Raw genomic sequence first — 72,089 nt, forward strand, 5'->3', positions numbered from 1 at the left:
CTAGCCTTTTGAAGGAAAAAATCCTTCTTGCTCTCGTCTATTTCAAATCCTTACTGTAAAATAAAATAAATATGTTAGGTGCATCAATTTAAAATATTATAATAAAATATAACTTAGTAAAATGCAACTTACAGATACAGTCTTCCAAACAATGTCCTTCGTAGCTTGATCAATTTTGCACCATGATTTTTGCATGATAGGTACAGTTTTCTTTGCCACAATTCCAATATAACTTATAAACTTTGCAAATTTGATGGCTTAGCCTTTCTTGTTTCATTGCATTGCTATTTTTTTTCCCTTAGCTCTTGTTTTTGTGACTTATTCTATTATTATCAGGCCCAGCTGGATATTCTTATATTCTTGCTCCAATTTTTTTGTGATGACAGAGCATCAGTAGAAGTTGTAGCGGGATCTGATGGAGGGATTTCATTGGACTCAGAATCTGAAGCCATATATGTGTAACATAATAAAATTCTAAAATTAATCGACCATGATTAATTCAAAAAATTAATCAACCATAATTAATTCAAATATAATCGACTATATTAATTCAAACATGAAATAAAAATGGCATAATTAATTCAAATATTAATCAATTATACTAATTTAAACATGAAAAAAATGGCACAATTAATTCAAAGGTTACATGTTCAAGTTGCTCTTTTTTGTTTCCTTGAATCTGGTTTTTTACTTCCCCCTCCTTGAAATATTTTTTTCTTATGCTGAAATAATTTACCCCTTTTTAAAATCTAGATGCCTTCCTTGTAATCATTTCTCATGTATAGAGCTTCATCAGCAGTGTCGTTACTTTAATTTGATGTCCCTTCAAATGGGTCATCTTTAACTACTACATTTTCATTTATTTTTTCATGTAACATCAGAATAGACCACCCCTTATTAGCAGGGTCAGGGATATAAAACACTTGTTTGGCTTATTGTGCTAAAATAAAAGGCTCATCCTTATACCCTACCTTGTTCAAATTGACTTGTACAAATCCAAATTGATAATCAAATTTCAAACCATTTTTTCGATCAATCCACTTACACCTAAAGACTGAAACTTGAAAGGATATATAATCTAAATCCCATATATGCTCAATTACACCAAAGTATGACATGTTTGCATAGATAGGATTTTTATCCTTAGTGTTAGAAATATGTATGGAATGAGCTATAAGAGTTACACCACTATTTTGTATTGTGCTCCTATCATCTTGCTCCCTTGTATAAAATGTGTATCCATTGACAAGGTAAGCAGTGTAAGAAATGGCCTGTCTACTTGGACCGTTAGCTAACCATCTCAATTTTTTACAAACTAAATTGGAATCAACATTTAACATTTGAAGAATGTACTCTTTAAACCATCTTGTAAAAGTTTTATTGTGTTCCCTACCATACCAAATTTTTGATTTATTGAGATTATCCCTCCTAAGTTCAGCCATATGCTTGTCTACATACTCTTCAACCTCTTTAATGTTGTGCAACACATATAGGTGGGCTTGCTCCCACTGTACACTTGATATAGTAACAACTTTATTTCCCATGATCCCCTCTTCACCTATTCTACCCATATGTCAAGACTTTGAAAGCCCAACATAACTAATATGACTCAGTTACTCGGTACAAAAGTCAATAGCCTTTTCACAAATATACCGTTCAACAATACAACCCTCTGGTCAACTTTGATTTTCACATAGCCTTTTAAAATCTTCATATAATGCTCAATAGGATACATCCATCTTAAATAAGTAGGCCCACACATTTGAACCTCCTTAACTAAGTGAACAGTTAGGTAGATCATAATATCAAAGAATGCTAGTAGAAAATACATCTCAAGCTCACACGGTGTTAATACAATTCAAGCTTGCAACCTTGGTAACTTATGTGGGATAATCACTTTACTACAAATGGACTTGAAAAACAAACATAACTTAGTGATCATTCATCGTACTTTAGGGGGTAAAATTACATGTATAGTAACTAGAATGAAATCCTCCATTAAAACATGGCAATCGTGAGACTTTAAGCCTTTTAACTTCAAATCTTTCATTGATACAATATTTTTTATGCTTGAAGAGTAACCCTCAAGAACTTTAATTGGATTAAGGAACTCACAAAATGTAGTTTTCCCTTTCTTAGATATCGTATGAGCTACCGGAGGGAGAAAGGTATGGTTCCCCTTATCTTGGGGTGCTAATTCTTCTTTTATTTCTAAAGAAACTATGTCTAACCTTGCTTTCATGCCATCTTTTGTTTTTCTTTACACTTGGAGTAAAGTCCCAATAAGACTCTCACAGACATTTTTTTCAATATGCATGACATCAAGAAAATGCTGAACATCCAAGGTGGTCCAATAAGGCAGTTCAAAGAAAATAGATCTCTTCTTCCATCCAATTGTCCTAAGGTGCCTTACAAATGGTTTTCTAAATTCAATATCCAAATCCTTGATCTTCCCAAACAGCTCATCACCAGTTAACGGCAAAGGTGTCTTGCCTTCTTTTGGATTTCCATTGAACACTTTTCTCAACCACCAATAATGATGTTCCTGGTGTAAAAACCTACGGTGCCCTAGGTAAACATTCTTCATCTCATGTTGAAGCCTCATAGAATGTGTTCCCTCTTCACAAATAGGGCATCCAAGTTACCCTTTAATGCTATACCCTGACAGATTACCATAAGCAGGAAAGTCATTGATTGTACTGAAGAGCATAGCTCTTAAATTAAATCTTTCTTCTCTATACCCATCATATACCTCTATACCTAACTCCCACATGATCTTTAAGTCACCAATTAGAGGAGCAAGATATATGTTTATGTCATTCCCAGGTTGCTTGGGTCTCATAATTAGTATGGACAATATCATATAGTTACACTTCATGTAAAGCCATAGAGAAAGGTTATAAATCACCAAAATGACTAGCCAAGTGCTGTGGCTACTACTTTAAAGCCCATGAGGATTCATCCCGTTGGTAGACAATGTAAGGCATAGATTCCTACTCTCTTCCCTAAATTCAGGGTACTCATAATCAATCTTTCTCTATTGTGTAGAATTAGCAGGGTGACAAAGCATGCCATCTTTTATCCTTTCATCCTCATGCCATGTTAAGCTTTTTGCAACTTCTACATTGCTCTACATGTGTCTAAATCTAGGCATGATTGGAAAATACCATAATGCCTTCGTGGGACTTGATCTATTCTGCTTGTAATATGAGGCATTATACTTCAGACACTAGGTTAACGACGCATATTCATTCTAAAATAAAAGGCAATCATTAGGGCACGAGTGTATCTTTTCATAACTCATGCCAATTGATCGCGATACTTGTTTTGCGTCATATGTTCGACAAGGAAGCTCATTTTCCTTAGGAAGTAATTCTACTTTCAAATACCCAAGCAACTCAGTAGAGCTCACATAACTCTATCCATGTTTTGTCTTCATGTTGTACAATTTTAACACTGCTGACAACTTTGATATACTACAACCAGCATACAATAGTGTCTCCGTGTCACTTTCAACTTCTCAAATATTTTTGGACAATCCTCGAGGTCCTCTTTAACTGATTTGGCTATCTATTCAAGACAATCTTCCTCAAGTGTGCATATGTCAAAATCATCAGGAGATGATGCACAGCTTTCACTATACTTCTAGCTACAACCAATATCATCTCTTGTCTCACCATGCATTGTCCAACACTTGTAACTTTGATCCATGCCATTAATCACTAAGTGTTCTTTACAAGTATTTGGACTAACCCACTTCACAAGACTGCACTTTAAACATGGGGAAATAATCCTAGTAGGATCCTCCGCATGCTTAACTACAAGCTTGACAAAATCCGCCACCCCATCTCAATATTCCTTAGATAGACGATTGGCAGACATCCATTCCTTATCCATGATTCCTAGAAAGATTAATAGGGAAATATGATTAGTGACTTTGACCACTCCTAAATAGTGGGAGAATTAGATAAAAAGATCAATCAGTTAATAAGTTACTAACCACATGTTTGCACATTCTCTCTTTAATCTTGTTTAAAACTAATAATTACATTTTAATGCTAGCCATTGAAATAATTTCGGCAATATAATGACTTAAAAAAGAGAGTTTCTCGAGCTTTATCCCCTCTCTCTATTAATCTAAATGACAACAACAGTAGCATCCACAAAAACAATCACATAAAGTTATATTCAGGAATAATTTAAAAAAGAAATTGATAGTATATATAACGGCTTAAAATGAGTATTACCAGATCTTTATGCCTTTAGAAAAATCAAGTTATCCATAATGAGACTATATATGATCCAACAACAATAATAACAACATTAATAAGAAGCCCAGTTTTAATTAAAATCATATAAACCACATCAAACACTATATAAATATCAATTTAAAATCTCAAAAATATTTTTTCATAAGCCAATTTTCAATCAATTAAAAAACTAGTAATGTGAAAATTGATAACTCAAGGAATATAAATCTAAATTAATTATTCAATTATAGAACAAACACTCAAAACTTAAAAATAAGGTTATTAGGTGATATACTATTTTTATATGCTTAATGAATCTCCTCATATCAGTAAAACAATTGGATGATCTATTAATTCAATAATTAAGCACCTAAAAACTCAAAAGTTCAAACATTCACTAAGAAGAACAATAATGTAGATCAAAATAAGTAACAAAAAAACTATTTATTACGTATGAAAATTAAAATCAACAACCCATACATTCAAAATGAAGATTAATGATTAGGAAAGTAAGAACCCACCTCAACAAGAAGAGGGAACACCGAATGTGCAGAAAAACAGAGAGAAGTGTGTTGAAAAATGGTAGAGATCGAGAATCCAAATGAACTAGCGCCCACGAGACTTATGGAGGCTAAGAATAAAAAACCCCTTAAGAATTGAGACCGAAAATGTGTTTTTTGGCAGTTGGGGTGATAGAAAATGGGTTTCAATAGCTCTGGGTTTATTTCTAAAGACAAACAATTTGCAGAAATGGAGAGTAAAAAAGAAATCTGGAGGGAATTTAAATGACAATACTTGATAGTTATTTCAAAACAAGCATCAAGTATGTGAAAAGATTTAATTTTTTTAACTATTAATTTGACATTTATTTATCGAAGACCGACGTGTAAATTTTACCTTTATTTTACGGTTATTTATAAAAATGTCAAATATATATAGTTGACGGTTGTCTTTAGATAACCATCAAGTATATATTTGAATATTTGACGCTTGTTTTGTAACAACTGTCAAGTATTCTCTGCCTTTTTTATTTGTCATTTTTTTCAAATAAATATCAATTATAGGGCGTCAATTATACACTTTTTTGTAGTAGTGAAATGGATAGTACGCACTTGATTGACCATACACATGTACAATATAATGCATATACAAGCATTTGGCCTGTAAACCATCCATTTTACACTTTTTGGGCCAAAATACATTTTCATTTCTTTAATCCTATACAAGGCTAAATCATTATCCATCCCCTTCAAACATCACATATTCACACACATATACACTCTTCCACTAGCCCAACTAGTCATTTTATCATTTACACATATATAAAAGGTTAGAGAGCTCAAAATCATCAAACATATCACAAATACAACTTTGAGGACATGTACTGAATCCTATGGCAACTTATACACATTCAGGACTAGTAATCTACCAAATTATTACACCATATCTTATAAAGACTTAGGCGAGAAATGTCAACTCAGCCTATGTCCTTTCCTTTTTAGACCTACTAGTATTAGAACATGAAAAATGTAAATAATCACGGGTGAGATAAAAATCTCAGTAACCAATATAGCTCATTTAATGCCTATTACCATTAATAACCATGTCAAAGTATCAAAACTAAGGTAATATCATGTCTATATATCAAAATATGAAATAAATTCATCTTTCCAAATCAATTCCATGCAAATACATACTAGCATGACCATCTAGCCACTGAACCTCCATTGCTCCCCGATACGAAACCATAGGCTCTTTTAGATTAACTACTTGTTAACTCGAGCACACTTTCGGTTGTAGAAACACTCAGCCAAAGGTAATCTAACCCACCTATAGACTGATTTTCCTCTTCACATACTGGTAATAGAGGCATCGTTGACTCCTAATTATACCCTAATAGGCACTAGGGAGTTGCTAAACTGCCAGGATGTCCTATGGTATTAGTCCTATAATATGCTGTACCAAATTATCCATGGTAACAACCTGTATAATGTTGTACCAAATATCCCATAGTGCTAGCTCGACCATATAGATTTTTCACTCACATAACTCCATACACACATATCCCCACATATCCTGAGTGAACTCCTACCCTTATGATCATGCTTTTTCCTAATTATCACTGCTTATCCACATTTCCACAACATATACTTTCATAACGTATATATATACATATCCATTGAAATTAAGGACTTTTCAAATTCTATTTCACAAATCAATGTTCATGCTAAAACCATTTTCAATATCAAATCATGCATAAAACTCTTAAAACAACAAATTCATCACTTTGTATTTACTTTTACATAGTTATAATAGTTAATAAACACAATAAACTATATAGTTACCTCAACCTTTTTGTCCGATAGAAAGGGTTACACATGTAACTTCCTTACTTGAATCTCTCTCTGCTTTTTCTACTCATCTCACACTAGAATCTACACAAAATTGACATTCAAAGTCAATTTTACTATAAACAAAAAGTGTCAATTATCAAAATTACACACTTAATTGCTATCAAATCCATAATTCACACTTGAATACACGAATTACCACTTATTATCCCTCATTTCAAGCTTTAACCTTTCCAGCCAATTTCTCTCACTACTCTCTCTCTAGATTGGGGAAAATCTTGCCTATTGCTTTAAAGCTTTATTATTTCAATTCAAACCAGTCATAAAGCACTAGTTTAGTTTTGAAGAACTTTTCTATTACTATAGGGTGAGAAATTAACTCTTTGAAACTCCTGAATTTAATTTCTTACTAGTTAAAACTAAGGAAAAATCGGGTAGAATCAAAGGTTAAGGCAGTACGTGACTTACTCGATAAGTAACAGGTTGAAAACATTGTCCTTACTCTTGATTATGCTTGCCTTAACACATCCCCTATTCTTCTCTAGGCAAAAACTCTTCTCCCACACTTCTCCTTTCTATTTCACGAGCTAGACACATCCCTATTAATCAAATTTTTGCACCATATGTCATGGCGCATCTATTCCCAATTGCGACACATGGCACAATGAGGGAAATCCTTACTATACTCGCATGCTCTGCTTTAAGATTTTGCTTTTTCCCTCATATCTATTCATATAATATCCCAATGAGTCAACATAACACATCACTATTAAGAATCCTAATCCTATATTAAAATCACTAATTCATCTACTAATCAATGATTAACATAGGATTACAAATTCAGGATCTTATAGAGGGGCCTAGTAATATCTCTTAATTAACATGAAGGAAAAATTCCATCTTGACTATTCATATTTCTTTGCATAAATATCATTGAACTCAATCACAGCCTTTATGATCACCCACTTAAAGGTAACTTTTGACTAGGTTAAAGTTCAGTGGTCATCATGTAGGAATCCATGGTGATCTCATATCAAAAGGCTTATTGATATAGTTACATATGAGATAAACTTATAACTTATACTATGCAACTTTCTTATAGCGGGTCAATCCAGCATCCTATACTCTTTCAAATGCCTATGACTTTGACTTATATCTCTATAATTAATTAAAGTCACATTAGTCTTGTTTCATCTATGATCCCTTATAGATAATTGACCAGGGACATTTAGGACAGTCGCTATAGTTTGTCTAAGGATACAGTTATCATAGTGAACATGCAATTAATGTGGTAATAAAAGAGAAATTCATTAAATAATAATATGCATATTACAATGGTTGGCCTCAGGGCACAATTTCCAACATAACTAATGAATCCAAGATAGAACTTCTTGGTCTTAGTCTCGAAGACATAGCACCACTAATGACTAATGAATAAGGCAGGACCAAATATAAAGTTATAATCTCTAATATTGTATTCTAAATACTTAGGAAATGTTTCTCTACTATTGTCTTCAATAATCCAAGTCCAAAGGTTGTTTACCATTTTTACCATGAATTATGAACTAAAAATATGCCTCCAAACTCTTCCTTCATTCTCTTTTTGGTCTATAACCAATATTCTAGCAACTATTGTCGTAAACTATATTGGTGAAACATTGTAACAAGAGCATTAAGTTAATATCCATACATTGTGAAAAAACATTACTACAATTTCCATACCCTATTGTTAATCCATCTAATTCTATTAAGACATTGAAGTATTTTAGCATGAGTTAAGAAATATCCATACATTTGCATAAAGGTCCTATTGATGAAACACTAATGCAAAATTTTTATTTTACAAGGGACTTTTAACATTGGTTAAAACGCACTTGCTATTGAAAGTAAAGGTGGTGGCATTTTTGTAATATTTAAAGAAAATACAGGACTTTTAATAGCGAGTGATATGTCACCTGCTGTTAAAAGAGAAATTTTAAAAAAAATTAAAAATTCCCACTTTTAATAGCGGGTGAGAGCCACCCACTATTAAAAGTGGCAATTTTAAAAAAATTAAAAATTGTCTCTTTCAATAGTGAGTGGCTCTCACCCCTTGTTGAAAGCGAGACTTTTAAAAAAAAAATTGTTTCTTTCAACAATGTGTGGCTTACTATTGAGAGTCATTTACTTTTAATAACGGGTGAGATCCACCCCGCTGTTAAAAGCTAAAATTAAAAAAATTAGATTTAATGATGAGTAACACAAGATATGTCACCTATGGTTGCATCTTATTCAAAACAACATAAAAAAACCCACCCCCATTCTCCATTGATCATCTTCTTCCTCTTCCCCCACACCTTCCCTATCACCCCCTTCCCCTTCTATTTTTTGAAATAGTTTGAAGATTATAACATGCACATTAGTTTTCCTCTAGGTAGTAACATATGGATTGTAGTTAGATGAATGCTATACAAACAAGTGATGTGTTTAATAATAGTGTGAAGGAGTTTTTGGAATTTACTAAGAAAAAGTTTGACAATAGTGAAAGGTTCTCCTATCCTTGTGTAAATTGCTTCAATTGGATAAGAGTAAGTATTGCTAAAATAAGATAACACTTGATTTGCAATAAGATTTACAAGAATTATACGATATGAATTTGGCATGGTGAATGATTGGAAAACTGTAGCGGTATGTCTTAATATGTGGAAATTGATAATAATCTTGATGATGAAGTAGATATGGACAAAGATCTGTTAGAGGACATGATCCGTAATGTTAGGGAAGAGGCCTTTGAACAAACACATATGTATGAGAACTTGTGCATTGATGCAGTGAAGCCTTTATATTCGGGGCATACTAATTGTAGTTTGTTGTTTGGGGTATTAAAATTAGTTATGTTGAAGGCAAGAACTAGGTAGAGTGATTAGAGTTTTACATGGTTTCTAGAGTTACTCCAAATAATACTTCCAAAAGGAAATGTACTACTGAATTGTTATTATGATGCTAAGAAGATCTTGTGCTTAATGGGTTGTGTGCTGTATAAAGAGGAGCTTAAAGGGGAGGAGAAGTATCCACAATGTAAGGCACCATAGTACAAAGAGAAGGGGGCTCCTGCAAAGGTCTTGTGGTATCTTCCAATTATACTAAGGTTTAAGCACTTGTTTGTGAATTCTAATGATGTGAAGAACTTAAGGTGCACGTAGATGAAAGGATTTTCAATGGAAAATTTTAATATATAGCCATCTCCTCAGTGGAAGAAAATTGATTCATTGTTTCCTAAATTTCACAATGAACTAAGGAACATAAGGCTTAGACTTTCCAATGATGGAATGAATCCTTATACATAGCTCATGGCCTATTCTTTTGATGATTTATAACATATCACCTTAGCTTTGCATGAAATAGAAGCAGATGATGCTATCTATGTTAATTTCAGGACCAGAACAACTTAAAAATGACATTGATACTTACTTAAGACCATTGATTGAAGACTTGAAAGAGCTGTGGGAGGTAGGTGTAGATGTATTTGATGCAAATTGAAAGGAGAATTTCAAGCTACATGCTATGATTTTTTGCACTATAAACAACTTTTCTAGATTTGAGAATTTGTCTAGGTATAGTGTCAAAGGTCACAAAGCATGTCTAATTTATAAAGAAGGCACATGCTATTATCAACTTTAACATGGAAGGAAGATAGTCTACCTTGGCCATCAGAGATTTTTTAGATGGAATCACCCTTATCATAAATTAAAGAAAGCTTTTTATGGCCACCAAGAGCACCTTCATGTTTCGGATGCTTTGATTGGGAGAAAATCTATAAACAAGTGAAAGACATCAATGTTATTCTTGGTAAGACTCAAAAGAATATAAGGGCCAAAATTATATAGAAAAAAGGTCTATCTTCTTTGATCGTCCATATTAGTGCTTTCTTAAAGTGAGGCATTGTATTGATGTTATGAAAGTGGAAAAAATGTGTGTGATAGTATTATTGAAATACTTCTGAATATGCCAGGCAAGACAAAGGATGGTGTGAATGCAATATTAGATTTTAAAGAAATGGGAATATGAAAGGACTTACACCTGAGATCAGAAGCTAAGGTAAGAGGACTTACTGCCCCTTGGCTTCTCATACATTGTCCAATGTAGAGGAAACAAGTTTCTGTGAGTGTTTACATGGGATTAAAGTGCTATCAAGGTATTCTTCAAATATTAGTAATCTTGTGTTAATGAAAGAGTTGAAATTGGTAGGCTTAAAGTCTCATAATTGTCATATCTTGATGCAACAATTAATACTAGTGGCCATTCGAGATATATTAAAAGAAGATTTGAGGCATACAATAACTAGACTTTAATTTTTTTTTAATATAACATGTAGTAAAGTTATTAATCCCCTCAAATTAAATAAGTTGGAACAAGAAGCTTGTATTATATTATGTTAACTTGAGATGCACTTTCCTCCTCCATTTTTTGATATTATGGTACACTTAATAGTTCATTTAGTAAGGGAGGTTAAAATGTATGGCCCTATCTACTTATGATGATGTACCTAGTTAAGAGATATATGAAAATATATAAAGGATATATGAAGAATCCTTACTGCCCTAAAGAATCTATTGTTTAAAATATATTGCTAAAGAAGCTATGGAGGTTTGTTTTGATTATTTGTCAAATACAAAACCAATTGGCTTCCTAAATCTTATCAGGAGAGGAGAGAATTAGGTTGAGGCACATGTGGGGTATCAATAAAGAGCATGAATCGTGATGAAGTGCAAGAAGTACATTTATATATCTTGAATAATATTGATGAAGTTTGAAGTTACATAAATACCCATAAAGAACTTTTAAGGATAGAATGCAATTGGCTAAGAATGACTGAACAAATGTTCTTGAAAGAACACAATAGAACCTTTGCAGATTGGTTTAAACAACAAGTCTTAAATGAAGATAATATTCTTGATACAATTAAATGGTTAGCAGAGGGTCTAATATGGATGTGATATGCTAAAATACATATAATATTAATGGATATCATTTTTATATAAAGTCTCTTGATAAGAAGAGTACTATGTAAAATAGTGGAGTTATAATAGTGGCTAAAGTTGTGCACTTCTCAAGTAAGAAAAGTAAGAATTCAAAAATGACATCCATGCCTTATTTTGGGATTATTGAAGAGATTTAGGAGACTATACAAAATTTAGAGTGCCTGTTTTCAAATGCAAATGGGTTGACATTAATGGCATGTAAGATGATAAATTAGAATTTACATTGGTTGATCTTAGAAGACTAACTTATGGGAAGGAGCCATTTATTATGGTAGACCAAGCAAAAGAAGTTTTCTATATTACTGATATAAAAAATAAAAGCTAGTTAATAGCTCTCAAAGGAAAAAGAGTGATCAATAGTGATGATGAGAATGAAATAGGCTTTGATATCTCTGAAACTCCTACCTTCTCATTAGGACTATCCAATTTGAATGTAAATTAGATAGATGACAAACATGCCACATGAAATGATCACCATAAAGGGATATGGGAGAATATCTCTATGAATTTAATTTTTAAATTAATGTTAGTTTTCTAATTTTAAATTATGCTTTATTTACAATTCTTTGTTTTATTTTTAGGAACATGGAGAAGAATCAGAGTGGACCTACTAATGGTGCTCTAAGCTAGACATTTATAGAGGTTACTTAGAGCCAGCCAACTGTAGAGGTTACTCAAAGCTAGCCGATAGCAGAGATTGCTCATAGCAGTGATAGTAATCCTAGTCAGAGCCAGTTAGTGAGGAGGGGTAGATAAGGAACATGATTGAGAGAGCTGACCTTAAGTAGGACCACCGGCTGTAAATTACCAATTCAATTCGATTAACTGTCGAAACTGTGAGGGCTAAATAAGGCCAAGTTTGTCAGCTACCTTAGGCTCCTATCACGTAACAAACCCAATATCTTGTATAAAGATTGACTTGATGTTCCAAAATGTGTGAAGGAACAAATTTGGGAAAGCATTCAAGTATATCATTGTAAAGTTATAAACATTTGTAATTATTATGTGTAAAATACTAACTATTATTAATTATAGCTCACTTATGATGTTCCAAATGATGAAGCATGTTAGAGACAGTTGATAAAATATTATAAGGAACATTAGAGAGGTTTCGAGATTGACCTTGCAAGAAAATTTGTCCATATCAAGTGGAAAGAAGGTCAGCCTCATCCTAATCCTCTCAAGACATATTAGTTTTTGGATGAACAAACTTGGTAGGAATTCTATAGAATTCAGACTTCTAAAAAAGCTATGGTTAGTCTATTTCTAATTGATTTAATTGAAGTAATTTAATTCAATTGATTATATTAATTTGTTACTTTTTATTAATAAGAAAAATGAGCAAAAGGTAAAGAAATTGTTTGAAGAAATGAATGCCCCCATATAATGTCTCATTAGGGTTATGATCGTGTCAACGATATCTTAATGGATGAAAAGTTGAAGAAGAGAGATGAAGAAGCAAAATCCAATCTTTCTGTTCTCTTATCCCCATTGTTGCTTATCTCTCGTGAGGATAAATGGGGATATGGTCATCAATACAAGAAAGGAGGGTATACAAGTGGGAAGGCATGCGAGGCTGCCAAAAGGATTGTAAGTAACATTTAATTCTTTAATTTTTTTATTCAATTACTAATACAAAATGTGATGATATTTATTTTGTTTGTTATAGAAGGCTCTTAAGGAACAACAATCTCAAGGATCCTTTATTCCAAAGGGTAGAAATGACATTTTAGTGGTTGCTACAGGAAAACCAGAGCATCTAGGACATGTTAAAGGTGTTGTATTTGGCGTGGGAATTAGAGATTAATTTGGAGCACATGCACGCCCTAATGGCTTGGGTGTTGTTACAAGAGAGGAGCTGGAAAGTGTAATAGCAAATATAAGACAATAAGCAATGAAGGATGCTGAAGCTTCATTTAAAGCTCATATAGAAGCCCACCTTGCAAAACTAAAAGAGGAGATGATGACTTTTATGTCCTTATGACAAGAGATGACTGTCGATGTACCTCATATACAATCTCCTAGATTTCACAGCACAAAAGAGAGTAATGTTCTTACACGTATGTCAGAGGGTCCTTTAGTGGGAAATATAGGTGAATCGTGTGATTTATATCTAGAGGGTTCTGATAGACTCTTGGTTGATCTTAGCAAAATAGCGATATGAATAGTGACAGTGAAGTTTAAATGGGCATAACTTTCTCTACAGATATTCAAATTGAGTTATTCAGATGTTCATATGAATCTTACTAAATAATCTAGTAAATGAATTTAGTTTGGTACAAAAATTTCCTTATATAAAGATTTTATTAATAAAAACCTATAATGGGTCCAAAACACTATTTTCAAACACTTTCAACTTCCAAAATCAACACCAGAGCCAATAACTATTGTGCAGCACACTTGACTACTCCACATACATTCCCAACAATAATTTATATTCATGAACTTGACTATAAAATCAAAATTTTCATAGTTGGGTTACAACTAACTAACACAATTAATAATGAGTATTCAACTTAATTAGTCATAAAACTTTATCATACTTGAATCATAATCAAAACATGTTAAATCAGGCCATGAAAGTAAAAGACAAGCCCCCTACAACTATCATGTTCAACTTTGATCAAAAGGAGTGAGGCACATCCTCATTTATACTAAATATGTCATTTGGTTGGCAAAATATACATTAAAAACTAATAGAGGCCTACAACAAAGTAAGGTTGACTTGACTCTTCCCTATAAAATGTTAATAACAATGAATGAGACATAAAGATCCTAGTAACCATAACTAATATGCCATGATGGATGCCATGCAATTAATCATGTGATAGCTAATTAGGGCAAACAAAGCAAGTTCTAACTAAGTGTTGCAAATAATCTAGACAAAACTAAGCATGAATTCATGACACCAACCTTATACCCTCCTTTCCTCATATTCAAGTCCATACTTGGTAACATTCACCAGGCCAAAGGTTTACTAGTCCAACCACTAACAACCTTAAACCAATCTTATACAAAACTGAGCATACCACAAGGCATGGTTTATTTCCAAACAATAAAATTACTAAACAACATCCAAACCCAAATGACTCAAGTGTATAATAATTTTTCTAGACAAATATAAATCCAAACAATTTATCATGCCTCCAAACAATTAATTTCATACTAATAGTTTTTTATTCTACTAGCAATACATTTTCCAAAAAAATATTATACACCTTTTAAAAACATATATTTCAAAACAATAATTGTTTTCATGTAAAACCACACACAACTGGTCACACAACATATACCACAACATAAAAGTAATGGTTACCTTTGCCCTTAGCAAGAATGTTTCCACAAACAAGTATTTTTCTAACTCCAATGGTGTTAACACCATAATCTACCCATGATACAATACTAATTACCATTAATACAATGCTAACTACCATTAATACAAGTGCTTAACATTGATCACACCTTAATCCTACGATTAGGTTAATCAATCTTCATTAACCCAATTGTCACACCCATATAAACTCTTAAACATACTCATAACCATCATCATTACATTAATTAATCATTTAAATGGCCTCTACAACTTGAAATCATCCTAAAAAATTACCCAACAACTCTAAGGTTTTAGATTTCAACACTCCATTGTTATAATCATCATTGAAACTAATCAAATAACACTAATTTAACCTTAAATGAGCCTAAAACTTTAATCCATAGTCTGTGCAACATGAAAAACACAAATCCTAACCTTATTTAGAAAAATTAACTCAAAGATAGGATTAGAGGGTAGAAATGAGATTACAAAAGTTACCTTAACTATTAGTAAAAATTTGAGCCTTAATGATGATGACCAACAAACCCTAGTAGAGCAATGAATTTTGTCACCTTCCCATGCCAAAAACCCTAATTTTTATTCTATCTAATGAATAGAATAATAAATGCAAAAAATGTGCTATGTGCCACAGCATATGTATCATGTATCATGGCATATGGTACAATAACAAAAAATCCCACTTAAGCCTAATAATTTGCCCTAAATCGATCCAATATCTACTTTGGAACCCAAAATAATCTTAATCCATGATCTTAGGCCCAATTTAAACAATAAATAAGTGCTTAAAAATTTGATTAACCTTAAATAACCTCAATCACAAATTAATCCCTCAATTAAACTTCAAAACAACAAGAATTCTACTTTAATTCCTCAATAAATCCACCATTTCCATAATTAAATCCCTAAGCAAAAGCTTGGGATGTTACATGGCTCACTTCAACATTGTCCTTTATATTTGCTTAATTGATATACTGCTATGGTCATAAGATTGAAATTATGGCCGATGTCATCAATTCAGCAAGAAGGACGTAAAAACAAAGAGAAAGGGAAGATCAAAGGCTAAACCATAGAGGGATTACTTTATTGATTCATCAATTTAGCTAAGGTCATCGATTAATTGACAATGGAAATATATATAACTCCTACGTTTTACTAAGGAAAAAAATTAAAAGTTAGGGGAGTCATGGCTTCCTTAGTTTAATTACATGTAAATTTGCTCTGTATTGACACTTATATTGATATTTGATGATTTAAGTACGTTAAAATGCTTATTATAATGTAATTTTGGGAGATCCCATTTTCAAAGGGAAACTCTACCAATTTTCTTAATATGAATGTGTCTGTGCAAGCTCAAATATATAGAATTGAGCTTGGTTATGCTTAACTTTGATATTTCCTAACTTTAGTAGGTAAATATTAGTTTTTGTTTGTTGTTTCTATTGGTTTTTGAAATTTTAGGATGTCTAACTTTTAAAGGGAGACTTTGCCAATTTTTTTTTTTAAAAAGAGTAGATGTTTACCTTGAGCATATAACCTTAACAAAGTGAAGAAAAATTAAGTTAGAGAATTGTTAATTTGATAGACTTTGTGATGATTGATTAGGTAAAAATAGAATGGATCGGAGTTAGATGAATGCAAGGAGAATGAGTGAGAAATATGATAATGGTGTGGACCAATTTCTAGTATTTAGTAGAAGAAATATCCCTAGTAAAAATGAGAAGTATTAGTGTCCTTATTTTAACTATTTAAATAAAAAATCTATAGGGTATTGCTAAAATAAAAGAGCATTTGCTTTGTCATAGGATAAATATAAGGTATACAAGATGGATATGACATGGTGAAGCAAGAACAACTATTGTATCCTAAATTGAGCAAGTTGTGAATGAATTGGATAATAGAATAGAGGATATGATTCATGACATTGAGGTAGAGACATTTGCACAGTCACATGTATATGACATCTTGTGTAGTAATGCAAAGAAGCCTTTGACTTGGTATGTACTAAGTACATACATGCTTGACAGCTATGTTGAGATTGCTTAACTTAAAGTCAATAAATGAGTGAACTAATTCAAACTTCATATGAAGTTACTTGAATTATTGAGCAATATACTTCCAATTCAGAATTTTCTTCCAAAATGTATGTACAAGGCAAAGAAAATTTTGTGCCTAATAGGTATGGATTATAAAGAGATATATGTTTGTCCTAATGACTATATGCTATCCCAAAAATGAGTAGAAATGGCTACACAAGTGTTCAAAATATGAGACCCCATGATACAAAGTGAACATTATGATCATGTTGATGGTGATGAGATAACTAATGGGCATCCTATGAAAGCATTGTGGTAACTTCTTCAAATAATATCAAGACTTCAATGTTTGCTTATTAATATAGTAGAAACAAAGAATTTGAGATAGAATTTTGATGATAAGAATATAATGAGAAACTTTAACACCTAACTGATTCTCCTTAATGGAAGATAATAGAACTGTTGACATGGAGATGGTAGCTCATAAGGTAAAGAATATATCATTGTTTTTTGATTTTATTTGTCTTAATTATTTATATGAATTTTATTTATTTCATGTTTCATTAGGATTCTAATGCCATTGGAGAATTCCCTTTCGTGTCACAATTATATGATTTTTTCAAGGAAATGACAAAGCCAATTGATTTAAAGATGCTTACAAGAATCATGGGTAGAGATAGGATATGTCCCTTTGCAATTGATAAGAAAGACATGATGGAATTCCTATTGATGAAGGAGCTAGATATATCATGGGCCATCTTATTAATCTTGTAAATTTATGATATATTTTCTATCTTATTTTCATTCATTTTAATTTAGACACAATAGTATCTCCTTCTAATGATAGGTTTCTCAATAATCTTTGCATTGGACTGAAGAAAGATCAATTTGGATTATTGTGTCAAGCTTTTGTGCAATAGGCTGACAACAATCTAGGTGAAAAGGATGAGATACAAGAGCAATACTTTTGCAGAAACAAAATTGTCACTTTATGTAGCCCCAATTCTTGAAGGGTAAATGGTTTATATTCATGTGTGTATTCAATTTGGTCATATCTTTCATGTTTCACTATAATAAAAAAAAAAAAGCAAATTTCTCTTGGTAATTTTTTGAGAGAAAACATACCAAAATTCTAGAGAAAAAAAAAATTCTCTTGAAATTTCTCTCAAACAAAATTGGAGAGTAAAATCTTATAGGAGAAATTATGTTCTCTCAAAATTTTGTGAGAAAAGACTATTCTTTTAGAAAAGACTGAGAGAAATGGTCAAATGGAGAACAGATTGAGGCACTTTTCTCTTGAAATAATACGAGAGAAAGTTGTTCTTACGACAATATTTGAGAGAATACCATGAGAATTTGACAGATGAAATTAATATGAAATTGGATTCCTTGTCAACCTTTTTTCTTGTAACATCAATTCATATACTAGCAACAACACTAATGCAACAACAATCTAGTGATTATCAAAATATATGTAAAATAAGCATTGTCCTGTAAACATTTTTTATAAGTATTCCAAAAGTCCTAAGTAATCATTTTCCAATTCAAGTAAATTCTAAATCTACTAGCGTGTCATTTGAGGATAAACAAACCTGGTCCTTTTAAGGCAAAAAAAAAAGCTAAAAAAAGAAAAATATGTAAATTAGTTGAATAATAAACTATGAAATAAAACCTAGAAGAAGAAATGAAACAAACCTGGAGCTAAAACTGAGATGTGAGTTTGAAAGAATGCCACTTGGGTTTGAGAGGTGAGAAGTAGACAACCATGCGAGTTGAGCTGAGGTGAGACTTGAGCTTGAGCAAAAGTCGTAGATTGACCACAATCTGAACGGTGAGTTCGAAGAGAATCTAAATAGCAAAGGAAGGAGGTGCCAATGACTGAAGAAAGAAGGAAGCTATGGCATAATGTAGTTGGAAATGCAAGAGTGGAGTTGGAGAGAACCAAAAATGCAATGGGTGTTTCAAAATGAAAGGGTTCTGAAATGGGGGGAATTTGAAAATGAAAGAGAGAATTGGGAATTTGATATCAGTGAAAGTATATATTTTAAATTTATAATATATTAAGAATAAAAACTTGATAACTAATACACTTTAGCTTGGTAGAATATGAGCTCCACGTTCTTAAGTGTGTGTTGCGGGTTCAATTCTTGAGACTTAAATTTTGGTTTTAAATATTATTTTGCTTTCAAGTGAAAGTGGAAAAAAAAAAAAAACGCAAAGGTAATGAATTGAACCCAACAGCTTTTCTTCCCTGAGCAACCATGTCACCGTTTGAACTCATGTACTTTTCAAATAAAATATTAATATACAAAATAAATATATTAAATAAATGTATTATTATATATTAGATATTTATTATATTTTAATATTATTAATTACAAAAGTTTGTTATAGAATAAATAATGTCATGATTTAATTGAAAACACGAACTTAAAATATATAAGCCTTGCATAATATAAATCCATAACGTACAATGTTTAATAAAGTTAGTAAATAAAATATTTTCAATTTATATCCCATAAAGTGATCAGCTAATTAAAAATGAGTTATTAGTTAAATGCATATACAAATACAAACGTTGGAAATAAAAAAATAAACATGTTCAGCCTCAATATGATTCTTTTAGCACTTGAATACCTAAATTACATAAAACAACATTGATAAAAACATACTTCAAGGTTTGAACCATAGAAGAATTTAACCAACTACTATATATTGATGTGCAATAAAAGAGTACAAACTATACGAGAGATGCATAAAACAACATTGGCAAAGATTAATATGAAAGCACGTCATTATTTTTATATAAATTAATTACATATATAAAAATAATTTATATACTAATTGCTCGTAATTTTTTTAAATATTGTAAAATATATTGTTAAATATTATTTATTATTAATTCCATCAAATAATAAGAAATCAAGATTTAAATTCTTGTTAAACAATATTGTTATCTTTTTTTAATTTAACTGACTTTATAAAAAGTTGAGAGAAATACATTATTTTTCTCTTAGTATTTTATGAAAAGTGTTCTCATAAATATTCAAGAGAACTTTCTCTCAAATATTTTGAGAGAAATTCAAGACTTTATCTCAAAAAATTTTTAGAGAAATATTTCTCTAGTAATATTTGGGAATATTTCTCTTGAAATTAATTGAGAGAACTTTCTCTCAAAAAAAAAAATCAAGAGAACCAGTTCTCTCGAACTTATTTAAGAGAATTATAATGTTTCCCTAGAAATATTTGGAGAAAAATATTTCTCTCAATAAATTTTGAGATAAATAATGCATAAAATTACCTTAACTTTTTTTTTCTAAATTCTTTTTTCTGTCAAGATTTTCTCTTGAAATTATCTAAGAGAAAGATTTTTCACCATAACATGGTCATTTTAAGCATTAAGACTTAAGATTTTGATTAGAGGGTTTGATTTATTAATTTAATAACTGTGTAAAGTGAAAGCAATTTTATCTTACACAAAATCATGCATATTATGATCTAGTTAAAAGTATAATTAAACGTGGCAAAATATGGCTCATCTAACCTATGTCCATTCCAAGTCAATGAAAAGACCTCTCTAAGAAGATAAATTACATCAACAAACCTCATTTATACATACGAGGGGATTGAGATGAGAAGATAATGTACATTCAAAGTTTATAGAGAGAGGCACGACACACAGGCTATATTTAAAATTTACAACCCTTCTAAAACTAAAGCCATATGTGTCACCATACCTAAACAACTTCAAGGAAAACAAAACACAACAAATAAACAATTAATATATAATGAAAGGCTATAAATTGTGAATTAAGTTGCGCTATGTAGAGTTAGCCATGGTGGTCCTGCTAGCCGATTAGCGAGCGGGGTCAAGGGGTAGCATCCCTTATGGGGGTGCAAGGGGAAACACTCCCCGAAGCTTTCAAAAAGCTTATTCTCTTTGAATGTGTTGCTACCTTAGACCCTTTGGATTCATCAATCATATTGACAATTCAACCTAAACCAGATGAGAATATGGATGAACAATAATGACATTGAGAACGCTTATCATATAGTTAAATATTAATCATATTAATTTATTTAAATTCATATAAATTTGAATATGTAAAACAAGTTTATATATATATATATATATGTTTCAAAAATATCACATGCAAAACATATATGGATTTCAGAAATATCACATATAAATTTCAAGAATCTTAAAACAATGTTCATCTAAAGAAGTTAATCACATGAAGATTTAAGAACGTAATCAACCAAAATCTAACTTAAATGAAAATTTGACCTAGCTCTAGTACCACTATTGGATAGGGAGGCGCAGCAAAAGATTAAAATTTTAAAATTCCTATCCTAATATGGACTGAACGAACTCGTTTAAATTAAGGTAGATAGAAGAGTTACCTTTTAATTCTTCAAACTTGACAAGCGTTCTCTTCAAGAGTTTAGATCTCAAGAGCTGACAATGTAGATCTGCTCCCTTTACCAGTATCCACACAAACAACTCTCTAACTCAAATAGCGTGCTAGTGCTTTCAGCATTCGTTTTTCTTCGAACGTTGGTTTTTTTTTAAGGTGCTTCATGGTTCTCAAAATGTTTGGCTATCAAAACCTTTTTAACTCTCACCCTTTACACGTCCCCTTGTATCTATTATATATATATATTAGGGTTTTTGCCTTCCTCTTGAAGAGCCAATTGAAATTTAGATTAAATTTATCTCATAAATAAAATGATAATATCATGTCTAATTTAAATTTATCTCATAAATTTAAACTATAAAACTGATATGATATTCTTTTATATCATGTTGGTTATTAAATTTAATCTATTATATAAAATTAAATTTAAAACTAACACAATATAATATAATATAATATATCATATATACATATTATATTATATATAAAAGATATATATAAATATATATATTATATATATTTAATTTTATATATCATATACATATACATATATATATATATATATCAGACACACACATACACACACATTAATACACACACACACACACACACACACATAAAATTATATATTTTGAATTTTATATTTCATATAAATAAATATATATATATATATTTATCAAATAAATATTCAAATATATATATATAATTCATTCACCCTTTATTATATTCATTGAATCTAGATATATTCCAGATTCAATGAACTTAGACATTATAGCTCGAGTTGGGTTGTTCTTGTGTGCGACTTTGTAGGCCTATATAAAGTTGGCAATAGACTAATTACACTATTAGCTCACAAGTTATAAGTGGCTTCTAACAAGACATTACAACTATCAAATTCATATGGGGGTTGATAATTCGATGTAACCTATTATGCAATTGTATCACATTCTTTTTATCACGTGATATTTCGATCAAGTGTGAGACATGAAATTATCATTCTCCTTTACCTGACCACTACTTTCTCGATCTCTAAGTGGACTAACTATAATAATGGAGAAAACCTTTTCCATTGTAGTATAGCCATACATTTCTTTATTTTACTCATCAAGAGGCCGAGTAATATCTCTCATTTAATGTCAGGGATAAATTTTATCTTGACCACTTATATTCCTCTACATGAATATCACTAAACTCAATTATAGCCTTTATGATCATCCAGTCAAAGGTAACTTTCAAAAAGGTCAAAGTTTAGTTGTCATCATGTAGGAATCCATGATGATCATAGGTCAAAAAGCTTAGTAATATAGTTGCATATGAAATAAACTTATGACTTATATCATGCAACTTTCTCATAGCGGGTTAGTCTAGCACTTTGTACTCTTTTACATGCCTATGACTTTGATTTGTATCTCTATAATTAATTAAAGTTATACTAGTCTTATTTCATCTATGATCTCTTATAGATGACCGACCAAGGACATTTAGGACAATCATTATAGTTTTTTTAAGGATATAGTTATCATAGTGAACATGTAATTAATATGATAATAAAAAAGAAATTTATTAAATAATAATGTACATGGTACAATGATTGGCTCTAAAGCACAATTTCCAATAGTATCTAGGTTATTTTTTTGCATGTTTTTTGGCTTCAGCTATTAATGTTTGTATTTTTTTATTTTTTGGTGATTAAGAAAATTGGTTCTTTTCTAGCAAAAGAAAGAACAAAAAAACAAACAAAGACAAGGTTTAAACAGCTTTTAAAGTGACAACCTGGGTAAGTACTTAGGCGTCCCATTACTTCATAAGCGAGTAAACAAGCTGATTTATAGCTATATTAAGGGAAAGATCAGAGCAAAGCTATTAAGATGGAAAGCTAAAACTTTGTCCCCTACTGGATGAATTACATATGCTAGGGACTTCATTTAGGGAGCAATGCACGAACGCAAAGCAATGGAGGCTATGGTATTAAAAATATGGAAGAACAGAACAATTTGTTCCTGGCAAATTGGTCTTTAAATTTTAGAGAAATTAATCAATTAATCCTTGTAGTTTTAACCTAATTGTAACTCAATTCCTAAACTTTGACCCTTGCAACTTAGTTCCTATAGTTTTAACTATTTAAAATATTAGTCTCTATATTTTTAAAAATAAAATTATAAAGATTAAAACTATTTTAAAATTTTAATTTTTATATTTATAAAGATTAAAATGGTTTAGTAACTTTAAATATTAGTACTAAATTTTAAAATAATTTTAATATTTATATTTTTTTTTCAAAAATAGGGACTAATATTTTAAATTATTATTAAAAAGTACAGGGACTGAGTTGTAAGAATTAAAGTTTAGAGATTGAATTACAACTAAACAAAAATTATAAGGATCGAATTATAACAAATCATATTTTGAGAACTAAATTACAATTTGGTCAAAACTATAAGAATTAAATGATTAATATTTTCTTACTACAATGGGTACGGGTGTTGAGAAGCAAATATGGTTGGGGTAGAAAGGGGCCGGAATGTTTGAAGATTAGAAGTTTATCGCATCTTTGGATGAATCTTGCTAAGATTTGGAATATATGGTACCCAGATTGGGATCAAACAGAGACTCGGAGATGGCACGCAAACGAGCTTCTGGAATATGACCACTGGGTTGGTGACCTTGGTCCACTTAAAAACATCTCCTTCACTTATCTACCAGAATAATGGAGCTCAAGAAATCGATGGCAGATTTTATTAGGATTGGAGATTTGTACATTCATCGACCATAATTCATGCAGTCTACGCCCTTGTCAACCACACTCTCCATACGAGAGATTGTCTTTAGAACTTAGGCCCTTGTGTAACGTAGATCTAAGTTTTTTGTTGTGCTATTGTTTCTTTTCTTTTGGCTTGTTTGTATGGTTCTGCATTGATTTTACATTTTCTTATTATAAATAAAGTTCAACTTCCTTCGCAAAAAAAAAAAAAAAATGTTGCTCCCATAAGTAAAGGAGCTTTTATGTTATTGGAAAAAAATTATATATATATATAACATAAAAATTATCATCTCATTATAGTAAGCTTTAATTTCTCAGAAAAATTATAATTTTTATAAATCCTAGTAATTCTGATAGCCTATAATTAGTGACTAATTAGATAGCATGAAACATAGAATTGAGTTAGTTTAACCAAAAAAAAAAAAAAAGAACAGACGGAGAGGGGAGTTGTGAATAGAGATGATCCGAAGGAAATAACTCTGCAACTAACTTGAAATATATATATATATATATATATATTGGGTTTCCAAGTTATCTCTACAACTAATAATCATGGAACCAATCCCTCGAGGAATTTGATGGCCATGTAAATGGTTGTCTTTTCTCAAACAATGTTCTCCATTCACATATCTAAGAATCAAACTTTGGAATACCATATGTGCTACATCCATTTCGTAACTATCTCGAAAAAGCTATATATCTGAATCGAAGACAGTTGAAGTCTATGAAAATAAAAAACCGAGAGAACGAAATTGAAATTAATGAAACAGATTACAAATTTAATTATCATAAGCTAGGGCAAGCTAGCTAGCTCGAAGCCGGATCATTGGTTCTAAGTTGTCTCCAGTTCTGAATAGCTCGAAACACAGTTCGTTGAACTACTTGTTCGTCCATGATATCATCACAAGCTGCTTCTTCATCCTCGTCCTGAAACAAAGCATCATAACAAATATCTAACCTGTCAGTAGCTCCACGCAACAGTTAAAAGCACTCATGAAAGTGACTGAGGTAGGTATATTATTTGTCTTTTATTATTCGCATACATATAATAGAATTATAGATAGATTGTGCATGTGAGTTCCTGTTCGTGGTTTGTACGTCGTTTATTTGAAATTTATATAAATGAATTTTTTTTGGAAGTATTTCACGTGATCATTACTTTGACTCCAAGTGCTTCTAAACAAAAGCCATCCACACAAGTAGCCCTGGCTGACAGAACATCGAGGCCCAGTTCTTCAAAAGCTTCCAATATGAAAGTCAGCAATCCATGGCAGCTTCTTCGACTCAACACTCTGATCAGAAAACCCTTCTCTTGTTCTTCCACTGTTACCTTCTGAACAAATTAAACAACGATTTATAATAGCAATCAGATTTCATATTAAACATTATCTGCAGAATATATATATATATATATATAAAACTATGTATAATGCAATGTTTGGTAGGTGAAAAAGTGTTTTCTAGCGAAAAAGGAAATAGGAAATTAAATAACAGGCTTGTAAGGTTTTTGTTCTCACTTTTCAATTTTAAAATTTATTTTATGAACCAAATTTTAAAAATTGTTTGTATGTCAAAAAAAATGAAACGAAAATTTATTTGATTATGTTAATTAAAAAAATTTAGAATTAAAAAATCAGTTGATACTGATTGTTCTTGGTGGCTAATGACAGTGGCTTATAATAGTAATGTGTGAGCTGACTGTAATTTTTAATTATCAAATGTAGTATATCTTTAAAAATAAGAAAAATAAAACAAAACAAAAAAAATTAAAATATTTTTTTTTTGTTTTAAGAAAATGAGAACAATTTTAAAAATAATGAAATCCAAAACATTTATCCAAATGAATTTTTTATTTAAAAAAAGGAAAATAATTTTTAAAACCATAAAACAAATAGGCCCAAATATGTTTATTCCATTTTATTTCTGAGTATATTTTCTGGTTCCTTTTAGAGAACATCCTTTGGTTTACCAAACAAGAACTATAGAACAAAGTTTTCCAGCATGATCTACCATAGGCATCGGATCGAAATCAATCATGTCATGTGCTTTATCCAGCACTGCTTGACCTAATTTTTCAAGCTTTCTCTTTAACTCTTGTATGTACTGAGATCCATCCAATAATACTGAAGATCTATGATGCTGCAGAAAGTAAGCAAGCACGTAGCAAATTAGCAGATATTATTATTCTAAAAAATTACTTCCTTCAGTTCTCAATATAAGATAAAATTAACAAACTTTGCGCTTATTAAAAAATGTTAGCTATAATCTTGAGATTGTGAAAAAAAGTACTTTTTCCAGCTTTACCCTCTTTTATGATTAATGACCATAATAAATTGTTATTTAGGAATTCAAATGATAATAAATAAACAAGGGATGAAATTATAAAAAAAGTATTAATTACTATAACTTTATCTTATATTTAGGATAAGGATAGTACTCCCTCCGTCTCAAATTATTAAACATTTTTAGGTAAAATCTCATGCCAATAAAACTCATTAACACTTTACAACCTTACGTTTTAAAGACAAATATAAAATTTTAAAAATATCCTTCATTTAATATTACATTGATGAAAGAATATTAAAGAGAGAGAATATATGGGATGGATAATATTAAAAAAGTATAATTATAAAACTTTATTTTTATCAAAGTGTCTTATATTTTTGAATATTAAATTTTTTAAAAAAATATTTTATAATTTAGGAGAGAGGGAATATATGATTGTTATGAGGATGAAAAATTAGATAAGAGACAGAGAAGCTGATATAACTATGATTTTAATGATAGAAAATAGCGGGAAAGGAGAGAATTAAAGAGGTTTTAGAGTAATTACCTCATGGGACTTGGTGATTGAACGATGAAACCCTAGGTTTCTACACATGGCTGTTCTTTTATGCCCCTTGGAAACCGTTCTCTCTCTCTCTCTCTCTCTCTCTGCGCAGAATAGCGTTTAAACGACGAAGCAGAAGCCTTGGAAACGTTAGACAAAAGTGCATGGCTTTTAAAGAGATTGATGATTGAGAAAGACAGGGATATTTTTTGATCGAGTCTCACATGTGTTACAGTTTTGGAATTATCATTTGACCAACTACTGTTTAATTCTGTCCAGCTAACTGCAGAACTCATTATTATATGTAAGCTTTTTTGAGCAGATTAATGTTTGATGATCCGTGAGTCTAAAATTTATGACGTCATTCACGACCATGATTTTCTATTGGAAAAGTTACTTTTTTCACCGACCCTTCTAGCTGAATTGTTTTAGAATCATTAATGGTCTATCAACTTTATAGCCACATACTGAATATAATACATGCATACTCCCTCTGTTTCATTGTATTTGTCTTATAAAAAAATATTGTTTCATATTAGAAAAAATAATAATAAAATTTTTTTAAATTATATAAATAATAATATGATCTCTTAAAATGTTATAATTATACTAAAATTTTTAAGAACTTTTGTATCAATAAATTTTAAAGAGAAAATATCATTTTAACTTTATTGAAAATAATAAACCCCAATAGCAACTTTTACTTAAGAAATAATAAATTTTATTCTGTGAATTGTAAAAGTTGAACAAAAAATCACAACTTATCAAGTATAATTTTTGTTATTAAAAAATAAGTTTTCAAAATAACAAGCCCCAATCACAACTTTTATTTAAGGAATAACAACTTTTATTATATGAATTGTAAGAATTAAATAAGAAATCACAACCTATCAAGTGTAATTTTTGTTATTAAAAAACAAGTTTTCAAAATAACAAATCCTAATTTATTTAAAGAATAAGCATGCATATTCTTACGATTTCATTCAAATCTTTTCTATTTCGATTTTAGATTCGAATTCTCTTGTTCTAACTGGCAGAGGCGGGACTAATATATTGATATTTAACAACTTTTATTTAATAAATTGCAAGAATTGAACAAAAAATCACAACTTATTAATGAGGATAAAATAATATTTTCAATTTAAAATTTATTGACAAAAAAGTCTTTAGAAATTTCAGTAGAATTATGATATTTTGAGGAATTAAATTGTCATTTATATAATTCGTAGAGATTTTATTATCATTTTTCCTTCATAATATTATGTCTTTTCAGAATTTCAAAGAAATATTTAATAACTTATTTGTTCTCAAGCATTTAACTTGCATTATATATATATATATATGAACTGGGTAAAATTCCTATAGTATTAATTTATTCTCAAGCATTTTGATAGAATATTGTGTGTACATTTTCGATAACCCATTACTGATTCTCCAAGAAAAAGTTCTCAGTTCCGCATAGCTTTATTTTGTACAAATATTATTATATTATATTATTTCCTTTTTTTATTTGCTTAGTTAGTGTTGATTATAAGAGGGTGAGAGTTAGCTATATTAAAGAAATAAGAAACTATACAATAATATGAACACATGGAGCATTTATCATATTCTAAAGTATATATCGGAGATAGACAACACATTAGGTGCTATCATGTTGCTCAAAAATAAGTCATAGATATTATCATATGCATTAAATTCAAGAGATAATAGTAGAGTATACTCCCTTTGATTTTGTTTATAAGTTACTTCTTGTATGTTTTCTCATAATCAGGGAAAACCTTAAACGTCATCAATTCTTCTAAAATTTAATAAGTTTTTACCTTCAACCCCCAAATAAGGAAAATAAATTATTTTTAATAATTTTTTCTAGCATTAGAAAGGTAAAGATAAATATAGAAAATAGTGAATGTCTTATAAATAGGACCAAAATTAATCTTATCACTCCATCCTATAATATGACCAGAGGTGTAAACACAAACTAAAGTTGGAGTGAATGGTATGTCATCTCATCTTTAGTAAATGGTTGAGGGTTTGAGCTCCAGTTCTTGTATATATAGAAATTTAATTAGGAGAGATTTACCTATTGCTCTTAGTATCTTAGGAGAGGTAGTCTCTGCTCTCGAGAGAGAGACTACTCCTTATAACTACCAAAATAAAGTAAAGTATAATATTATTAATTTTTTAAAGGAAAATTAAGTGGGTGATGGCCTTGCTATGGTGGTGATCACAAAAATACTTATAGTTTATGTTATAAGTCTTACATCGAAGAGCCTCATAAGTAAAGTGTGATTTATATATTCAAGGGGTTCTTTCATCCAATACCTAAGATAGTCTTTTAGAATGTGCTTACCTTAAGAATTCATGCTCATAACATTACATTGGTGCATTATTCATTGGGAACCTGATCTCACAAAAGGTCCTGACTAGTAGCTAGGAGGTTGAGCGAAGTGCCACAGAGTGAAACTATTGAATGTCAACTGCATCAGATGAGGTGGCATTGTTATGATAAGTCCCATTTGAGATGATCTCTCCCCCACAAAAAATCCTTATATCAATAACAAAATTCAAATTAGAACAATTCAAAAAACTCCTTTGAATTTATGTTTGTGTGGTAAGAATCACATCTCAACCAATTAGACCAACCTTAATTAATTTGTTGTGAAGCTAAGCTAGGTATATTCTCCATCCTCTAAAGAGTTTCCATCTTATCTTATATAAGATCTCAACCATCTATTATTTTCATAAATCTAAAAGAATAAAACACTTCTGTAACATGAGGATCATCTAAGATTTAAATCGAACATTTAAAATGGAATAAGAATAGAATTTCTTGGACTAGGGAATATGGACAGGTAAAGTTAAGTGTCAAAAAGCATGTTACAGCTTCGGGTTCCTTTGTTAAATAACTCCAAATTTTTCCTCACGGGAAACGGATTCTCTCTCTCCAAACTATTAATTAGGTTTTTTCTGTACGTTTTTCTCTATAATTTTCCCAATAAAATTAAGAAACTTTGTTTCTATTATTGGTTGCATAGGAAAAACGATCCAACTTGTTTTGGTTGCATAGGAAAAACGATCCAACTTGTTAACTCGTTTCCAAGTTGCTCCAAAACTCATACAGCAAAAAGATTTCAGGTCGTGTCGTGTTCTTCTGTCGTTTCTTTCTGTTTGATTGGAGAAATAATTAAGATTCTTAGGGGAAAAAATATAAAATAGGATAATCAAGAATATTAGGTGGCAATTTTTGTTAATTTCGGAATAAAATTATTAATATTATTGATTTCTTAATTGCTTTATACTCTAATCCGTTTTTTAATGCGATATTGAGAAACCTTCAATATTTCTTTATTTTCCTGACATATAAATTATTAGTCTAAGCTAAGGCTAGATGATTAGTTGGGGGTCTAATAGTTGGAGCGCAATCTTGGTAGAAATTAATTTCACTAAGTTTAAAAAAATATGACAGTTATTCTAGCCAAAAAGGAAGGGGGAATGAGAATTAAAAACCTTATAAAGATATTAATAACAACAATTAAAAATCTTAAATTATTGAAATTTCATGGAAAAGCCTAGAGTAGGGACGTATCTATGCTTACCATAGAGGGGGCAATTGCCCCACTAGCCTAAGAAGATATTACTTAAAATAATCCTAAATAATTTTAGTTGCCCCCGTTAAAATATTTCAATTGCCCCCTCACTTCCAAAAAATTCTCTTATGCTCTTATAAAAGTTTATTTATTTCATTATCTAAAATTATATATGTGTATTTTATAAACTTAAATAGCAATAGTTTTAAAATGGAAAAGCAAAAATTTAAAAAAAAAATTGCTCATGCAAAATATTATAAACAAAATTATCTAACATATAAAAGAGGTATATCAGTTTTATTTAATGAAAACTAAAATCATGATTCTAATAGATATAAAAAAATATTTACATAGAGTATTTTATGTTATTATAATGCTATGTTTTATGCATTTTTTAATATTTAATTTTATTAATTTATACCATTAATAAAATTTAATAGATATTTAAAATTATTTATTTTATAAAAATATTAATATTTATTTTAAGTATAACTTGTGCCCCCATTGATTAATTTTTTCTAAATCCATCACTAGCCTAGAGCCATGGTCACTACTTGTAATCAAAAAATAAATAATTATTAAAACAACTAATGGGATGTGAATTTAAACAAAGTCAGTTATACATTTAAGTAATGTTACATGTGAATTAATAGAAAGTTCATCGTGATTGGATAGATAGCTTTATGAATTTATATATCATTACATACAAATTTTATGATAGTCACTTGTGAATTGTGAATTTATAAAACTTTAGTTTTGAATGAATAGATAGTTTCATGAATTCATACATAACTTATAATTTAAGGATAGTAAATTGTGAATTTAATTAAGGAATGCTGCTTTGGGAATATATGGAACATCAGTAATGAATAAATATAATTAACTTTAATTGCAAATCAATTATAAGATCTCTCTCATGTTTATGAATATCCATTTACAACTGATTTTCTATATATTCACAAGTAACTTTTCAAAAATTTACAACCAACTTTGCTTAAATGCAAAACTAATCTTCTATTAATTATTTCAATAATTAATAATAATTAAATTACGGCCATGGTTCCTTTCTAGCATTTCAGTATTTTGAGGTTTTCAATTGTCATTAATATCTTAACAAGATCCCTAATATCCATTTTCCTCAACAACAAAACAACTGTTGTAAAAATGAAGATAAAATATTTGCGATTTAAAAATATAACGTGGAGATGTATAAAATTTTTTAAGAACATGAATTAATATTTGTTCAGACCATTTACCAGTGACATATAATTGATCATGATTTCTTAAAGTCCTGCTGAAGCGAAGATAATACTTTATTATAAAATCAATGTAATAAATTCATTTTTTTACGCAATTCAATATTATGTAATTATATCTTTTACAAAAATTATGGATATATTATAAATTCACTAGAAAACACATGATAAAAGTTAAACTAGTTCCTACAAAGCATAACTGATGAGAATTATATTTGATTTGATTTAAAGTTTATTAAGATTTAATTTAGTATCTAGGGATTATTATTATTTCTTTAGTATCTTAAATTTATTTTATATTTAAGTATTATCTTAAATAAAATAAGATATCTAGTCTAGCTAGATGCTTTATCTTTATCTTTTATATTATGATTTTATTTAAATTTAGATTTATTATTATTTTTTATTAATTCTCAGGCTCTATAAATAGCTCTAGGGTTCTCTTCCTCCTCCTTCCTCTCTTCTCTCTCTTTCCCTTTCCTCTTTCTTGTTTCACATCAATTTGGTATCAAAGCCTGGTTTCACCTCTCTTTCCTGCGCATGAAATCCACTCTCTCAAATCTTCCCAAAGCTACAAATCATTTTGCAAGGCCATTGGGGTAAATGTTCTTATTTATTGACTTCCTTAAATTGCACTAGTAAGGCCCAATTAACCTTCTATTTATTTATTGTGACTTTTAGAATTTTTGAAAGTTTAATCTAAATATTTATTTATTTTGAACATTTTCTATTAGTCTATTTTGTAGTCTCAATTTTATTTAGCAACAAAAAAAAAGCAAAAAAAAAATAGAGCAAAAAAAAGACAGAGAAAAAAAAAGCTAAAAACAAACAAAAGAAAAATAAGTTACACATGTGTGCAATTTTTTTTTCTTATTTTGTTCTTCATTTAGTTAATTTATATCTTCACTACTCGTTATTGATTTACACCTACTCCACATTCTAAGGTCACACACATTTGGCCTTGTACTTAAGGTAACTTTTACCTTATGTTAATTGAAGTTTGTAACAATTATACTGAAGGGTTTTTAAACCCTCAAGATCACAATGAAAACTTTACTTAAGTTGTTACTTATTTAATAAGTGTGATTCTTGAGGTGTTTTTAAGTTCTTATAATGCCTTCACTGACATTACCATATACTCTACTACAAAATTTTCAATTACTTTAAATATTTAAGTTGAAATTTTTGAAAACATTGGGATCTCAATAAAAGATTTTTAGAAATCTTTATATAATTTACACAAGTATAAATCTTATTATACACAGTGGAAGCAACAAAGCATTGTGCATGAAAGTTCTAGAAAACATGTGCACCACTGAAAAATAAAGTAAAAATTGGCACTGTGCGCCATGGCTTGTGCCACATGCATCGCAGCATGTGGCACAGAGGCCACAGTTGCTCACTTTATGCCATGAGCCGTGGCATGCAAATACATGCGTTGCAGCACACACACTTGAATGTGCTGTCAACTGGCAGTTTCTAATATAAAATTTAAATGCGCACCATTTCCACATACAAAGTTCAATTGGGATGGTTCAAGCGCCCACATAAAGCATGTTTTAAAATATAACTAATGACATTGGTTTCATCCTAATATGATATTTCTATAAAAAATTGGATACTAAAATGTACTTTGACCATTTCCTATCAAATTTTTATCACTTAAGTATCTCAATTCAAAACCATTTGTCATTAGCCTCTTTTTGGGTCTTAACCAAGTCCAAATGGACAAAACACACCTAATTGACCATACACATGCACAATATAACACACATACACAACTTTGGCCTGTAAATTGTCTATTTCTCCATTTGGGCTAAATTCACATTTCATTTTTTTAATCTCATATATGGCCAAAATGCTACAAATAATCTCCACCCATCTCATATTCATACATAATTACATCCATCCACTAGCCCCACTAATCATTTCATATTTCACACATGTACAAGGGCTAGGGATTTCAAAATCACAAAAATACACCACAATCATATCTTATGCACATGTACAACTCCTATGGTAACTTATACATATACAAGACTAATATCAACCAAATTCATTACACCATATCTTACAAAGATTTAGGCGAGAGATGTCAATGCAACCTATATCCTTTCCCTTTGACTTATTAGTACCAGAACTTGAAAAATGTAAATAATCACGGCTGAGATAAAAATCTCAGTAACTAAATATAGCTCATTAAATGTCTATTACCACAAATAGCCAGGCCAAAGTAACTAAAATCATCATATAGCACATATATATACACATTATATCATAACTAAATTATCACTTTTGCATATAAATCATGTTTCAAATACTTTTACACTTTAACATGATCAATTATTCACCGATCCTCTAAAGCTCTCTGACACAAACTATAGGCTCTTCTGAATCAACCACTTGTTGGCTCGAGCTCACTTTTGGTGATAGAAATACCCAGCCAAAGGTAATCTAATCCACCTACGGACTATGATTTCCCTCTTCACGTGCTTATGATAGAAGTGTTGTTGACTCCTAACTGCACTCTAACGGGTATTAGGGAGTTGCCAGACTGCCTAGATTTCCTATAATAATATTACCATAATATGCTTAGATTACCTATAGTAACAGCCTGTACAATGCTGCATCAGATGGCTCATAGTGCCAGCCCGACCATATAGATTTTATACTCATATATCTGCACACACACATAACCCCACATATCCTGGGTGAACTCGCACCCCCTATGATCATGCTCTTTCACAACTTTCACTACTTATACACTTTTCCACAACATATATACTTTCATATCATATATATATATATACATCTATTAAAATCAATAACTTTACAAATTCATTTTACAATGCAAAATTCATGTTAAAATCATTTTAATAACAATCATGCATAAAACTCATAAATTCACAATTTATCATTTGATATTCACTTTTACACAGTTATAATGGTTAATAAACATAAACTATATGATTACCTCAACCCTTCTGTTTGATAGAAAGGGTTACTCATGTAACTTCAACCCTATTCAAGCTCGTCTCTTGTAATTCATGTGTCACACACTATAATCTACACATAATTGGCATTCAGAGTCAATTTCTTTATTGACTAAAAGTGCCAATTATCGTATTTAAGCACTCAATCATTATCAAATCCACATTTCACACTCGATTATGCATATTACCACTGATCACCCCTCATTTCAAGTTTTAACATTTTCTAGCAATTTCTCTCACTACTCTCTCTCTAGATTAGGGCAAATTCTTGCCTACAGCTTCAAAACTTTATCATTTCAACTATAACCAGTCATAAAACACTAGTTTAGTTTTAAAGAATCATTTTATTACTATTGGGTAAGAAATCAATTCCTTAAAACTCTCAAATTCACTTTCTCAATAGTTAAAACTAAGATAAAATAAGGTAGATTTGGAAGTTAAGGTACTATATGACTTACCCAATAAGTAACGAGTCAGAGACACCATCTTTGCTCCTAATTTAGCTTGCCCTAGCATAACGTTTTCTCTTTTCCATACTAGACCTCTCCTCCTATATTTTTCCCTTCTATTTTTTGAGTTAGACACATCCTTATTAATTTGATTTTTGCTCTATACATCGCGGCACATGGCACACTGAGGGAAATCCTCACTATGCTCACACGATTTGCTTTGAGACTCCGCTCTTCTACTCATATCTACTCATATAATATCCCAATGAATCAAAATAACACTTCACCACTCAGAACCTTAATCCTACATTAATCACTAATTCATCCCTAATCAATCATTAACACATGATTAGAAATTTAGGGTATTACAGTTCTCATAAGAATAGACTTATTAAATAGGGTCTTTACCTTTTGGTAAAAGCAATTTGGGGGCCTTTATCCTTTAGGATAAAAAAACCCTAAACTTGCACATTAGTCTACTTTTACTCTTACATGACCATTCGTGACTTTTACAACAATCAATCCTTTTTTGAATAAGAACTTAATTCTATTAAACCTCAACTTCACTTCCTTGAATCCCAAATGGACCTAGACAAACACACCCATCAACTTTCTATTAAGGACCTTACCAGGACCTTGACTGACCTTACTAAAAGGCTTGATGGAATAGAACAAAATCTTGTGACATTTCAGCACAACTTTGAATGCAAAAATCAAGAATTATGGGATACCTTTCAAGAACCAAAAAGACAAATGATCAAAAAATGTGTAGATGGGTTAATAGACAACCCTAATAATAGGGGTCAGGTATACACTAGGAATGTTGATTCAAAGCCTATAGTTACGATCACTCATCAATCTTTTACAGGTCTTAACAACCCTAACACTAGACCATCTTACCTTTTGACTAATCCTTAACCATATGAGGAAGAAGTGCCTTGGGATGAACAAGATAGGCATGAGCTATATGAGTCGCCATCTAGGAATAGGTATTTCTCAAGGAATAGAGCATCAGCCCCTAAGCAATCGACATGATTACTATGATGATACCATTAAAAGGATTAACGTAGAAGCACCCAAGTTTAATGGTAAACTAAACCTACGTGATTTCTTAGATTGGTTAGCTACTATGGATGACTATTTTGATTGGTATAACATGAGTGACATGCAACATGTTTGCTTCACAAAAATGAAGCTTATAGGATCTGCTAGGAAATACTGGCAAAATGTCCAAGATAATTTAGAGTGCTTAAGTCAACCTCCTATAAAAACATGGGTTGAGATGAAACTGAAACTAAAGGAGAAGTATATGCCACCTAGCTATAAGAGCAAGCTATATAATCAATTATAACCTTAGGCAAACTTCCACAGCATTTGAGTATGTGTCTCAATACGATGACCTCCTTATTAGGAACAATGTGTTCGAAGCTTCTTAGATAACTATTGAACATTCATCAATGGCCTTAGACTAGACATATAATGTGAACTTAGGATAAACTATCTAAATACCCTCGAAGAAGTGTACTATAAATCTATAGAGATAGATAATTTGTCTCAACACCCATCTATAAGACAAACTAATTTCTAAACCATGGATTCGCACCATAATCATAGCCTTGTGAATAACCCTAGCAACCTTACACCTCAACGGTCAACTTCCTAATTCGTTGGGCCAAATGTGTTATGAAATACCAAATCCTTAAGATCTACTTCTCATCCTAGCGGCTTAGCAATTGAATATTTCAAGTGTTACTCTAGTGGCCATATAGCATTTTGATGCCCTTAACATGCTCTACTCCTTGAATCTCAAAAAGAAGGTATATTAGCTAAGTGCACACTCAATATTGTAGTAGACCCTGTCGAGAGCCTCTCTGATGTGGATGAAGAAATTATTACAGATGAAGTTCCTTCAAGTCATATTAGGGTAATATGATGTCTATTAACTATTTCATCCCTTAATGATTCATGAAAAAGGAATAGTATCTTCTACACATTTGCGAAGTGTGATGATAAGTCATGTAAGTTAGTCATAGATAGTGGAAGTAAGCAGAATATGGTTTCCAGTTGCAGTATTACTTGGCTTAGACTTAATACGGAGCCTCTTGCTAAACCTTTCCATGTTGCTTAGATTGATAACACTTCCTTGCCCATAACGCAACAATGCCGAGTGCCCCTTCATTTAGATGACTATCAAGAGGAAGTCTTTTACATTGTTCTTCCCATAGACATGTCACGCATCTTATTGGGACGACCTTAGATATATGACCATGATGTCACTATTCATAGTCGAGCAAATATCCATACATTCAAAGATGATGGCAAAACTATTTTTTTACGCCTTGCCAAACCAGAACAGGAGGCAAGAGTTCTCCTAATTCTAAGGGTCCAAAACTAAAGTGTCATAACCTCTACTTACTAAAAGAGAAGTAGTTTGTGCAAGAAAGCAAGGAGGCTAACATTATTCTTGCAATTATTTCAAAAGTTATTACCCAACCCATACCAACTCCTATACCTATCAAAGTGTCCCAGTTATTGGATGAGTTTAAAGATGTGATACTTAAGGAATTACCTTCAAAATTGCAACCAATGAGAGATATCCAACATGTGATAGACTTAGTTCTCGGATCAGAACTTCCTAACTTGCCACACTACATGATAAATCCAAAAGATAGAGATGAGTTAAATCGACAAGTTAATGGATTAATCAAGAAAGGCTACATCCAGTATAATATTAGCCCCTGTGCTGTACTTGCCCTCTTAACCCCAAAAAAAGATGGTTCTTGGAGGATGTGTGTGGATAGCTGAGTAATAAATAAGATAATCGTTAAGTATCAATTTCTAATCCCAAGGCTTGACAACATGCTGGACTTAGTTTCTAAGTCTACTTGGTTTTTCAAAATTGATCTTCGAAGTGGGTATCACCAAATTCAAATTAGGCCTGTGGATGAGTGGAAAACTGCATTTAAGACCCAAGAAATATTATATAAGTAGTTAGTTATGCCTTTTAGCTTAACAAATACCCCTAGCACCTTTATGACAATCATAACCCACATATTTTGACCTTACTTAGGAAAATTTATGGTTGTGTACTTTGATGACATACTGATATTTAGTAAATTTAGGGATGACCACTTAGTTCACCAATGATAGGTCCTCCTTATTCTACATGAGGAGCAATTTTATGTTAACCTTCTTAAATATTCCTTCTTACAGGATCAAGTCACTTTTCTTGGATTTATTGTTTCCAAATATGGCCTATCTGCTGATCTAGATAAGGTCAAAGCCATCTAAGAATGGTCTGAACTGAGGACCCTCCATTAAATATGAAGTTTTTATGGCCTAGCATCCTTCTATATACACTTTATATGAAAATTTAGTACCATCATGACACCTATAATTGATTTCTTGAAGAAAGAAACATTTAGTTAGACACTTGCCACATCCAAGGCTTTCCAAACTATCAAAGAAAAGTTATCGGATGCCCCCGTTCTTACACTACCTAATTTTCATAAGTTCTTTGAGGTTGCATGTGATATCTCGAGTGTAGGAATTAGAGGCATCCTTAGCCAGGAAGGCCATCCAGTGGCATTCTTTAATGAAAAACTCAATGAAGTAAGGCAAAGGTACTCGACATACAACAAGAAATTTTATGCCACTGTTCATTCACTTGAGCATTCGAAGTATAATAAAACACATTTGTTACCTACTTTTATTTGACAATTAGGACTCTTTTATTAAGTTTTTTATCATCTTAAAGTGCACTCATTGCATTAGATTTGAAAAATTGCCTAAGTTTCTAAGTTTAGTGTACTAGGGGTATTTTGGTCCAAAAAATGAAATTTTGAGAAAATGTACAAGAAAAATTGATAAATTGAATTTTATGTCTAGTTGATAAGTGGTGAAATTATATTTTTAAAATTTATTTTAGTTTGAGAGTAATTGAATAAAAAATCAACACTTTCTAAAGTGTCTTAGTTTGACCTATTTTTTGATTTGCTTTTGTGTGAAAATTCTTATATAATTTTGTGTAATCTAAAAATTGATTAATTTAATAAGTTCTTCATTCTAATTATGAATTTAATTATGGACATTAATTAGATTTTATTATATCACATGATATTTAATTGAAATATGTGATTTGTGTGATATAGGTGACATGTGACTTATGTATCAATTAGGCAATTAAGGTCAACACTCCTTGAGGTCAATGGCTGAGAATTTGCACGTGAATTATGATTATTTTTAGGGATTAAATCATATTAAATGATGTGGATGACACATGAGAAATTAGGCACACATTAGAATCATCTACTAACCATTTTAATTTTAATTTCTTTTTCTATTTTTTAATTAAGCTTCAGCTCATGCCAAAACAAAATTGAGAAACCATTTACCCCCTCAAATTAGTTCAATCATCACCTCATTCATCTTCTACATTTCCTCTCTCTTGTTCTTGGTATTTTTCATTTTCTCCTCCTTCTCTCTATACTCCGGCATGTCTAGCCCTATTCTTCCACCATTCCTCCATCAAATCCACTCAAATCTTCCACATTCTCTTCCCTATCATGGTCAAACTCACCCAAAGCATCTAAAGGAAGAATTGAAGCTCAATTCATTAAAACTATGGAGCATACCTCTCGGCCACATGGTGTTCATGCAGGAAGCAAGATTTTCTTGATGTTTTCATGCTAGATACTTTATGGAATCCTAGGGCAAAGTTGATGGAAGAGGAGTCTTGAAGTCTTCACTTGGTTAAGCTTAACTATTTCTTCATCTTGTTTCAATTTCATTAGAATAATATGACTATTGTTGATTGTGGTTCAATTTGACTTTAGTTTCATAGTTGTTTGTCATTTGTAATATTGAAACAACATTTTTTAGTTGAATTTCAAGTTCTTAATGCTGCTGGAATTTCGGCCTCTTAGTGCTTTTACATGGTAATATGTGATTTCACTTAGAGAATGTCTTGTATTAGTCTAGCATGTAATTCGGTAGTGAATACTTGATGAGTTACTTGAGTTTTCATAGTTTTAAGCTTAGGTACAGCTTTAGGAAGTGGCATTTAGGAATGAATTTTAACTAAGCACTTGGTTAATTTCAGAGATAAGCTAATAAGGTTACCTAGAGGGCTCGTAATAGCACTTAGGGAATTGAATTAGTAAAGCTAGGATACTTGAGATAGTTGTCTTAGGTAGACTCATTTTTTAGCCAAGGAAGGAGAGTTAAGTGAGTTGCCATAATTAACTAAAGGGTTAGGAATCTCCCATTAGCAACACCTTAAGGTTTCTACTTGAATAAGGAAGCAACTTCATCCACAATTAGGATTAGTTTTCTAGTTTAATTCACTAGATAATTAGGTTAGTAATTAGTTAATCAACTTCAAACTTTAGGTAATTTATTTTACTAGATAACTTTAAATTAGACTTAAAATCATTCCTTAGGGAATAACTTAGGGTTAGCCCTATATTACATTAGGGTTAGCTTTAGTTTAATTTTAAAGGCAAGTGACAATGCCTATCAAAGTACTATCTCTTACCTCAACAATTGGTTTTATATTCAGACCATCAAGCACTTAAATTCTTAAGCTCTCAAAGGTACTTGAATGCCAAACATGTTAAGTGGGTTAAATTTATGCAAGAATTCACTTTCATTGTAAAGCATTGAGCTGGAGTTAAGAACAAGGTATCAGATGCCTTGAGCAGAAGAATCCACCTTCTAAACACATTAATTATTAGTGCTATAGGATTTGAGAGACTGAAGGATGATTATACCTCTTACCTTGAATTTAGACTTATATACCAAGAAGTCAATGACAACCATCATTATGAACAAGTAGATGTCGGAAATTGTGCTCTAGACCTAATCATTGTACTATGCACATTGTTATTTAATGAATTTCTTTTTTGTTATCATAACAATTGCATGTTCAATATGATAATTGTATCATTGGACAAACTATAGTGATTGTCCTAAATATCCCTAGTCAATCATCTATGAGGGATCATAGATAAAATAAAGCTAGTATGACTTTGATTAATTATAAAGATACAAATCAAAGTCATGGGCACTTGAAAGAGTACAAGGTGTTGGACTGACCCGCTATGAGAAAGCTGTATGGTACAAGTCATAAGCTTATCTCATATGTAACTATATCACTAAACCCTTTGACCTGAGATCATCATGGATTCCTACAAGATGACCACTGAATTTTCACCTAGTTAAAAGTCACCTTTCACCAAGTGATCATAAAGGCTATGATTGAGTTTAGTGATATTCATGCAGAGGAATATGAATGGTCAAGATGGAATTTATCCCTCACATTAAGTGAGAGATATTACTGGGCCCCTCGATGAGTAAGATTGAGAAAATATATAACCATACTACAATGGAAAGGGTTTTTCCATTGCTACAGTCAGTCTACTCAAAGATTGAGAAAGTAACAGTTAGGTAAAGGAGAATGAAAATTTCATGTCTCATACATGACCAAAATATCGTGTGACAAAAAGGATGTGATATAGTTGTATAATAGGTTAAATCGGATCATCGATCCCTATGTGAATTAGGTACTTGTAATGTTTTGCTAGAGGCTACTTATAACTTGTGGGCTAATAGCGTAATTAGCCTACTGCTAATTTCATATAGGCTTATAGGATCGCATACGAGAATAGCCTAACTCGAGTTATAATATCCAAGTTCATTAAATTTGGAATATGTCTAGATTCAATGAATGTAATATAAGGTGAATGAAATATATATATATATATATTTGAATATTTATTTGATAAATATATATATATTTATATATTTATATAAAATTCAAATATAATTATATATATATATTTTGAATTATACATATATATATATATATATATATTCATATGTGTATATATATATATCAGATATATATATATATATATATATGACATATGTATATGATATATAAAATTAAATATATATATATATATTTTTGAAATATATGTGTATATATATTCATGTATATATATATAATATATAATATGTATATGTGATATATATTATATTATAATATATTACATTATGTTATGTTATGTTATGTTAGTTTAAATTTAATTTTATATAAGAGATTAAATTTAATAACTAACATGATATGAGAGAATATCATGTCAGTTTTATAATTTAAATTTATAAGATAAATTTGAATTAGATGTGATATCATGAATTAAATTTATGAGATAAATTTAATTATATTTTCGTGAGCTTTTTAAGTGGAAGATGAAAACCCTTATCTATATACTATATATAGATAAGGATGTCCTTTATGAAGGAAGAGAGTTAGAAAAGTTTTGACGACAAAAATACTTTGAGAGCCATAAAACGCCCTATAGGAAAGAAAAATAGCGTTGAAAGAAGAACAGACACTGGGAGCGCTAGTATGTTGTTCGAGTTAGAGAGCTGTTCATATGAATATAGATAGAAGGATTAGATCTACGTTATTAGCTCTTGAGATCCAAACTCTTGAAGAGAACGTGCACCAAGTTCAAAGAATTAAAAGGTAACTCTTTTATACATCTTGACTCAAATGAGTTCGTTCAGTCCATATCAGGATAGGGAATTTAAAAGTCTAATCTTCCACTGCGCATTCCTATCCAACAATGGTACCAGAGCTAGGTCAAATTTTTGTTTAAGTTGGGTTTTGGTTGATTACATTCTTAAATCTTCATGTGATGAACTTCTTTGAATGAATGTTGCTTTGAGATTTTCAAAATTTATGTGATATTTTTGAAATTCATATATGTTTTTGAAACATATATATATAAACTCATTTTTATATATTTGAATTTATACGAATTTAAATAAATTAATATGATTAATATTAGCTATATGATGTGTGTTCTCAATATGACTAATGTTCATCCATGTGATGTGCGTTCTCAATGTCATTATTGTTCGTCTACATCCTCATATGGTTTAGGTTGGATTTTCAATTTGATTAATGAATCTAAAGGGTCTAAGGTAGCAACTCATTCAAAGAGAATAAGCTTTTTGAAAGCTCCGAGATCGCTGTGGCTAACTCTGGGTAGCACAACCTAATTCAAAATTTATAGCCTTTCATTATATATGAATTTTTTATTTGTTGTGTTTCTCTTTGCCTTGAAGTTGTTTGGGTATGGTGACACATATGACTCTAGTTTTACAAAGGTTGTAAATTTTAAATATGGCTTGCATGTTGTGCCTCTCTCTATAAACTCTGAATATACATTTTCTTCTCATCTCAATTCCCTCGTATGTATAAATGAATTTTCTTGATGTAATTTATCTTCTTAGAGAGGCCCTCTCATTGGCTTGGGATGGACATAAGTTAGGTGACCCATATTGTGTCACATTTAAATTATGCTTTTGATTAGATCATAATATGCATGACTTTGTATGAGATACAACTGTTTTCACTTTACACAGTTATTAAATTAATAAATCAAACCCTCTAATTAAAATCTTAAGTCATAATGCCATCAATTAATGAAAACTTGTCAAAACATAGATCACTCAAATGTAGAATCCACCAAAGTAGATATATTTGGGTTATCTTGGTGAGACAAGCGTGAGTAATGGTGCTGCTCACAAAGATTTGTTATTATCTGACTTAATTGAGATTATCAAAACAGTTTTGGATATCAAGGCATTAGATGGGATTGAACATGCCGGATCATATGATGATTGAATCCCATAAAAATCTAAACATATGATATGACTGGTAAATGGGTTACTTACCTAAATAACTTAATTTTAAGCGTCCTACCAAAGTGGACTTAAATTTAAATGAAATATGGGTCTTAGCCCACTAATCAAATTTGAGGGTTGTTAATTTTAATGGAAGATATAAAATTAACTTTGTGTATTTTATTGTAGAATTATGTTGACTAGTAACACTGCTACACTATCATTGTGATCAGTCCTTGAGAAAGACAAACTCAATGGGACAAACTTTCTTGACTAGTTCAGGAACTTGAGAAAGAAAGAAAGGCTTACGTCCTAGATGAATCTATTCTTAAGGAGCCTGTGGCCAACGCTCCAACGCTCCAAGAGAGATATGAGACCACAAAAGCCTTACACTCCTACAAGATGGCTGAGGGTGCATCAGTTAGCAGTCATGTATTAAAAATGAAGAGCTATATTGATCACCTTAAGAGGCTCAGATTTCCCTTAAGCTAAGAGTTAGCTTCAGACTTAATCTTGAACTTACTCCCAAAAAGTTATCACCAATTTGTTATGAACTATAACATGAATGACATGGAGAAATCTATTTCTGAATTGCACAGAATGCTTAAAACTATTGAACAAAACATTAAGAAAAAGCCTAGCACTATTTTGATGGTTTAGAAAGGAAAGGGTATGAAAAAGAAAGGAAAAGACAAGGGCAAGGGAAAGGGTAAAGGCTCAGATAGTAAAACTAAAGAGTCAAACAAGCTCGAAACTAAGCCTTCAAAGGAAGGAGTTCGCTTCTTTTGTAATGAACTAGGTCATTAAAAGAGGAACTACAATCTCTACCTAGAAGATCTAAAAAAGAAGAAGGATATCAGGGCTACTCCTTTAGGTATTTATGTTATAGACATTCACCTTTCTACTTCTTCTACATGGGTATTAGATACTGCATGTAGTTCTCACATTTGTACAAATGTGTAGTGTCTTAAAAATAGTAGAAAGTTGATGAAGGGCGAAGTAGACCTACGAGTTAGAAACAGAGCAAGAGTTGTTGCTTTAGCCATAGGCATTTATGAATTACTTTTGCCTAGTGAGCTTTTGATAGTTATAAATAATTGCTATTATGTTCTTGCTTTGAGCAGCAACATTATTTCTCTTTCTTATTTGGATAATGAAGGTTTTACTTCCATTACTAGGAATGGTAAATGTTTTATTTATTGAAATGACATTTTTATGCTAATGGTGGTTTATATTTTGTTCATTATCTTTTAAATATGAAACATCCTAGTAATGAAAATATCTATAATATAACTACCAAAAGGATCAAATCGAACGATTTGAATCCAACCTACTTATGACGTTGTTGTCTTGGCCATATAAATAAGAAATGCATTTTTAAGCTCCATCAAGATGGACTTCTCAACTCATTTAATTTTGAATCTTATGACACTTATGAATCTTGTTTATTAAAAAAGATGACAAAAGCACCTTTTACTAGGCATAGTGAAAGGTCTAATGACTTATTTATTAGGACTCATACACATAGATGTATGTGGACCAATGAGTACAACTACCAAAGAGGCTTATCTATACTTCATTACCTTTATTGATGACTACAGTAGATATGAATATATCTACCTAATGAAACACAATTCTAAATCTTTTGAAATATTCAAAATATTCCAAAATGAAGTATAAAACTAACTTGGTAAGACTATAAAAACTTTTCGATCTGATCGAGGAGGAAAATATTTGAGCTAAGAATTCATTGATCATCTCAAGAGTTATAGGATAGTCTTACAATTAACTCCTCCAACAACACCACAATGGAATGGTGTTTCTAAGAGGAGAAATTGAACACTATTAGATATGGTTCGATCCATGATGAGTTAAGTAGATCTTCTACCATCCTTTTAGGGCCATGCACTAGAAACAGTTGCGTTTACATTAAACTATGTTCCATCTAAGGCAATTAAGAAGACACCATATGAGATATGGACTGGGAAGAAACCTAGTTTGTCTTTTCTCAAGATTTGGGAAAGTAAGGTTTATGTTAAGAAACAAGCCTCAGACAAGTTAGCACCCAAATCCACAAAGTACCTTTTTGTAGGGTATCTTAAAGAAATAAAGGGATACTATGTTTACAATCCCATCAATAACAAAGTGTTCGTAATTTAAAATGGTATCTTTCTAGAAAGAGAATTTATCTCTAAAAGAACCAGTGGGAGCAAGATACATCTTGAAGAAATTCAAGAACCACAAAATAGCACAGAGTCATAGATAGAAAACCAAGAAGACTCACAAGAAGTAAATGAGCCTACTCAAATAACATAAGGCCCATGAAGGTCTAATAGGACACTGCATCATCCTTAGAGACATGGATTTTTGGTTAATGAATGTTGTCATGTGTTGCTAATTAAACGCAATGAACTAACTACTTATCAAGAAGCCATAGTGGGACCAAATTCTGAGAAATGGCTAAATGCCATAAAGTTTGAAATGCAATCCATGTACAATAATAAGGTATGGACCTTAATCGATCCACCTAAAGGAATAAAAACCACCAGGTGCAAGTGGGATTTTAAGGAGAAAACTAACATGGATGGCAAAGTATATGTCTTTAAGGCATGATTAGTTGTAAAAGGATTCACCTAAATTCATGGTGTAGATTCTAATGAAACCTTTTCACCAGTCGTAATGGCCAAATCAATCAGAATTCTCCTTGCCATTACAACACATTTTGACTATGAAATATGGCAGATGGATGTTAAAACAGCATTTTTTAATGGACGTCTACTTAAGGAAGTGTATATGATGCAACCTGAAGGTTTTGTGCATCCAGAAGACCTTGGAAAGGTATGCAAGCTTTAAAGATCCATTTATGAATTGAAGCAAGCATCTTGAAGCTGGAATCAATGTTTTGATGAAGTAATCAAAGAGTTTGGATTCATTCAAAACATTGATGACTTTTATGTTTATAAAAAGGTTAATAGCAGCACTGTTATATTTCTAGTGCTATATGTAGATGACATCCTACTCATTAGAAATGACATTCTTACCTTGTATAATGTCAAGTCTTGGTTAGGAAAATATTTCTCTATGAAGGACTTAGGTGAAGCCACTTACATCCTTGGGATTAAGATATATAGAGATTGATCCAAAAAGCTAATAGGCCTAAGTCAAAGCACATACATAAACAAGATACTGTATAGGTTCAGTATGCAGGATTCAAAGAGGGGTTTCATCCCTATGTCTCATGGCATTCATATCAGCAAAGGCCAGTGTCCTAGTACATAAAATCAGTGAGATTGTATGAGTAAGGTTCCATATACTTTGACAGTTGGATCTATCATGTATACCATGCTGTGCACTCGATCGGATGTTTCATTTGCCTTAAGTATGACCAGTAGATACCAAGCAGATCCAGGAGAGGATTATTAGACTGCTGTTAAGAATATCCTAAAGCACCTAAGAAGGACTAAGGATTTATTCTTGGCATATGGTGGATTGGATGACGAGCTAGTTGTAATAGGTTACACAAATGCAAGCTTCTAAACTGACTAAGATAACCTTAAATGCAATCAAGATATGTGTTCACCTTAAATGGTGGGGCAGTGAGCTGGAAGAGCTCAAAGTAGAGCACAACAGCTAATTCTACAATAGAAGCTGAGTATATAGCAACATCAGATATAGCTAAGGAAGCCGTATGGATCAGGAAGTTTGTTGCTAAACTAGGCGTAGTGCCTAGCATCTCAAATCCAATTAACTTGTTCTGTGACAATAGCGGTGCAATTGCACAGAGCAAGGAGCCAAGGTCACACCAAAAGACTAAGCATATACTCAAGCATTTCTACCTTATCAGAGATATCAATGATAGAGGTGATATAAAAATATGCAAAGTAGTAGGAAAAGATAATGTTGCTAATCCTCTTACAAAGCCTCTTGCACAAGTAAAGCATGAGCGTCATGTCAAGATAATGGGAATTAGACAAATTAATAATTGTACCTAGTGCAAGTGGGAGGATGTTGGAAATTGTGCCCTAGGGTCAATCATTGTACTATGCACATTGTTATTTAATGAATTTTTCTTTTTTTATTATAACAATTGCATGTTCAATATGATAATTATATCCTTGGACAAATTATAGTGAGTGTCTTAAATATCCCTAGTCGATCATCTATGAGGGATCATAGATGAAACAAGGCTAGTATGACTTTGATTAATTATAGAGATACAAATCAAAGTCATAGGCACTTGAAAGATTACAAGGTACTAGACTGATCCGTTATGAGAAAGTTACATGGTACAAGTCATAAGCTTATCTCATATGTAACTATATCACTAAGCCCTTTGACCTGAGATCATCATGGATTCCTACATGATGACTACTGAACTATCACTTAGTCAAAAGTTACCTTTTACTAGGTGATCATAAAGGTTATGATTGAGTTTAGTGATATTCATGTAAAGGAATATGAATGGTCAAGATAGAATTTGTCCCCCACATTAAGTGAGAGATATTACTGGGCCCTCGACAAGTAAGACTAAGAAAGGTATGGCCATATTATAATAGAAAGGGTTTTTCTATTGCTACTATTAGTCTACTCTGAGTTTGAGAAAGTAATGGTCAGGTAAAGGAGAATGACAATTCCATGTCTCATACTTGACCGAAATATTGCGTGACAAAAGGGATGTGATATGGTTGCATAATAGGTTACATCGGATCATCGATCCCAATGTAAATTGAGTAGTTGCAATATCTTACTAGAGGCCACTTATGACCTGTGGGCTAAAAGTGTAATTAGCCTACTGCTAATTTCATATAAGCATATAGGGTCGCACACAAGAACAGTCCAACTCGAGCTATAATGTCCATTTTTATTGAATCTAAAATATGTCTAGATTCAATGAATGTAATACAGGGTGAATGAATTTTATATATATATGAATATTTATTGATAAATATTTATATATATTTATATAAAATTCAAAATATAATTATATATATATATTTGAAATATATATATATATATATGACATATGTATATGATATATAAAATTAAATATATACAATATAATATATATATTTTGAAATATATATGTACATATATTCATGTATATATATAATATAATATGTATATGTGATATATATTATATTATATTATGTTATGTTATGTTATGCTATGTTATGTTAGTTTTAAATTTAATTTTATATGATAGATTAAATTTAATAATTAGCATGATATGAGAGAATATCATGTCAGTTTTATAATTTGAATTTATAAGATAAATTCAAATTAGATGTGATATCATGGATTAAATTTATAAGATAAATTTATTTATATTTTCGTGGGCCTTTTAAGTGGAAGACGAAAACCCTTATTTATATATTATATATAGGTAGAGGCGTCCTTTATGAAGAAAGAGAGTTAGAAAAGTTCTGACAGCAAAAATACTTTAAGTGCCATGAAACACCCTATATAAAAAAAAACAACATTTAAAGAAGAACGGATGTTGAGAGCGCTAGCACACTGTTTGAGTTAGAGAGCTGTTCGTGTAGATATCGGTAGAGGGAGCAGATCTATATTGTCATCTCTTGAGATCCAAAATCTTGAAGAGAATGTGCACCAATTTCAAATAATTAAAAGGTAACTCTTCTATACACCTTAACTTAAACGAGTTAGTTCGGTCCATATCATAATAGGGACTTTAAAATTTTAATCTTCTACTGTTCCTTATCCAATAGTAGACTTCTTGATCCTCAATGGGTACTTATTTTAAGGCTCTAGACTATGTATCCCTCATACTTTGATGTGTGATTTTCTCATTTGGGAATTACATATTGGTAGTTTAACTAGATATTTTAGTATTCAAAAAACCATAGTTTAGTAGAGGATAGGTTTTATTGGCCCTCCCTTAAGTGAGATGTTGCTAGATCCTAGTTCAATATTGCACATGCCATATTGCTAAGGTGAAAAAAGAAATATAAGGTGGTATAAGCCCTTATTGATTCCTGAGGCATCTTGGAAGGATATTAGTATGATCTTTGTATTAGACTTTTCTAAGACAATCTAAGGGCACAATTTGATTTTAGTTGTTGTCAATCGATTCTAAAAAATGGCTCATTTCGTACCATGTAGCAAGACTACTAATGCCTCCGATCTCGCTATGCTGTTTTATTAGGAGATTGTTCGTCTTTATGGGTTACCTACTTCTATTGTTTTGGATTGGGATGTCAAATGTGTTAGTTATTTTTGGAAGACCCTTTGGAAGCTCGTTGGTACCCAATTAAAGTTCTCCTCTGCCTTTCATCCTCAAACTAATAGTCAAATTGAAGTCACTAATCATAGTTTAGGTAACTTGCTTAAAAATCTAGTCGGTGATAAACTAGGAAATTGGGATTTGGTATTGTTGGTTGCAAAGTTTGCTTATAATAATTCAGTTAATTGGTCTGCTGGTAAGAGTCCATTTTAAATTGTTCAAGGGTATAACCCCAAAAAACCTATTGATCCCTTACCCATCCCACTTACGACCTATACATCTGAATCAGCTAAAGCTTTTGCCCATCACCTTCACAACCTTCATGCTAAAATTAGGCATAATTTAGCAATAAGTAATGATGCATGTAAATTAGCTGTTAACGTACACTGTCGTTCCTAAGAATTTGATATTAAAGACTAAGTTATGGCTTACATACACCCAAAGCACTTCTCAAGAAATTCGCTCAAAAAATTATATGCTTGTGCTTTTAGCCCTTTTCACATTGCAAAAAAACTTGGGCCCAATGCTTATTTGTTAGATTTACCTCCAAATATGTCCATTAGTTCAATATTTAATGTTGAGGATCTTGTGCCTTATTGAGATACTTTTGAGCCACCCTCTTTGCTCTCTTATGACACTACAGGTACACAGCCCTACTATGCCCCAATTCCATCATTGCCTATTGTTATGCCACTTACTAGCACCATTGATGTTGTCATGGACGAACATACAATTGTCACTCAAGCAAGTCTTGTCCAATGATACCTTGTCCCTTCGAAGGGTCATTTAGATTTAGATGCCACGTGGATCATTGCAGAGGAGTTCCACACCATTGATTCTGCTTTGTTCAATAACTACCAACTATTTACCTCTCCGATGGAGAGCTCTTTCAACTAAGAGGAAAATGATGAGAATTATATTTGATTTGATTTAGGGTTTATTAAGATTTGATTTAGTATCTATGGGATTGTTATTATCTTTTTAGTATCTTAGATTTGTTTTATTTTTAAGTATTATCTCAAATAAAATAAGATATCTAACCTAGCTCATATTTTATATTGTGATTTTATTTATATTTAGATTTATTATTATTATTTATTAATTCTAAGGCTCTATAAATAGCTCTAGGTTTTTTTTATTATTTTTAGTTATGACATTTGAATAAGAGTTACGCAATTTTTCTCTTCCTCCTCCTTTCTCTCTTCCCTCTCTTTTTCTTTCCTCTTTCTTATTTCACAGCAATAACCCATGTTCATAATCCTAACTGGAATCAGCCTGTCAAAAGGCACGAAATAATCATCGCAAACAGCAAAAGAATAATAACTTTAGTCTCTTATTATATATAAAATAATGACTACTAGATTTTTGTAACTAAATTATTTTACACAATTCAACATTACAGGATTCGGCCTTTTAAAATGACTCTCTCTCTCTCTCTCTCTCTCTCTCTCTCTCTCTCTCTCTCTCTCTCTCTCTCTCTCTCTCTCTCTCACACACACACACACACTATACCTCTAATGGAAGGGATTTGGTTATTCTAAAATAATGTTAACGATTAATATAATTAACTAGATTAATATTGTCATTAGACAAATTTTCTAATAATGTTTAATTAACTAGATTTGTGAAAGGCCTTTACACAATTCAACGTCGCATATCAATTTTATTCTTATTAATTAACTAGAATAATATTCCTGTAAACTTTTTAATTATTGAAAACAATATCTCTCGTTAATATAAAAATAAAAATTTTAAGATATAATACTATCTATGAATAAAATTATGAATATTGTCACTCATTTTTCAAACGGTGGTATACTTAGAGAATCTATGGGCCAAAGCACTACGTCAAATTATTTTTGAGAGAAAATTACATTCAAAAAAATTTATATTTAAATTCTATGGCTTCTTAAAGTTTTTTATCCTTCTAATTATGTGAAAGGAAATTAATAAAAAGAGAGGCAAAACAAGGCAATACATATTATGGAATCGTTGTATCACTTCAACTTTGCGAATTCACGTTCTCGTGATGAGGAAATGATCCTCTTGGACTAAAAAGGAGAATAATTTATTCATTGCTTATTATTTTAACACACAAATTAATTGACAAAAATACGCACCTTTATTCACGTATAAGTTTGAAATCCGGAAGCTTCACTTGAAAATCCCAAAAACTGTTATAAAATGCTGAAAGTCTGGGTTGACATTTTTTTCAAATGGATTTCATGATTTCTGGGGGAGAATTCTAAAATTTTCAACTTGCAATTGGCGGAATTTTTTGTCAATTAGTTGTCCAAGGGATAATGACATCAGGGTGGTGAGAGCCCATAGGGCTAGTAAGACAATTGTCTAGGCTCCCAAAAAAAAAAAAAACCCTGAGTACCTTTAATATGTATAGATTAAATAGATTTATTTATAATTTTATGTAATAAATGCCAAATAAAAAAAAGTAAAGCTTCAATTCTTTCTCTTATTCACATTCTCAAAATAATATTTAATTATTAGATTGGTCCCAATTTAAAAATTAATTATTATTCAATCTCTTTCTACAATTCACATTTTGTCATTATCATCATCTTTAACTCTCTCACTTTCCATCCCCACTCTTCCACTTTTACCCTTTTTCTTATTTCTATTCTAAAGGCCAAAAAAGCATTGATCATTAAATAACTTTTTTTCTGCAATCTTTTTTAATATTTTTGGATCCAGCCAAACCATTGGATCTGCTAAAAAATGTTAAATAGAAATTATGAATTTGGTTATTGATAGTAAAATTTTATAATGACTCGATTAAAAATCTTTGTTATCTAATTTTGCAGCTCGAAAAATTAGAAAAGTAATTTAATGATTGATAAATTATTATTTGTTATGCTTTTTTACTCATTTTACCTTAGGCCTCAAAATCTCTTAACACAGCCATGAATGACATAAAAGGACCATAGATGGAAAAAATGACACTTGAAAACCTTGAATTTGCAATATACTCCCTCTGTGTCTATATATAAGATGTTTTTAACTGAATTATACAAACCAATAAAAATTAGTTATTTAATTAAAAGCAAAGCAACTTTTCAATTTTACCCCTAATTATTGTAAATAAAAAATAAATTTCTTTTTTCAAAGTAAATTAATGAGAGTACTTATTTTTTCCTCTTTTCAATTTAATAAATATATAATGGTTCATTCATTAAAAATATGCTAACAAACTCTTATATTTAGGGATAAAAAAAGGTTCTAGAAAACTTCTTATATATAAAGATGAAGGGAATATTATGCAGTAAAAAATTGATAATAATTTTTTTTGAAAATATAATGGATGAAAATGCTCTTATGTGATCAGAAGCATAGCTTCAATCATAAATCATGAAAGTTTATATGTATGAACTTGAAAATTCAGTTTCAAAAATCGGAAGATAAGTTGCAACCCATCTGTAAATTGTAGAAGTTCTGTAAATCTACAGCTCAACTAAAAATTTGTAAACCTTGAAAAGTCGATCATATGTGCTGAAAGATTTAGTTGTAAATATAGTTATAGTCGTTTATGGAATTTTAGTTAATTCTGAAATATTAATTTGAATAAGGAGAAAATTGCAATTATAAATTTCGCAAGTATTGTTGAAAATTAAATTACTGGAAACCTGGTTCAAGCATCTGATAAATCAATTGAAATTTCAATTTTTTTACAATTAATTATTTTAATTTTACAATTTTCCAGGCCAAATTTATAATTAAAATATATGTTGGCTATTTTTAATAATTTGATTTTCATTTCAATCTTGTTTTTTTTTACTATAATTTCATGAATTTAATTGTTGTCCTTCAAGAACATTTTCTTCGTTCATGATCCTCTTCATTTTTTCGATTGTCAGCATTTTAAAATTTTAGGTCCAGAAATATTAGTATTCTCTTGTTTGGTCACAAAGCATCATCCTCCTAGTTATCAGCATTGAACTATGAGCCTGAAATTAAAAGCAAAAAGATATCATTTAAGGATTCTTGGATAGTTGTTTATATCAAACAATAATCTTAAAAGTATAAAATTTTACTGGACATAAACAAGCATCTATTTAAGTGTTGACAAGTAACAATACTCATAAGGCAATGAACAAGTATTGGCCTTGCATAAACAAGCATTTATTAGAGTTTTAAGAAGCAATCTTACGTAATTAACAATAACCCATTTTATATTAACAAGTGGCTATAATTAATAGTACATATTTAATTGTACTTGTTGGTCTTACATAAACAAATATCTATTTGGGTTTTCATAAGTAATCATATATGTTATTAACAACAACTCATTTAAAAATAACAAGTGACTATAACTAATAGCACATGTTTAATTGCATAAATATTAATCTTGCATAAACAAACATTCATTCGAGATTTGATAATTAATCATATATAATTAATATCAACCGTATTAAATTATTAAAGTTTATTTAATTTTAATGGTAATTAAATATTTTTTCATAAAATATTGTTTTTAGATGAACATCACAGAAGTGTGGTGAAATTTCATACTTTCCCTTAATATTATAACTGTCTAGGGTCCTTTGATTTCCCAAATCAAAACACAATTCATACTTGTCAGCATGTCATCCTTCAGCAAAATCTTGACAAAAGCTCGACTTTCAGTACTTCACGTGAAAGGTGGAAAACGTCATTTCAATTTTTAAAACGAGAATAATATATTATGGACATATTGCCATATTTATGTATCATTGATTATTTTCAGCACCACCTGGCAGCAACTAGATTAACAAGCATCTTGCTGCGTTCAAAGAAAGCAGAAATAAACTACGTTAATTGATTTGGAATCATTATTCTCTCCACGATGTTTCTGTTTAATTCCCTTTTATCTAACTCTATATTCTTAATCATTAGTAATTAACAAGGATCAAGGAAATCTTACTTTAATTTGATTGATTTGTTTAGAATCATTATTCTATTCCCCCCTTCACCACTCGTCAATGAATCTCACAAATGTAATATGAATGATTTGTTTGTTTGTTTTTTTGTTACTTTTTTTGGGTGAGATGATATGAGAAGTTAACGTAGTGCAAGGACTGTACTTTTAACGTTTGTTGTATGTAGTAGCATAAGAGGGATGTGAAGAACGATAGTAGTAAATTGATATTAGGACATAAGGTCTTACTCAATTGTTTTTTAAAATATGCAATGAGTTTCCCTTAATTGTAAGACCTCCCAAAAATATAAGATTAAACTAATATTAATAACTAATCAACTATAGTAATGTAATAATATCCAAATAAGCAAATATATATATATATATATATAATTTATAACAAATTTATAATTTTCTAAGATTACCCATCAAACTTTCTAGAATAAAACTTATAATTTTCTAACTTTAATCATCACAATGACACAGGGTAATTAACAATGAATTCACTCAAAGCTAAGCAAAGCATTATATTAAATCCATTTTATCATAAGCGCTAGCTAAGCCCGAAAAAGCAAAGAATTTGAAACTCCCATAAAAAAAAAAGTATAGAACAATAAAAAATAATCTTGCAACCATTCTAAATAGCCCCAAATCCCACCAAATCCAGGTTTAGAAAATTTTAAAAAACATAGAAAAGCTTTTTCACATTGGTTTTTTTGGGGGGGGGGGAGGAACCCGACATGAAAAAACTTGCCCATAATTACAAAAATGTCACTGTTGTTTTTTCCCGCTACTTCGTGGTTTATCTAGAAAAGTGGCATAAATAAGCGACGTGGTATTATAATTTTGTAGAAATTAACTATGTTGTTTGATTTAGAATTCTCTCCATGTTTCTGTTCGATTCCCTTTTATCTAACTCTGACTAGGAAAAATTCGAATATAATACTTATCAAGGGTCAAGGAAGCCTTACTTTGATCGTTTTAGAATCATTATTTTCTATCGCCCGCACAACTCTTGAATGGATCTCAGAAATATAACATATGAATGATTTTTTTGGTAATATAATATGAAGAAGTTAACAATTCTTACTTTGGAGAATGAGTGTTCTTATCGTTGGTTCATTGCGTAAAGGTTGTGAGTGACATTACTCCCCTCTCCCCCCCTCCCAAAAAAAAAAAAGAAAAAAAAAAGAAAAAAAGGTTATGGCTGCAGTACGACACATTTTCTAACAATGTTTGTTATATTAATTATCTAAAACAAAAAAAGCATTGTATTGTTAAAAAATATTTCATAAATTTGAACTAAAAAATTCTCAAGGTGACAGTATATGGTATTATAAAAAAAAAACAAGGACAGAGATGATTGAACCAAAACTATTTCTCATGTAAATAAAACTAGATTTACACCCATGTAAGAGATAAAATCTTAAAAAGTATAGCTTATTATAATTTTTATATTTTATTATATTAACACACTAAAACATTGAAATATGTCAAAACCCCATTAACATCCATGTTATACTTTTGTCAAATCCCATAAAAAAAAGTTAAAGTGCACCTTTTGGTTCTTCAACTTTATATAAGTGAAAATTTCAATTAAGACCCTCGATTGTATTTAATAAAAAAGAAGACCCTAAAAATCCTGACATATCATTGCAGGAAAAGGGCACCGATCTGAGATTAAATTTTATAGCCAAATGTCAATATTGCCCCTCGTTGAAAGAAAAAAGATGAACGTAGATCAAGAAAACGGACGATGCACATAGTGATACTGAAGATGACAAATACCTCTATTGCTAGAGATGAATCTCTCCAAGACATGAACTAGGGCATTTAAAGATTAGCATGACCTTTGTCGACTTCTAGGATTTAAACTAAAGGATCAACTATTATATATACTTAATTACAAGTAAGGATTATTTATCATAATTACAAATCTTAAAATACAACAAATATGAATAGAGATTTGAATCTCTCTAGGATTCAAATTAGGGCATTTGAAAGTGACATCTCCATTGCCAGAGTTCCTGCACAAGAATCATTTGACGAAAGAAGAACTGTAGGTAATGTGCAAAAAATGATAGAGAAAACATACATGTCATGTCGGAATGATTTCATGTTTGGATGACTTGTTCATTGCCTTAATGTGTGTGGTTAATTAACTTACAATAGTTGTTCATTTCCTTATTGCACTTATTTGTTACAACATGAAAGAATTCCAAGCAAACCATACCGGTATGTCTATAATATATCAGTATGTCTTTGATATACCGGTATGTGTTTGAAAGAATTTCAAGGAAAACATACCGGTAAAACATGATCATACCAGTATGATTTCATGCTTGGATGACTTGTTCATTGCCTTAATGCATGTGGTTAATTACTTTACAATAGTTGTTCATTTCCTTACCGCACTTGTTTGTTACAACATGAAAGAATTCCAAGGAAAACATACCGGTATCTCTACAATATACCGGTATGTCTCTAATATGTTGGTATATGTTTGAAAGAATTCCAAGTAAAACATACCAGTAAAACATGATCATACCTATATGATTTCATGTTTGAATGACTTGTTCATCACTTTAGTATATGTGGTTAATTACCTTATGACAGCTGTTAATTTTCTTATTGCACTTGTCTATTACAATATTGATTGTTTCTCAAGTATTGGTTTAATGTTTAACTAAGGGAAGAACAACGCCGACTAAAAGAAGCTACAACATCAGAGGTAGCGCCTGACTGGCTGGTGACTCAAGGGAGATTCTTGGGTAGGAATTCCAATGATGGGGATATTATTGATATTTAGACTTAAGAGTTTAGGAAGCTTAAGTGTGTTGTCTGTGCTTATTGAATATGCATGCAATGATGGGTGAGGTGAGAATTTCCTTGAGTGAAATGTTCCCACTTGCTTAAGGGAGATCTATTGGTTTAGGTCTGAAATGGATGTGTTGGTTCAAGTTTGAAATGGAGGTGTTACTGATCTTCTATGTATTTACAACACATGTGCATCATCGTCAAGCTAACGGAACTTTTTTTCTTTATTCTTACAATGAGGGGCAATATTGTCATTTGGCTATAAAATTTAATCTCAAATCAGTGCCTTTGTCGTACAGTATATATCAATATTTTTGGGGTCTTTTTTTTTCATTAAGTGCAGTCAGAGGGTTCTCAGTGAAATTTTCCCTTTATATAAAGTTTCATTTTGATCCCATAATTTTATGAAATATCTATTCAGTTTTATAACTCTAATATTTTTAGTTTCATCAATAACAAAATTTCTACATTGAACTGTCAAGTATGAAAAAAAAAACATTCTCAAATATTTACATATATATTAAGTTTGATTTTTTTAAAATAATAATGATTGGTACAAAAACAATCATTTGACAACTAATAATATTAGGATTAAATAACTGAAAAAAAATATTTTATAAAATTAAGAGGCCAAATTAAAACCTTAAATAAAGTTAAAGAATCAAAAGTACACTTTAGTCGAAACAAAATCTTCTATTAACAGTGTTTAATTAATCATTAATTACCTATGAAACAACCATTACATAATGGTTTACATATAGTTGTTTTATTTTATTGGCCACAGAGAATAGTATGTAGTTTCTTGGTGATTAATTCCTTGAAACCCTAGATGGCTATGATCAGTAATTATTATGATGTACCTAATGAAAGCACGTGATGCTACCATTGGAGGCTGTGGGTTAAAAAAATAGAAGAGAGTAGACCACATGCGTGATCAAGACAATAAGGGGGGAAAAACTTAATTGATTAGCCAACTTACAATTTAACTGCCAATTACTTGACCTTTTTTGCCATGCATGGTTGTTGTTGATTCACGTGCTTCTCTAATTATATATGGAAGCCTCAAAACTGTACACTTTTGTCATAAAATATCTTGCCCACTGTCATATATTTCAAGCAAAACATTAATAAAAATTAAAAAAAGCATACTATTTACTATAAGAGATATCATTGAATTACATCCAAGTTCCTCACAAACACTACCTGATTTATTGACAATTTAGCATCACAAAATATATGACAACTATTTTAGTGTAGATGCACAAGGCACATTATCCTACTACTTTGGGAAGACAACCTCTGTACTAGTGAGAACCTCTTAAAGGGATTAATTGTAACATTTGGCATAGTTAATACGCATTTGGACTTTCTAATTTACCATTCAGGTGTTAATCATGAGGTACTTTTGATGTATGACAGAAGTAGGGGCAAAAGGGTAAAAATGCTCTAGAACTTTTCTTTCAGGGGTGCTTGGTATCTTAAATTTTTTTTAGAAGCAATGTTGTTTTGGAAATTTCAAAAACATTGCAATGTTGCCTTGCCACTAGTTTGACCATATATTGACTATTAAATTGAAAGTTTGACCATTTTGAGGATAAGTGGCACTGAGTTAGAAATGCTTATGTGTTATGGAACAGGTGAGGTGTCTTACACAAGTAAATGAAGAGGTTGAAACATAAAAGGGGTTTAAGCCATATGGTTCGAAAAGGAGAGGAGTGTGAGCAACTAGTTTGAAGGGTTTAAGTACTTAAAGTCGAGTACTTAAGGTCGAGCCATCTAGTTCGAAGGGCTGACAAGTTTGAAAGGTATTGAGTGGAGTCGAGCCATTAGGTTTGAAGAGAATGTGAGGTGAATGTGATGAATGTACCGAGTGTGCTTTTATGTTGTACATGTGAGGAATTGAATATTTAGGTCTTTGAGTATAGTACATTGTAGTAAATTACCGACTTTCAAAAATTGGACATTTTGATGCAAAATGACTATTTTATATCACTTTCACTCACCTAAGTGTCCCAAATTCATACCTTGTATCATTAGCCACCACTGGGGCCTTGACCATATCTAATGAGACATTTTTCACCTAATTGACCCGTTTTCATCTTTGCACACACAATCATTATCTATTCGACTGAACTTCCATATTCACCCTAACTGAATTTATAAGCTTCACAAGACCAATAATGTAACTGATCCAAGCTCACCTTCCATGATAGGACTACTCAACTAAAGGTGTTCTATCCTACTTTTAAACTATGAATTCCCTTAGCGCACACACACATTAAGAGTGTCATTACTCCAACACCACATCTCACAGATGTTAAGGAGTGTAATCTCTAATACCACACCCGTATGGGCACTAAGGAGAAGAATTCTCTACCACTGCACCCTTTTAGGGCACTAAAGAAAATATATTACTACTATATGGACTTTTATACTACTCCACCTAGAGTGAACTTCCACATTCTATCATGATCATACCTTTTCACATAATATACATTCATATACCCAAATTCGTGTATAATAATTCACATTTAACTTTTTATTAGCTTTTTTAAAAAAATTTCTTTAGTAATTTACTTTAGAAATCAAATCCCCTTTCAATTCAAAATCATGCAAGTTTCAAATCATTCTAATCAATATTATCATATATCATATTACACAAATTTACTTATAAACAATTAAACTAGCTAATGAACATAATCAATTATCTAGTTACCTCAAACCTTCTATTTCTAGAAAGAGTTACTCATGGTATTCTTTACACTCTTGGCATTTAACAACTCAAAGAAACTTGTGAGACACTTTAATCTAAGCAATTTAGCACTATAATTTAATTACCAAATTGACCACAAGTACTATTAAATATACTAAACTAAATTAAACTCGCTCTAACACATAGCTATTTCTCGTTGGCAACCTTAAATCCTATTCACCTTTCTATGTCTTCTATGACTTTGATTAACCTTCATATAACCCACATAAGCATTTTTAAACTTTCTAATTTAGGCTAAATTGAGCCTATAGTTTTAAAGCACAACCATTAAACACTACACTAGTCGTAAAATCTTAATTTAACTCTAAAAAATATTTTCATAGCTTAAGGGTAAGAAACAACTCTTTAAAACTCCCTAATTCAATTTCTCTATTTCTACACCCAAGAGAAATTAGGGTAAAATAGGAGAGTAGGGTAGTACAAAACTTACTTGATAAATAATAGGTCAGAAATAGCTCTCAGGTGCTTAAGAACTCTTACCCTAGCAGAATAAATCTCCTCCTCCTCCTTCCTTACATTATTTTCACCTTTTCCTTTTGATCCCACAAGTCAATTCACGCCTTACTTATCCAGATTTTGTAACATTCACTATGGCATGTAGCACAATAAGAGAATTCTCAATATAGCTCACATGCACTTCACTCTAGATCATATTTCTTTCACTCAATCCTAATCACTCATCCATCCAACAACCCAAAATCTCAATCTACCATCCAAAATCATAATTAACATAATTAATTAACTAATTTATACTTAATTAGTAATTAGTTTCTAGATTAAAGATTTCATGATGTTACAACTTTGGTATCCGAAAGGTGGAGAGGTAGAATTGATAACATATCCAGATGTTGACCACATTAGATATAAGACTGACAAAAAGAGTACTATTGGAACTTTTTAGTTCTTTATGTAACATTTTGAATTTCTAATCCTGTATTAATGACTGATTAGTGGATGAATTAGTGGTTTAATATGGGATTAGGATTCTAAGTAGTAAAATGTTATATTAACTCATTGGGATATTATATGAGCAGATATGAGTAGAAAAGTAGAGTTTCAAAGCAGAGCATGTGAGCATAGTGAGGATTTCCCTCACTATGCCACCTGTCGTAGCGGGGATGGATGCGCCATGGCGTATGGTGCAGAACTTTGATTAATAGGGATGTGTTCAGCTCATGAAATAGAAGGGAGAAATATGGAAGAAGAGTTTTAATGTGGAGAAGAGTAAGGGATCTACTAGGGCAAGCATAATCAGGTGCAAGGACAGTATTTCTGACCTGTTACTTATCGAGTAAGCCACATGCTACTTTAACCTCTAATTTTACCCTATTTTCTTTTAGTTTTAACTAGTGAGGAATTGAATTTAGGAGTTTTAAGGAGTTGATTTCTTATCCTATAGTAATAGAAAGTTTCTTCAAAACTAAACTAGTACTTTATGACTAGTTTGAATCGAAACGATAAAGCTTTGAAGCTGTAGGCAAGATTTGCCCCAATCTAGAGAGAGTAGTGAGAGAAAATTTGCTAGGAAGGGTTAAAGTTTGAAATGAGGGGTAATCAGTGGTAATACGTACAATTAAGTGTGAAATGTGGGTTTGATAGTAATTAAGTGCTTAATTGTGATAATTGACATTTTTTGTCAATAGTAAAATTGACTTGGAATGACAATTTTGTGAAGATTCTAGTGTGTGACGCATGAATTACGAGAAAAGAGCTTGAATAAGGTTGTTGAAACACAGGTAACCTTTTCTAGTAAACAGAAAGATTAAGGTAACCATATAGTTTATTTTATTTATTAACTATCATAACTGTGTAGAAGTAAATACTAAATGAGAAAACTTGTTGTTTTATGAGTTTTGTGCATGATTTGATATTGAAAATAGTTTTAGCATGAACATTGGTTTGTGAAATGATATTTGAAAGGTTGTTTGATTTTAAGTTATGTATATATGTATTATGATATTATATGCTATGGAAACATAAAGGAAAGTAATGAAAATTGTGAAAGAGCATGGTCATAGTGTGTGGGAGTTAACCTAGGATATGTGGGGATAATGCGTGTGGAGATATGTGAGTAAAAAATCTATATGGTCAAGCTGGCACCATAAGACATCCAATACAATATTATACATGCTGGTACCATGGGTAATCTAATACAACATATTATGGGACTGTTACCATGGAAAATTTGGGCAGTCTGTCAACTCTCTAGTGCCCATTACGGTACGGTTAGGAGTTAATGACGCCTCTTTCACAAGGGTGTGAAGAGGGAAACCATAATTCATAAGTGGGCTAGATTACTTTTGGTCAAGCATTTCTACAACCGAAAGTGTGCTCGGGTCAACAAGTAGTTGATCCAAGAGAGGCTATGGTTTCGTGTTAGGGAGCTTTGAAGGATTGGTGAATAGATGATCATGCTAAAATGTAAAAGTGTTTGAAACATGATTTCTATGTGAAAGCAATGTTTTAGCTATCATATATTATATATAAATGCTACATTATGGTTTTCATTACTTTAACATAGTTATTTATGGTAATAAGCATTTGATAAATTATATTGGTTACTGAGATTTTTATCTTATCCGTGATTATTTACATTTTTCAAGTTTTAGTACTAGTAGGTCAAAAGGGAAAGACATTGGTTGAGTTGGTATCTCTTACCTAAGTCTTTATAAGAAGTGGTGCAATGACTTTGTAGATTGTTAGTAAAGACTATGCATAAGTTGCCTTAGGACTTGAGCATGCACCTGCTATAGTAAAAGTTGTAATTGTGGTATGTTTGATAATTTTGAGTTCCCTAGCCCTTGTATATGTGTGAATGATGAAATGATTGGATGGGCTAGTGGAGGAATGTATATATGTGTGAATATGAGATTTTTTGAAGAGTATGTTGGATGATTTGGCCTTGTATGAGATTAAAGAAATGAAAATGTGATTTGGCCTAAAAGCGTGAAATGGGCGGTTTACAGGCCAAATGCATGTATGTGTGATATATTATGTAAATGTGAGGTCAATCAGGTGTGTATTGTCTATTCAGATATGGTCAAAGCCCAAAAAGTGGCTAATGACATTTGGTTTTTAATTGTGACACTTAAGTGGCAAAATTTTGGCAAAAAACAGTCAAAATACACTTGAGTGTCCAATTTTTGATAGAAATATTGGATTGAGATGAAATAGTATCATTAGTTAGATTTTGAACAACCTACGTGTGGGTGCTTGAACCATCTCAATTGGACTTGGATGTGGAATTGGTGCACGTCTGAAAGTCACACCAAAAAACTACCTTTTAACAGTAATTTCAAGTGTATGCACCATGATGCATGTACCCGTATGCCACAGTGCATGGCACAAAAGCAAGTGATTGTGGCCTCTATACAACATACCAGAGTGCATGTGGCATGAGCCACGATGCATGATGCCAAATTTCACCTTGTTTTTTAGTTTCGCACATGTTTTCCTAGTCCTTGATACATGTATTCATACTGCTTCTACTATATGTTAGAGTTTTATAACTTGGATGAGTTATAAAATGATTTCTAAAAATTTTATTGGGATCCTAAGATTTCTAAGGCTTTCAAAGTAAATGATTTTGATTTGATTAAGATCGATTGTAGTGGAGCGTATGGTAATGTGCATTCATCCTAGACTTTGGGAACTTATATATTGTTCATTACACCTATTCTTTCCCTTTTTGCTTAACCTTTATGTTCCTTTCATCCTTAGGAGGGGAGAATATAATAAGAAGTGGTACTTGAGTTTTATATAGCACTCGAGTGTCTAGGCATTTGTAAAGGATGAACCTATGCCTGTAGTTTAGCTAGATGTGCCTTAACAAGCCGATAGAAGAGATGGCTTATTACAAGAGATGAGAGATATAATTATCAATATCCGACAGACAGTGTGAGATCACAATATGTTATTAAAGGAAAGAGATCAAGTAGAGGAAAGAGAAGCTCAAGAGAGATCAATGCCGAAAGAAGCTTATTGTAAACCTGAGCTGCATTAAGCTTTGAGTAGCAGACAGATCATAGGAGTTGCTACAGATCCATCTATCAATCAAGCTTGGAAAACATAAGTGAGGTTCAGTCCACCTACCTTTGACAGTAGTATGAGAGAAGGAGAAGACGAAATTGATTGACTGCCTAGAGACTATATTTGAGGTGGTGACTTGCACTTCAGAGCAGAAAGTGACTTTAGCCATGATCCAACTAGTCAGAGTGGCTAAGAGATGGTGGGATTCTATGAGGCCATCTAGTAGTGTGAGGTATTCTTGGGAAGAGTTTAAGAGGGTGTTCTTCGACTATTACTTCTTGCCATCTTTTCATACTGAGAAAGAGGAGGAGTTCCATGTATTTAGGCAGGGGGACTTGGATGAAGAGGAATTCATCAAGAAATTTAATAACTTATCAACCTATTCTATGTATCTACAGCATCACAATGACATGAAGCGAAAGGCAAAATAGTTTCCAGAGAAGATGCATTCAGAGTACAGGTAGCAGATTGCTCTATTCGATATTACCACATATAAAGACATGTGCCATAAGTTGAGAACAACTGCGAAGGAAAGCTAAAAAGTAAAAGCTGAGAAGAAGAGGGATAGTATATGAAGATTTGTTCCATCTTTGGGTCCATCAGGTAGTGTATCAAAAAAGGCCATATATAGCTCAAGTAGTTCTGGAGCTTCTAGGAAGAGGAGTTTTGGTAGAGATTCTTAGACTCGATTAGTTTAGAAAGGGTCTATGTAGAGGAGTACTGGGTCAAAATTAGGCCTCTGTAACCTTCAAAGCAAGCCTCGAACACACCAGCTCCTACCTTTAGCATTGGAAGTTCACCCTAATGCAGTATCTGCGATAAATTCCATGTGAGAAGATGTTGGTCCTATTTCAAGTATGGGAAGCCAGGCCATATCACCAAGTATTATCCCATAGGTGGAATTAAGATGACAAAGCAGTGATCAATGGTTCCGGGATGAATAATTATAGTGACAAAGGAAGAGGCCAGAGTGTCTTTGAATCTAATCAAAGGTATTATTTCAATTTATGGTAATAGAATAAAAGTTTTGTTTAATTTAGGACTGAAACTAGAACTGGAAGAGTTACCTGTGTTAATTAAAGTGATGACACCTTCTGGGTCCTTGAGTATTACTAGCAGAGCATGTTAGAGAGTTGAGATTGTATTTGAGTATAGAGTATTTGTGATCAATCTGATTTGCATTCTCATGAAAGAGATTGATGTGATAGTTGGCATGGATTGGCTAATAGCTAATTGTAATGTTCACCTTGACATTACCAAAATTCACCACATAATCACAACAAATAATCATAATTAGGAGCAAGAATTACTCCTAAGCTCACATTATCTATATAAGGGTTAAAACTAATAATCTTTTAAAAATAATTGTGGAATATTTGGGATCCCTTAAAAACCCTTAAAATTGATAATTTGAGCTCAAACTTAATAATTTATAAAGGTTTTGGAAGCATAAAAAAGTTTTTGGAAGCAAAACACTTCAAAATAAGGCTAAAAAATATCATTTTTGAGTGATTTGGTCCATACACCGCGACTTGTGGTCTATGTTCCTCAACATGTGGCACAGAAAGTCAAGTTTTCTCACTGTACCGTGCACCATGGCTTGCATGAAATGCATCGTGGCGAATGTGTCTATGACAACAATACTGTCATAACAGCTTTTTTGGATGAACTTTGAAACACGCACCATTTTTGCATCCGATGTCTGATTGGAGTGATTCAAGTGCCCACACGAAGCTTATTCAATAATCTAACTAATAGTACAAGTTTTGTTACAATTTGACACCATATGACAATTTTAGATGCTTGAATACAAAAGTTAATTTTTAAAGTGATTTTCAAGCATTAAAGTACCCAAAACTCGTAACTTATACCATTAACCCATTGTAAGGCTTGAACCAAGTCCAATGGACCAAAATACACTTTAGTGAGCATTCAAACACACAAAAATATACCAAACACAAAATTTGGCCACTCAATAGTCATTTCACCCAATATAGCCAAAACACATAATCAACACTACATGCACTATTTGGCTTCTATTGCCACATAATACATTATCACCATATAGATAAAACATTCCTTCCACTTCTATTAGTATTTTAGCCCATCACCATAAAAATTGCCATATATTCACATCATATACAATATTAGGCTAAAATACAAAACAACATAGTATGAAACAAGTGCAACCAATCAAAATGATATACATTCCTAGTTAGCAACATATAATCTCATCCATATAAGTTTATGTATATGACTCAAAATAAAATCAAGCTTTACAATGAGATTGTAGCTAGTATGCTAGCCCTTGATCAATTCCTTCCCTGGCTCAGTCTTAATAGTGGAACCTGTAAAATGATAAACATGGGGTGAGATAAAAATCTCAATAACTAAGATAATCTACATTGTTGATTAACATACCAAGTTATAGACAAGCCTTAAATCAAGTAAAATAAGCACAACATATAAAATCACCACAAGTTACATGCATAATCCCTAAGCATCTGGTCCTCTAAAACTCTCGATCGAACTGGTAGACTATTTCACAGAACCAAACCACATATATAGTCCCCAAGCTCACCATCTATGGTAGGACTACCCAGTCAAGGTGTCCTAAACTACTTCTGGACTATTGGTTCCCCTATTACAAGTAATTGGGGTGTCATTACTCCAACTCCGCATCCTTTTTAGGTACTAAGGAGAGTAAGTCTCCAACACCGTACCTATTTTCGAGCACTAAGGAGAGTAAATGCTGCACCTGGCATCCCGAGGTGCCAGCAGTGCTATATAGACTTAATCTTCACTAACTCTACTAAGATGACCTCCCACCTTTTAATCTCTTCTTGTGTTAAGGTAAGTCTTCCCACACTATAATTTACATCAACAAGTACTATATGTTAATTTTCAATTAACACAAGCACAATTAGCTACCAATAACCTCCTAATTCTCCCACTTCTCACTCGTATTCTCAACAAAGGCTTGTTAAGATTACAATTTGTTCATATAATCCCTTTAAGCCTCCCTCTAACTCTATCACATCATAACACTTAATATCTCAACTTATCACACTTTAAAACCCCATGATCAAGTTAGGGCTTGATCTAACTTTCACGGAACAATAAAGTAGCTTTATATTATTACATATCCAAGATCAATAAACCTAAATCAGACCTTTAGAGTCAATAGAAACCTTCAAAACATAGACTCAGGGCTTAATCCATTCAGACCAAATTCTCCCTCTTTCAAATCCCATGGAAAATGAGATGAAAAGGTAGAGGAGAAGAAGGGTAGGAAACTTACTCAAGAGTTTGAACTCAATTTGTCTTCAAAATTCTTCCAAAATGATGCCCTAATAGTACTCAAAGTTGCCCCCTACATGCTTTAGGTTTCCCACCATAAAAACTGACTTTTTCTGATCATTTTTGAAATTTCAAGTTGTCTACTATGCCATGTGCCGTACCACACACCACGCAAGCTGCGACTCACGATGCTGCAAGCAATAAGTTGATTTTGCTTCCCCCAATACCTCCCGACTTGATTTGACTTTTATCTTAACTCAATTTAGAGCCAAATATGACCCAAAAATCCAATTAGCAACCCAAAAACATAATTAAATAAATTAATCATATTTTTAACTAATTTATCCCTTAATTAATTAATTTTTCTTGATTTGAAGTTTTCGGATGTTACAATTCTCCCCTCCTTTAAAGGAATTTTGCCCCTAAAATTCAACAACAACCACAACACATACCTAGAGAAACAAATAGGGATATTGCTGCTTCATTTTGTCCTCTGTCTTCTCGATAGCATTACCAGGAGCCATTCCTTTCCACACCTCCTTAACCAATTAAATAGTCTTGTTTCGCAATCGCTTATCTTTAGCATCTACTATTCATTTTGGTTATACTTGATAAGTCATATTCTCTTACAACTCTACCTCTTCGGGTTCAATCACATGAGATGGATCATGTTAATATTTCTTCAATTGAGAAACATGAAAAACATCATGAATCCAATATAATTGTGGTGGCAAGGTGATTTGGTAGGCAACCGGCCCAACTTTCTTGAGAATCTCAAATGGACCCATGAATTGAGGAGATAATTTTTTTTGCTCTAAGTGACCTCCCAATTCCCATCACAAGCAAAACTCTTAGAAAAACATAGTCACCAACCATAAACTCCAATGGCCTTCGTAGTCTATTTACATAACTCTTCTACCTACTCTGAGCCGTTAGAAGTTTCTGCCTTATCATTTGAATCTTTTGCATTATTTGATCCATAATATTCGGACCCATAATGCTTCTCTCACTCAGTTCAACCTAATAGAAAGGAGATAGACATTTCCTTCCATATAGTGCCTCATAGGGAGCCATCCCTATATTGGAGTGGAAACTATTATTGTAGGCAAACTCAGCCAAAGGAAGATGGCTATCCCAGTTGCCTCTCAGTTCTAAGGCACAAGCTCTCAACATGTCCTCTAGAGTCTGTATAGTCTTTCCTGTTTGTCCATTAGTTTATGGATGGTACGCTATGCTAAATCTTAATTCAGTACCCATTGTTCTTTGCAACGCTTTCTAAATGTTCGAGGTGAACCTTAGATTAAGATTAGAGACAATGTCCTTTGGCACCCCATGCAATCTCACAACTTCTCGAATGTAGATCTCTGCTAACTTCTCCAATGAATCACTTATTCTCACTGCTAAGAAATGAGCTGACTTTGCCAATCTATCTACAATCACCCAAATAGAATCATAACTAGATTGGGTTCTTGGTAATCTCAAAATGAAATCCATAAATATATTATCCTACTTTCACTTCGGTATCTCTAGTGGTTATAAAGTTCCTGCGGGTCTCTGATGCTCGATTTTAACTTTTTGACAAATTAAACACCGAGATACAAAATCTGTAACATCCTCTTTCATTCTAGGCTACCACCAATACCACTTCATGTCCTGGTACATCTTAGTTGCTCCAGGGTGAATTGTATATCTACTCGTATGTGCCTCATTCAGAATTTTCTTTCTCAAATCACCCTCATCTGGTACACAAACCCGATCTCAATATACAACATTTCCATCATTGCTAAAACTAAAGTCTGTGGTTCGCCTTTCCTCTACATCTTTTCAAATTTTCAACAGATACTCATCTCAAGCTGTGCTATCCTTAACTCTTTCCAAAACTCATTGGTAATTTTTGTATAATGTAGGCTACACGAAGTAAATTCTGATGAGTCATGCCGAATATCCAAGTAGGATTCTAGTAATTTATGCTCTTACACCATTAGATAAGCGATATGCAATGACTTTTGACTTAAGGCATCTACAACCACATTTCCTTTCCCCAGATGGTATTTAAATTTGAAGCTATGGTCCTTCAAGAACTCCATCCACCTTCTCTGCCTCATATTAAGTTCCTTCTGATCCACTAAATATTTCAAGCTCTTGTGGTTATTGAAAACACTGAACACTACTCCATACAAATAATACCGCCAAATCTTTAGTGCAAACACAGTTGTGGAAAGCTCTAAGTCATAGGTTGGGTAATTCTCTTCATACGGCCTAAGATGTCTAGAGGCTTAAGCCATTACCCACTCATCTTGCATTAACACACATCTCAAACCCTTCAGAGATGCATCTGTATATACTTCATATGGCAATCGTGGATTAGGAATAATTAACACTAGTGCCGTAGTCAGTTTCCCCTTTAACTTTTGACATGCAATCTCACACTTGTCATCCCAAATAAACGACTGATCTTTTCGAGTCAACCTAGTTAATGATGAAGCTATCTAAGAGAAACCCTGGATAAATCTACGATAATATCCAACTAATCCCAAAAAACTCCGTATTTTAGTCACAGAACTAGGTCATTTCTATTTAAACACCACATCCACTTTATGCAAATCCACCACAATCCCTTCCACCGACACAACATGTCCTAGAAATCAGACCTCTCGTAGCTAGAACTCATACTTACTAAGCTTGGCATAGAGCTTGTTGTCCTTTAAAATTTATAACACAATCCTCAAATGCTTTGCATGCTACTTCTCATTTCCAAAATATATCAGATTATCATCAATGAATACCATGACAAACTGATTCAGATAAGGCCTAAATACACGGTTCATATAGTTCATGAAAATTACAGGCGCATTTGTTAACCTAAATGGCATTACCAAGAACTCATAATGCCTATATCTGGTACGAAAAGCCATCTTGGGCACATTCTCTAAGTATACTCTTAATTGATGGTATCCTGACCTTAGGTCAATTTTTAGGAAAACTGAAGCTCCCACCAATTGATCTAACAATCATTAATTCTTAGTAAAGGATATTTGTTCTTCACCATCACCTTATTCAACTGTCTATAATCAATACATAGCCATAAGCTACCGTCCTTCTTCTTAACAAATAGTACAGGTGATCCCCAAGGTGACACACTAAGTCTAATAAATTCCTTTTCAAGTAGCTCCTCTATCTACTTCTTCAGCTCAGCTAGCTTAGTTGGTGACATTCGGTATGGTGCCTTTGAGATTGGTTCAGTTCTTGGCACTAGGTCTATCGTGAATTCTACTTCACTTTCTGGAGGCAAACCAGATATATCATCCATAAATACCTCAAGGAATTCATTTACTACCCTAATCTTATCAATACTTCCATTATAGACCCCATGCACTGAGAAGAAAACTATATAAGCCATATACCCTTGTTGCACCAGTTTCTCTGCTTGTACCACTAATAAGAACTTAGACTTGCTAGGGATATTAGTTGGTGTAGTATGTATCGGTAATAAAACAGTCTTCTTAGTAAAGTCTAAGGTGGCATTATTTGCCATCAACCAATCCATACTGATAATCACATCCAAATCCTTTATAGGAATTCGGATCAAATTGAGAGTGTTCGAATGATTTTCAAACCTCACTTTTATATTCAAACATGCTTTACTAGTCATATCAGATGACCTGGATGGTGTAGACACTTTAATTACATAAGGCAATTCATACAAAGGAAGTCCCAACCCCTCTATACATTTATGCAAAATAAATGAAAGTGTAGTACCAGAATCAAATAATGCTTCAATTTTCTGCTCGCAGATAGAAATAATACCTTTTATCACATTCGGCAATGCTCTTGCTTCCTCCTAAGATAATGTGTAGACTCATCCTGGAATGGTAGTTCTCTGCTCTGCCATCTCCACTCTTCCCTTAGGGCACTGTCTTGCTAGATGGCTAGGTTTCCCATATTTAAAACATGCCCAGTACTTTCCAGGATGTGATCGCCCACACTTAGCATATGTTGGTGATCGAGTTATACTTAAGGTCGGGGTAGGCATATTA

At 31.7% G+C, this 72,089-nt stretch overlaps 1 protein-coding gene across 1 annotated transcript; it reads right to left on the reverse strand.

Annotated features, from left to right (window-relative positions):
• Positions 1-24,777: 24,777 nt before the first annotated feature.
• Positions 24,778-27,125, reverse strand: LOC129301805 (uncharacterized). The gene is made up of 4 exons (XM_054940410.1): positions 27,002-27,125; positions 26,179-26,307; positions 25,328-25,501; positions 24,778-25,095 (listed from the first exon to the last, which is right to left on the reverse strand). The coding sequence occupies exons 1-4, from the start codon at positions 27,047-27,049 to the stop codon at positions 24,976-24,978; spliced, it is 471 nt and encodes a 156-aa protein (XP_054796385.1). The 5' UTR covers positions 27,050-27,125; the 3' UTR covers positions 24,778-24,975.
• Between the last annotated feature and the right edge of the window lie 44,964 nt (positions 27,126-72,089).

Source organism: Prosopis cineraria, unplaced genomic scaffold, assembly GCF_029017545.1.
Source record: "Prosopis cineraria cultivar Desert tree isolate PC_DT_omini unplaced genomic scaffold, ASM2901754v1 PC2, whole genome shotgun sequence".
In the NCBI taxonomy this organism is placed as follows: domain Eukaryota; kingdom Viridiplantae; phylum Streptophyta; class Magnoliopsida; order Fabales; family Fabaceae; genus Prosopis; species Prosopis cineraria.

What these genes read in the sequence shown, in the direction of transcription:
- LOC129301805 (XM_054940410.1), bottom strand. Translation starts at nt 27,049, where the DNA reads ATGTGTAGAAACCTAGGGTTTCATCGTTCAATCACCAAGTCCCATGAG. An exon ending in CAATCACCAAGTCCCATGAG is followed by an intron (nt 26,308 to 27,001) that starts GTAATTACTCTA and finishes TACTTTCTGCAG; the next exon opens with CATCATAGATCTTCAGTATT. An exon ending in TAGAAGCACTTGGAGTCAAA is followed by an intron (nt 25,096 to 25,327) that starts GTAATGATCACG and finishes GCTTTGTTTCAG; the next exon opens with GACGAGGATGAAGAAGCAGC.